This window comes from Magnolia sinica, chromosome 14 (genome assembly GCF_029962835.1).
Source record: "Magnolia sinica isolate HGM2019 chromosome 14, MsV1, whole genome shotgun sequence".
Lineage (NCBI taxonomy): Eukaryota > Viridiplantae > Streptophyta > Magnoliopsida > Magnoliales > Magnoliaceae > Magnolia > Magnolia sinica.
The window spans coordinates 11,245,233-11,317,321 of NC_080586.1; the positions used below are offsets into that span (position 1 = coordinate 11,245,233).

General features: G+C 39.8%; 3 protein-coding genes across 4 annotated transcripts; 1 reads left to right on the forward strand and 2 right to left on the reverse strand.

The window, feature by feature from the left end:
• Window positions 1-17,365: 17,365 nt before the first annotated feature.
• Window positions 17,366-18,313, reverse strand: LOC131224803 (major allergen Pru ar 1-like). Its single transcript, XM_058220204.1, has 2 exons — window positions 18,118-18,313; window positions 17,366-17,775 (listed from the first exon to the last, which is right to left on the reverse strand). The coding sequence occupies exons 1-2, from the start codon at window positions 18,299-18,301 to the stop codon at window positions 17,471-17,473; spliced, it is 489 nt and encodes a 162-aa protein (XP_058076187.1). The 5' UTR covers window positions 18,302-18,313; the 3' UTR covers window positions 17,366-17,470.
• Window positions 18,314-30,357: 12,044 nt separating this feature from the next.
• On the reverse strand, window positions 30,358-32,299 carry LOC131226187 (major strawberry allergen Fra a 1-2-like). Its single transcript, XM_058221941.1, has 2 exons — window positions 32,091-32,299; window positions 30,358-30,733 (listed from the first exon to the last, which is right to left on the reverse strand). Exons 1-2 carry the CDS (start codon window positions 32,272-32,274, stop codon window positions 30,432-30,434), a joined length of 486 nt encoding a protein of 161 aa, XP_058077924.1. The 5' UTR covers window positions 32,275-32,299; the 3' UTR covers window positions 30,358-30,431.
• Window positions 32,300-55,668: 23,369 nt separating this feature from the next.
• On the forward strand, window positions 55,669-57,378 carry LOC131225602 (leucine-rich repeat extensin-like protein 3). Of its 2 annotated transcripts, none has more exons than XM_058221154.1 (3): window positions 55,669-55,812; window positions 56,053-56,134; window positions 56,456-57,378. In XM_058221154.1, the coding sequence occupies exons 1-3, from the start codon at window positions 55,792-55,794 to the stop codon at window positions 57,130-57,132; spliced, it is 780 nt and encodes a 259-aa protein (XP_058077137.1). In that variant the 5' UTR covers window positions 55,669-55,791; the 3' UTR covers window positions 57,133-57,378. The 2 variants fall into 2 exon arrangements, with proteins under 2 accessions (XP_058077137.1, XP_058077136.1); XM_058221153.1 differs by having other exon boundaries at window positions 55,671-55,812; window positions 56,050-56,134.
• The last annotated feature ends 14,711 nt before the right edge of the window (window positions 57,379-72,089 follow it).

Here is a 72,089-nt window from a genome sequence, read left to right on the forward strand (position 1 = left end):
TTTGTCAGCAATTACAAATTGCATAAAGAAGGGAAAGTTTCAATGGATTGATTGTCATGACTTAGATTTTGGGTAACTGGTGTATACTTCGGACCTGATATCCATGTCATGACTTATACACTAAGTGCACTTAAACTGTTAAATTGCTTACCAAAAAATTTCATATACCTATTAGCTCTACCGTAGATTTACATTTCATTCATACTCAATGACATCTCATAAATAAGAAACGACCATTTATTCCAATAATCAATCATAAACATAGTTAAGGATCCTCCCATTCAGAGTCTTATGAAATAAAATAAACATGTTCAACAACTTGAAATAATTAATTAACAATCTAAAAAAATCAAATATAATTAAAGTAAGAAAAAAAAAAATCATGGCTACTCTAGGGCTGCAACTTCTTCTTCTACTAAGTAGGGTCATGTGTCCCTTAAATCCTCTTCCGACTCGGCCACATACTCATGTTCTTGAGTCACCAGCTTACCCTCATTCATATCTGTACGGTTTTACATCAATAATGGATAAGCTGGCCAGGCCTAGTGAGAATTCCTAACATGGTTCTTTACATCAAATTAAAATAGAATGCCACTAATCATACACAATATAAATTTTTTTTTAAAAATGCAAATCTAATACATCAATGCATCAAGTGGGAATCCGTCCACTTGCTCGAGTTAGAAACCTATTAACCCGCATCTGCACCTTGGCAGGCTTTTACCATTTGGTAGGCATAGGCAAGGCCCACATCTACTCCTTGAGTAGGCTTCTACTAGTATAGTGAGATTCTGGTAACAATTCTACTAGGATATACCATCTAGGGAGGTCCCACAGGAATCTAGCACGTGTTGTGCATGTAATTGATATATGCACTAAGTAATAATGAATCATGTATTGCATAAATTATTATGATTATCACATTTGAATCAACATAGTCTAACACATTAATCAAATCATATCATTATTATTATATTAATATAAAAATTACACAGTCATCTAAATCAATTGAGAGTACATGGCAATTAAATCATGATAATTAAATCAGGGTAATAACACAACACAATAAACAATCCATCTATTTTAACTTGATGGATGAGAAACACATCGGGATCACTCACCTTGATGTGGTGGAGATGATTCCGTGAACCAACGGTTTGAATTAAATTAGGACTTCCTAAAATTACATAAATAAGAATTTTCTTTAATCTTACAATTACATATAATGAATAAAATGTATAATTTATTATCTATCATTTATTCAGATCGATGTTGCTCATCCACTGGTTTAATCGGTTTAGAATTTAAGATTTTAATTTATTTTAATCTTAAGGAACTAATGAATGGTGATGATTTAATCACATATTTCAAATTATGTTATATAATTCTCTTTGCCAAATTGTATCTTGCGTAAAGAATTACTCTTCCGTTTTTTATTCAATTTCGTTAGATTAAGGAATAAAATTAGTAGATATATGATCAGTATGGTCCATTAAGGTGTCGAATTGGTCTGATTCTTAAAAATATTATATAATTAAGTCTTATAATATCCATGAATAATACAAATCATACTACTCATTGTCCATTATTAAAAAAATCTCACATTTTACACATTAGCCTTAAAGCCATCCGCATACCTTAAAATCTTCACGTTCTATACTTTAGCCTTAAAGTCATGCGCATACCTTTTTACATGAATGAATTAAACCTATACAATGAATGTTTGATTGATCCAATCCATCCAATGTGTAGATCATGTCAAATTGACTATTATAGAAATAAAGTAAAATTAAATTAAAAAATACTAACCTAAATAAACAAATTCCAAAAATCATCCTTCCTACTTTTCCTTTCGTGTTTTTTTTTCTACGAGTTTTTTTTTTTTTTGTTCTTTCAGTTTTGATAGAACTCTCGTTCTATTACGTTCGCTTTTTAAGAAAGAAGGTTTGTTGGGAAACTACGAGATACGAGGAAAATTTTGTATATTAAAATTTTATTTTAAAAAATTTATGGGCGTTACATTGATGAAGCCAATAAGATCTTTATTGAAATTAAGCACAGATTGTCCACCACCCCAGTTCTATCACTTCCTAGCTTCGACAAATTATTTGAAGTCGAATACGATACTTCTTACGCCGGAATTGAGAGAGTTTTGTCTCAAGAAGGTAGGCCTGTAGCCTTTTACATTGAAAACCTTAGTGATGCACGCAAAAAGTAGTTAGCCTATGAGCTCAAATTGTACATAGTGGTTTAGGCAGTGGTCCAAGCATTGTGACATTGGTGTCATTACCTAATTCAGACGGAGTTCATCATTTACATGGACTACCAAGCTCTTAAATTCATTAATAGCTAAACTAACATGAATCATGTGTATGCTAGGTAGATTTTATTCTTGCAAGAATTCACGTTTGTGCTAAAACATAAGTCAGGAAAGCAGAACAAAGTGACTTATGCATTTAACCGTTATGCAACTTTGTTAGTTGGCATGAGCAATGAGGTTGTCGGGTTTAAGTGCCTTAAAGACATATGCTGATGACAACAACTTCAAGGACACGTGGATTAAATGCCAAGAAGGTCACCCTAGTGACCTACATATGCAAGACAATTTCCTTCTCAAAGAGAATTAACTGTGTATCCCTAAAAGCTCGCTGAGGAAGTAGATCATCCAAGAGCTATATGGAGGTGGCCTTAGTGGACACCTTGGGCGAGATAAGTCGTGAACTCTTGTTGAAGAACGGTACTATTGGCCATAGTTAGTACATAACATGAGTAGGGCAGTGCAGCGTTGTTATGTTTACCAAACCTCTAAAGGATAGTCTCAGAACATGGGTCTCTACACCCTATTACATGTACCTGATTGCACTTAGGAGGACCTATCTATGGAATTTTTTTTTTTAACTGGGGGTTTCATATATCGAATAAACAAAGTAAATACAGCCTGATGTTTAGAGCACGCCTGAGAAACCACACGTGGCCATAAACCAACCAAAAACCTCAAAGAAAAGGAAACCCCAAAGGACCCAGGCACCCTATAGAGGAGACGACTTGGGCCCAAGAAGACAAAAAACCACCCTATAAACATTCGAGCTTCCGCAGGAAAAAAAAAGGAACCTAAGAGAAGCCTATCATAAGAGAAGGCGAAAAGGACCGCAAGCTAAGGCAGATCTAACCACTGTGGGAGGAAAGCGGAACTTCCCCCAGACCCAGCCTGTCCAGGAAAAGGCTGCCTCTCACATGCCTAGGGAGGAGTGAATAATGATGAAAAAATTAGGAAACCTAGGACTCACTTCCCATACTGGTCATACCATTTGCTGGGCCATTTCCTTCTCGATGAATGTGCCCAAAACTAATCCGACCAAAAACTCTCCAATGCAGAATTCTTTTTATCTAATAGGCCCATTTCGATGAGGGGCATGTGATGCCGTTAAGAAAATCAATCACCAGCTTTGAGTCTGACTCTACCATAATCTGGGGAATCCGTATACTGACACAGAAAGCGATCCCGTCATGAATTGCATGAAGCTTTGCATAAGTGTTGGAAGTAAGCCCATAGCCTTCTAAAAACGCGAATAAAAGCTCCCCGTCATGATTCCTGCAAATGTCACCACCCCCGGCCGGCCTCAGGTTTCCCCTAGCCGAGCCATCTATGTTAAGCTTGGCCCAACCCCTGCTAGGGGTGGCGAGGTTTGCCCATGAACCAATCACCAGCTTTGAGTATGACTCCACCATAATCTGGGGAATCCATAAACTGACACAGAAAGCGATCCCGTCATGAATTGCACGAAGCTTCGCATAAGTGTTGGAAGCAAGCCCATAGCCTTTTGAAAACGCGAACAAAAGCTCCCCATCATGATTCCTGCAAACGTTGCCACCCCCAGCCAGCCCTGGGTTTCCCCTAGCCGAGCCATCTATGTTAAGCTTGGCCCAACCCCTACTAAGGGTGTCAGAAACTATTTATGGACTTTGTACTGGCACTCCCATGAACATAACATGGCATGGATTTAATGTTTATGGTAGTAGATCGTTTCTCAAAGATGATACACTTTATTCCATACAAGAAGACCCTCGATGCGACACGTGTGGTGAATCTTTTTTCATAGAGGTCGATCGGCTACACGGGGTTCCCAAGACCATCACTTCTAACTGTCATACAAAGTTCATTAGCTACTTCTGGTAGACTTTGTGGAATCAGTTTGGTACATGACTTCATTTCAGTAGTGCCTACCACCCATAGACCGATGGGCAAACTGAAGTTATAAATAACACGTTGAGGAACTTCCTTCGATGTATTTTAGACCAGAAGACAAAGTAATAGGATATGGCCTTGTCTCAAACGTAGTTTACATTTAATAACATGGTGAACCGCTTGACAGGAAAGTCCCTATAACACCCCGAAAATCGACACCCGAGTACATAGACTCCGATCCCGAGTTTTCAGGTGTTAACCAAATGAAAATGTATGTGTGGCCTCATTCAGATTCACATCAGTTCCACACACGAGCAATCAGAGTAGCACAATTTAAATTTGTGGATCCAAAGCGAGGTAGAGATAACAAAAATAAATAAATATGAGGCCGACAGTAAAGATACAATTAAAATATGGTGTTCCCTCAAATGAGAATTATACAATTCATAATAATTACAATAGGTACAGAAGAACAGCTACCAAGCGAAAAGAAGCTAGAGATCTACTAGGCACCTCGAGCGCACCACCGAATGGTCCTATTGTTGAGTTATCTGCATATATCAAATAAAAGGCATCAAACGCCAACATAGTGAAGAAATATCCCCAAGATTGTTACTTAGGACATTTTAGTGATTAGCAAGTTCACAACAAATAAATATATATATATATATACATTTTATATACTCAAACATGTTATCTTTAATGCACAATTATTAGACAAGTTACACCTGTTACTAATACAATCAGCATAGTTAATGTAACACCACGTGTTTTCAGAACCCGAGTACGAGACTTGTTCTGAAAACCCGAGAGTTAATAAATCAGAGATCTAGTAGAAGATTAAAATCAGAGTATGATAGCGTAAGCAAGCATGGATTAATATCATATAAGCTCAAATATTTAGCTCACTCAGCTGGGGGCCTTATTACACATTTTTTTAAAATAAAAATTATCAATGTATCAAATCAAACATAAGAGCACTACTGCTATTAACTTAAATCGAAACAACCGGCCACTTCTTGTTGTGGCTTGTCTTTGTAATTTCCGTTTTCAGGCTCCACCATTGTACCGTCAGGGTCAGTACTATCGTTTTCTCGATCTATACCTGCATACTTTGTACGGTTGGATATTCGATGAATGAGTGACCAGCTCAGTATGAATTCTCCTCAAGATTATACATCGCCGCCTTAGCTAAGCATAGTTAAAAACAACAAACATTCAAAATAGTACATGATGCAGTCTTTTTATATGCATGGATGCGTGAATCCACATCGACCTGGGGATGTTCATCCAGTCGGACTTGGGCTCATCACTCATGTAATCATCGACCTGGGGATGTATCCAGTCGAATTTGGGCTCGTCACCGATGCAATCATCAACCTGGAAATGCTCTTCCAGTCGGACAAATAGGTCGATAGTCGGTGGTCTGAGAGCTAGCAAAGTAATCCCTTAATGCTCCTAAGGGAACATGCTACAACATCCAGAATTAGCCACCCGTCATCGCCAATATGCTATGGATGCATGATCAGCCAAACCGTTATTATTCCAATTACAATCAGCCATTTTAAGTAACTTAATGGTCACTACGGGGGGCTCGTCACCCAGCGTAGGCCGACAGCTCGGGCATAGTGTCCCATTACTACCATCCCCGGCTCATGAGATTTCTCCCACCTTAGGATGCTTAATGAAACCCATCAATCAGTGGTCAATCAAATTAATTGAGTAGGGAATCTCATGTCCTACATAACCTCCAATCGAGGGTTCATTCGATTCCACACTCCATCATGTTACATCCTAAGTATGGGTTCACATACACTAGAGGGTTTACCCACTAATAAATGTAGTGAATATAGGTTCATAATAACTTACAACAATTCATATGAAAATATACCGCTATAGTATGACAGGTATATGTTAAGCATAATAATCACGACAGGTCATGATGTGAACTATAAATTAAAATGAGAGCTATCATGTAGTAACTATCGCATGCAATCATGTTTCACAATTATCAATTGTAAATCATATATAAATCATATAAGAGATCGCATGCTATGAATTAACAATTTTAACATTTGATAAAGACTATAACTTAAACCAATTTGGAAATGAAAAGCTTGAGGGGAAACATCATCACCTTATACTTTAAATCGCCTACCAGTGTTGCTAGGGAGTGCGTGTTTCCTTAGAATCAAACCCTATCATGAGTTATAAATTTATACAGTTAGGTTCAAGCTTACAAACTATTTAGGGCTAAGGTCTCAACCTAAGGTTTAAATTACCTAGCCGGGTCGAATATTGATACAAGTAAGATCTAGGTAACGTTGACCACACTCCATATGGAATATATGTATATTGATCAAACCAGAGATCATGTGGGCCCCTCAAATTACTAGAGAAGTAGTACCCCATCCAGGTCGGCAGGTGGGATGGGAAACTTCGGCCAACTAGCGTGCAAGATTAGGATTTATTTGGCAATAATACTAATAAGAGAGGGGTTTTATAACAATGGATAAAAAGATAGATATTTATATATCAAAATTAATAAGTGAGAGTCAGACCTTTTAATGTGGCCGAAATGCAACCGGTTTCAAGAGATCTGCACTGGAACTGGAATCGAAATTTTAAAATAGAAAACTGCGTGAGATGAACTAGGATATCGATCAAAACAGGAGGATTTGAATCCAACTAACGGAAGAACGGCTAGATTCTAATAATGGTGTGAATTGGAGTTCAGATCTGGGGTTTTACCTAAACCTTTCAGCCTTCTCTTTATCCCATGTTTCTTCTTTTCTTTCTGTCGTGGCTTATACTGGTGGGACGGGAGGTCTTTTGTAGACATGAGGACCCGTGCATATCCCTCACGCAACCGGATGATTGGCTGAACTTACGCAGCCCCGGTTTCGTGCGTAGAGAAGGCAGTTGGGTTTTGCCTTTGTAGAACGGATTGGCCAGCGATCCAGGGGTGAGGTATCTCCCAATTTGGCCTCCTTAGCGGGGTTAAGAGTTCCCTGAGGATGAGTTTGAACGGTTCTGATTGCACTAAGGAATAGGCTGTTGATCGCAGAACAATTGCCACTACCGGTTTCAATGGGAAACAACTGTCCTTATGTCGGCTGGTGCGCACGCTACAAGTTGTATAGAGTCTTTCAATTTTTAGGGTTTTGGGTTTTGTCGCGTAACTAACTAAATGGACGATTCAGATCATCCTTAGGGACAATCGTGGTGGGCCACGACTCGTCCCAGCGGACGGTCGTCCGTGAATGCGGAAGGAAGAAAGGATTTCCTTCGCTGAAATCTCGAGTGAAATCTGGGCTGGCCTTGGTTTTGGTGATCCTCGGGAGTGTACACATTATGTGTACATGCACCACTAATGTGTGGGGCCTTCAGTGAGGATTAGTGAGATCCATACCGTCTGTCATGTTTTATGGGTCCTATTTAGGCCATCTGACTATGGGTGGTGCAAGATAAAAACTCAAGTGGTCCATGCTAATGGGGTACACCCCAAATCTAAACTACCGATTGTTACACTGACGGTTTTCACGGACGTTGCTGTAGTGTGCGAGAGAGTTTCTTGTCCAAATCGGTTCTTGAGTTAGCGGGGTCCACTGAGGGTAAGGATCATCCCATATGGAGTGGTGAGATCTATTGCTGCTAATCCTAGTTGGAACGTGATTGTTTTAGGAGGAAGAAATGGAGGTAGTTCTTTTTGAATTTGAATACATACTTATTTCGAAAGGATTTCTAGCTTGGAGAGTTGTGACTTACTGTAGCATTGAGTGGGGTCCACTTTGATGGCCTTCCCAGAGATCTAATCCGTTAAATGCCAATCTTGTTTGATTAGGTGGGGTCCACTTGTGATGATCTTTCGGAGAATCCATGTCATTCACCACTCTTTACATGTTGTTGTGGTCCACAGCCCCAAGTTTGAGTCAAATCCGCTTTCCAGGTAGGCCACACGATCCTTTGATGCATGAGGTGTCATTCACCGTTTAATCCCATCCTCCTTAGTACGTGGTTGCCATGCACTTGGTATTTACAAATTTGCCCTTCCCCTTGCTGTATCTCCTGTCATCCGTTCCTCCTTACTGTGCTATCCAAAAGAAGTGAAACTTTACCAATCATTCTCATTTCTTAAGATCTCTCAACCGATTAAATTTGGGGCCCGATCTGTCAAGGATGGCCGAGATGCTCTTTTATTGGCTAACACTCTCCGAAATTAGAAACAGTATTTGTACACCTTTGATTAACGAGTTACCGGGTAGTTTCAACCTATGTCCTAAGATCTTTATGATGGTCGGTTCACTGCGATATTCATGTGGCCCGTTTGGCGGATCCAAACATGATGGATGGTCAAATAACTAGCTAAAAAATAGGAGACTTGGTGGTTAGCACCCTGACCATGTATGTAGGTGGATGTACGGTCAAATTCGTATACGAATGGTCATAAGTGTGTTTTTGGAGTAATTAGGGATAGAACATGACTATCGTTAAGATCGAGTGACTTTCTCACACATGTAGGTTTCTCATATTGTAATTCTAATGGTAGGTTAAGTATATTCATATGGTGTGAACAAGATGAACGGATCAGAATCTTAATTTGATAAGTGTACGGACGGATGTAGAGATCAAGTAGCTAATTTAATGTGATCTAAGGGCTGAAATTTGATATGTACAGTTAATTTATAATAATTAGACCTGGTATAAAATTTCACATGAAACGGATCATGAGAACCATATGAATTTGAATTCAAGGTATAGGTTAATGGTATTTTTGTAATTATTGTTGATCTAAGAGTTTTGTGAAATCTAACGGTTTTACTTGGTTATGTCTATTTCTAAACAATTCTTACAAAATAACTTGCATCTAAATCATTATGGTTAAAGAGTTATTCATTGATTTAGTCGAGGGAACGTACATGTATCCGACCACATGATCAACGGTCAGATGACTTGATTTATGGACGAAGGTCATTCCCAGTGGTCAGATTCAAGTTTGAGGGTAGATGCAAGGTGAGAATAGTTAAATTGGTATCGCACTCATATATATGGTAGACTAAATTTATGGTAACACCCGAGGACTTTCAATACTTGGGTATTGAAAAGTTCGGGGTGTTACAGTTAATGATAAAGAAGAAATCAAATAATTCTTAAATATTCTTGTTAAATGTGTATATGAAGATATAATATGATGCATGCCCTTTCTAAACAAAACTCCCTCATACGTGACTCTGACAACCTATTACGCATATGACAACACTTCTTCAAACGGTGCAACTCCAACGCCTTTTTGGCACATCCTAACTAATGTAGTGTGATGCATGGTTATGTTAGTTGAGTAATTATTAAGTTTAATTCATCCAACATATTGGCAAAGCTAAGATACCAACATTATATACAAGTCCTCCGGATTACGTGGCTCGTTGCCGCACGTAACGACTCCTTACCAGTGTCCCTTGATCCAAATTTAGGTGCCACTGTTTATTTCACAATTCAACAATTCCAAACGTATAGTATGATACCTAAATGTATGAGGATCACCCGATATGGGGTCGTCACCCAAACCGAGTATGATCGCTCAGTTCCGAGGTATGGGCTTATTACATTAAACCAAATTAATACAAAGGAAAGGAGCTTGTCACCCAATTCCATTCATGCTCGGGTCATTCGAATGGTACTCTGGCACGGAACCATCAGCAGGGTAATTTGACGGGAGTCGTTTGAACAATAGTCTATCACCCCATCAGTGCTCACTGGTCACTGTAGGGAGGCTCGTCACCCCAATATAGACCGACAGCTCGGACATGGTGTGTCATACCACCATGCCCAGTTCATGAGTCTTAATTGCTCACTGGTCACTACGGGGAGGCTCGTTACCCCGACGTAGGCCGACAGCTTGGATATGGTGTCTCATACCACCATGCCCGGCTCATGAGTCTTGGAATCGTATCAGTATAGTTATAGGTAGATTAAATCAATGGTAACAGTGGTATCCAAGATTCTATTGAATGTTATACATTCACCAAGTACAAGAATGATCAAGCTTATATTATACTAATCCAAATGACTATGAAGGACCTCGGGCAAACCAGCATTAGGTGTAAAGCATCCCGTGTAGCTCCAACTACTGTCGATCGTCCGTGTTCAACTCCGGTCGGCTTTCTAAGAGCGGGATAGCCTCCCTAAAGCGGGATATCTGCATATTTACATAATTTTCGAAGCTCGATCCACTGCAACAACACAATTCAATTATCCTAGTATTTCTAAGTATTCAACATTCAAGAATTTTTATAATATTAAGAGTTTCATGTCATCCAAGCATTTCATTAAGCATGTTATCAATCAAAAAGTAAATAAATGTATTTAATAATTCTAAAATACTAAGTAGAAGCTTGGGGGTAGATCTTCATCTTTAAGTTAAAATCCAGTACTCGAATGTGGCCCTAGGGTTGAGAATTTGGGAAAACGCTCTAAACCTAAATTAAAGTATAAGGCTATCATTAATGACATGGATTTATTCATAATAAAATATTAAATAATGAATTATGGCTTAACTAATTCAATTTGATTAACTCATCAACTCAGTTTGACAAATAGGGACTCAAAATCGACGCACAACCTAAACCGTAATGGAATGGGGCCCAATTACGGCTCTCGCAAGAGTATGGACCGCTTCAATTGATAATTGTGACTTAAAGCCCTAACATACTCAATCCTAATATTAGGGGTCGTTTGATACCGTGGATTGGAGGGGATTGGAGGGGGTTTCTAATCCATGGTGAGAGCTTGGATTACACCTAAAATCATTTCAATAGTTGCATGTGTAACATGTATGTCACTGTATACTATCATTCTATTAGGCACATGGCCCACTAATGATGATCAGCATCGTCCAAACATTGTCCATATTAATCAACAATTAAAAATCATTGGTTAGTCACTCAGACATGATCTTGTGCTTACGGTCCATCCGAGACTTGGAATTTCATCATTTTTAGGCAAAGCATATATTTCAGCGGGCTTATCACAACCATAGTATCAAAAATTTTATATCTCACTAATTAGGGATATTAAAGTTGATGTAGTAATTAATTAAATTCAAACCCCTGTAAATATACCAAGCATTGGTATTTTTGAATTAAAGTTGATTCACACTCCAAGGTGCCAAACACACTAGGAGGATTGCCAATCTAGGGGTTTCCGAATCCACAGTCCCAAACAGGCCATTAGGGTTTGCGAGAATCGAAGGAAATAAAAAAAAAAAGGGTTTCTAACCCTAATGGCTCAAAATGTAAGAAATGAAAGAAAAAGATGGAAAGACATGTAGGAAAACCTCTTGCCTAGCAAGTTAGTGGAGAATCCAACCCAAAATCTTCAGATTTCATCCGTGAAAGAACATGAGATCAGGAATAGAGACGAGGTCTTGCACGAATCCGGCAAGTACGGGGATTGGATGGCGTGATCCGGCCGCCGGGGGTGCATGCAAGGTAGTGGCTCCCACTCTCTCTCTCTCTCAGATTTTCTCTTGCTGAAAAATCAGCAAATGGAAGAGGGTTGGGTCATATATATTTGAAAATTAAATCCCTTGGCCCTAAGTTTCATAATATCCCTCCAATGGCCCTATGGGGCCCATTTTTGCTATTGGGGCCACCCTGATGCCCCCTTAGCCATGAAATCTATAGGATAAATGCTCCATAGCTCGATGAAGGGTTGTACAAAGTTTGATAGCAAATGGACACGGGGTTTTACCGTATGGGTCCAATCTTCAAATGGCCTTGTGGGGCCCAGTTTTGGTTGTTGGGGCCACCCTGATGCCACCTTGGCTATGAAATATATAGTATAAATGGTTTATATCCTAATGAAGGATTGTACAAAGTTTGACAGCAAACGGACGTGGGGTTTTGTCGCAGCGGCCCATTGACAACGTGTAGTTGTAGGAAATTTTCTGTTTCAATAACTCTATTTCATATAATATTTTTGGTACTTTTAGTTAGTATATTATTTTAATTATTTTTTAGTAGTTCATCATCAAGTCACTTTATCTCTACCAAATTTCATTAAATTTTGTGTTTTAGAAAAATTTTAAAACTTCTGGAAGTACCAGCTGTTTGAAACTAATAATTTTTAAACAGTTGTCATATCATCTTAGATTTAACTATATTAAAATTTTTATTTTATTTTTCATTTATTTTTATATGAAACTAGACTTATCAAGCTTCAATCTGGCTTTTGAATCACTTGAATCGGAGTTATATTAAGGGAGATATGACTTTTTGAAGTTGGCCTGAAAACGTAAAAAATTTCAACGAGGGTCCGCCGAAATTTGATGCATCGGCGATGCAGCGCCGATCTGGCGGTGGCGCCGCCATACTCTGTGGTGTCATCTGGTGGTGGCTCTGTCACTTAATATTTGAAACCGGTGTATCTTGCAAACCGAAATGAGTTATTTGACATGTAATATATGATTTTGGGGTAGGAGAAGCTAAGCTATCCAAATAACCTAGTTATTTTCCAAGATTCTAACAGATTAATGGTCTAAAGTCCATTTTATTTATATTTTTACTATTTATAGTAAATTTTAGTTTAATTATAGTTCTTAATCCTTTAAGCTTTAGGATTTGTGTCTAATATGAAAGTACTTAGAAAGATTTGAATAATAAGGTGGTGGAAGGCAAGATTTTTTAAGGAGATGGGTTGAAAGAGGGATTTGAAACTTAAGGATTGAGTTTTGAGAGCTTAGAAAAAGAATGGGGTGATGACTTGAGAGTGAAAAGGGTATAACGGACTAGAAATAAAGTATAAATGAAGTAGAAATGGCCCTAGGTGATGCCCTTGGGGCTTCTATGTGATTCATGAGAGTAAAGAGGGGTCTCTTCTATAGCTGAACTCTAGGCTAAGACTTCAGTATTTAGATTAGCCAGATGGCTTAGTCCTAGGGTCTTTTAACGTCGCTAAGTTCGATCACTCCCTCCTAAGTCGATAAAGCATTATGATAGACTCATTGCCTAAGGACGTCCAACTCTAAGTCAGTAAAAATCCGAGACGTTACAGTCCTCGTTACAGATTATTTACGATCGAGTGCATCGCCACACACTTGACCTGGTCCCTTTGCCCAAGCTCCCAGGCATGAGCGTTGTAGCAAAAAATATTATAGACAAAATTATGAGCATTCACGCGTAGGTAAAAGCCAAGTTACATGTCTCGAATAACAAATATTAGGAGCAAGCTGACAAGCATCGGCGACAAAAAGTGTTTGAGGTGGGAGACCAAGTTATAATCTATCTATGCAAGGAAAGATTTTTGACCGGGACATATAACAAGTTAAAAAACAAGAAGATTGAACAAGTACTAATCCTCCAAAAGATTAATGATAATGCTTACGTTGTTGATATTCCGGATAACATGGAGATCTCGTACATTTTCAACATCGCAGACATGACCAAGTATCATGAACGAAAGTAGGACGAGTTCTTTTGAAGTGGAGGGGATTGATGTAGAGTATGTTGTATACAATTTCATGGCTAAGATGGACCAGAAAAGGCCCGATTGGAGGCAGAAGTGATCCGAACCATCAGAAGCTTAAAACAAGCGTATCTCACAAACCAAAATAAGTTATCCGACGTGCCATATATGATTTTGGGGTAGGAGAAGCTACTTTAGCCACCTAAACCCTGCTATGCTGGGTTTTCCATGCTAAATTTGTGAGATTCCATCAGATCGACGATCAAATTTTTGTTTTAATTTCGTTTTTACTATTTATAGTAAGTTTTAGTTTGATTATAACTCTTCATCCATTGGGCTTTAGAAGTTGTGCCCAACAGGAAAAGTGCTTAATTAGAAAACTTAGGAGAGTAGCATGGTTAAGTCAAATAGGACACTATCTTTGGCAAAAAACTATGGTCTAGTAGGAATCATGACGGTCTATATATAGTAAGTTTACTATTTATAGAAAGTCACAATTTCTAGTAGTTTTAGTTATAGTATGCTTCTAATACTTCTTCCTAGGGTTTATGTTATTATTTAAGAGGTTGTAAGCTCGGTTTTCATCATCAATCAATTTATTACGAATTTCTAAAATTATTTCTATTTTCTTATTTTCCTCGTGGATTCGAGGTATCTCTGTGAGGAGTCTAAGGTAATTATGTGGATTCAGAATAGTTATCCCCTGCGGAAGACGGTGCTCTACCTCATCAAGTCCATCCCTGCATCATCAGCCTTGAAAAATCTATCGAGCTACTTATGAGGTGGCCAGAGTTCAAATATCCTCTCTTTGTTTTCATTCCAGATTATCTAAATCTATACCAAGAAAAAAAAAAAAAAAACTACATAATTACTTATACCTAAAGTGAGATGAACTTATTTTTAAGTGTCTACCAAATAGCTTTGGAATAATTTAAAAAATAAACTTTAAACAAAAAGTAAATTAAGGAACTTCACACCCTTTTAGATCACTTACTAAGAAAAAGTAGAATTTAATATTTTTAGCTAAGATGAGGCGCAAACCCATTCGTTTTCTTTGAGATATTTCACTTCCCTCGGTCAATTGAACAAGTCCAATGAATAGGTGCAGTAGGCTCTTCGATGTACTACCTCGAGGAATATAATACCTGACATGGTTATTTCTAACATGCATAAGCTGGGAATGAACATAACACCTAACAATACCTTTGTATGCTCAAGAAAAAGAAAGAAGCAAAAAAAATTTCATATACCCAAAAACAGTTTGTTTTTTTATTTAGCTAGTGCTTCTAGGGGTGTACATTGAGTCGAACCGAGTCGAGTTGGCCTCAACTCGACTCGGCTCGAACACTGGCTGACCTTAGCTCGAACTCAACTTGGCTCGATTCTCAAGCCTGATTGGCCAGCTTGGCTTAATTCAGTCAGCAGCTCGGGCCAACTCGGGCTGAGTTAGAGCCAAGATCAAGCTGAGTTCACCATTGAGGCATTTCCATAAACACCTAAACTGCAACTTAAAAAACCCACTGTTTTACAAACAGAGGCAATAGGTTTCTAGGTGTTTTATCAAACACATTCTAAGTAACATAAAAACCAAAAAATAAAAAAAAAAGGTATTTGTTTAATGTACATACCTTGCTTGCCACTAGCCAAACCTTCTTGGAAAGCAGGAGATTCTAGAAAAGAATTGTTAGACTTGGGCAAGAGTATCTCTTAGTAACTTAAAGACTCTAGTCTACAAATGAGAGAAAGCTGAAAAACACTCAGTTCATCTATTTGTTACTCATGAGACCGCAGGTGTGGTGACCAGTTCATCCCTGTGAAGGAACATACCAAGTGATCTCTTCCCATTGACATTGTAGCATGTTAGAGTACTCTGGACCAGCATAGAGCCTTTTTAGATGTTCTCAGTTTCGCACTCTAGCTGAAATATCTTCTTGCTGCCCTAAGAGTATAAAACTATTAAGATGGCTCAGGCCACCAACCAAATCTTCCTTGCCACCAACGACATTTCGTTGAGTCATTTTATCAAACAGTTAGTGAGCAACATCAATGGCAAAGTAACCGAGTCACCAAACTAGTTCCATCCGAGTTTGATTCGAGTTGGATTCGAGCTAGATTCGATCCGAGTCGAGTCGAGCTGGGGCCTGCTCGAACTCGAATCGAACTCATTTTCGAGCTCAAAAAGTCAGCTCGACTCTGCTCAAACTTAGCTTCGAACCGAGTCGAATCGAACTTTTTTGAGTTGAGTCGAATGAGCTAACCGAGCTAGCTTGGTTCGTGTACACCCCTAAGTGCTTCTATTGCTGTGAGCTCAGGCCCAAGAAACCAAGAAACACCCTTTTTCATAAACCTAAGATGTAAGTGTTTTCATCGTGATGTTAAAAATGAAATGGTCAAGAGTTTCTGGTTGTTATTAGAGGATTTGTTTCTTAGCGGAAATGGTCATATTTGATGTCGAGCAGGTCGCAGACACTTTAATGGCAAAGATGGACTAGAGAAGGCCCAAATAGAGGCAGAAACAATCCAGACCATCAGAACCTTAAGTTAGTCGTATCTCTCACAAACAAAGATGAGTTTTTCGACATATTATATATGATTTTGGGGTAGGAGAACCTATGTAAGTCAACCAACCCACTATGCCAAGTTGTCCATGCCAAATTTGTGAGATTCCATCGGATTGACAGTAAAAAATCCCATTAATTAGTTTCATTTTTACATAAGTAGTAAGTTTTAATTTGAGTATAACTTCTGATTCTTTGAGAAATCATGCCCAACATTAAAATACGTTAGAAAAGTTAGGAGAACAACGTAGTTTGGCCAAATTGGACACTTACTATTTTTGGCTGAAAACAATGAAGTCTAATAGAAATGGAGACTGTCTATAAATAGTAAATTTATTATTCATAGTAAGTCACGTTTTTAGGGTTTTTGAATTAGAAATTGAATTTAAAACAAAGTTCTAAGCTTGAGCTTATTATTTAAATGATTATTATTTCATTTTTATCATTAATAAATTTATTAAAAGTTATTTTTATTTTTCACCCATGGATTCGAGGAAACTCTACGAGGAGTCCAACGAACTTTTTGTGGATTCGGAGTATTTATTCCTTAATGAAGATGATGATCGACCACATCACGTCCCTCTCTGCACCACTACTTAATAAGCAACATCACAACATACAAGAAACGGATAAAAAAGAGTGGAAATCTTAAATTTAAAAACATGGATTAAAAAACGGTGCTATTTAATGGGCAACATCAAGAGACAAAACGAATCAGTTGGAGTTGCCAGGTCTTTTAACCATGGTTATACAAAGACAGTCGCTTAAGGGCCAAGGCCATATAACGTAGGACCACTAGATGGAGATTTCATATCATCCAGCCAAACAGCAGTGTACAACGCCTCCTGATTCTCCTTATAAATGTACCATGACGGCTACATCTACACACGCACATTTTCCAATTGAAAGCTAGCCCTGGCCAGATCCTAACGATCGAGTCAAGTAGAGTTCTTTTGGTTGATTGTGGGCCATTGCACTTTTAAATATCCATTGGACAACACACCATCATTCGCACTGAATATTTTCGTCATGGCTGTTATATGGATGGTCCAAGTCATATGAAGACCCAGCATATCTAAGCCGGGATAGGTGGAGCCCATGGTACCTTTTCCCTTACAAAAGAATGCAAGAAAGTCAAGCTCACATATGACTAGTGAAAACGGACAAACCATTTTATTATCATCATGCAACAATAACGTAGATCAAATTGAAACATCCACCGTCTATCATAAAGTATGCATGGCCCACCCATCCATTCTAGCTACTACACATAAGCATCAGGGTTAGCCTGCAAATAGGCAAAAACTACCTTCACCATCCCCACAACTCCTTCCTTAGTCTCCGCAGCACACGCCTCAGCTGTGGGGCCATCTTCATCCGAGTCGTAGATGATTTTCAACTTGGTTACACAGCCTCCATCGCTTGAGGGGTCGATCTTGAATTCACAAGACATGGAGTTTATCTTTGTGCCTAGGTGCCCACCTTCATTAATCACCACGTATTTGAGGACATGCTTCTCATCATCCATCACTTCCACACGATCCGTCACAAATCTGTAATCCTTGATAACTGGAAATTGCATGAGATGGATGCATCTCTCATCAGTATCATTTTAAAGACAATGAGCCATTCATAAAGCACAAAGAGACCCCTGAAATGTGGTCAACTTCCAAGTGGTCCACTCCGGACTAATGATCAGATTTATAGTGGCCCACATACATGTGGACCACCTAAATCAATGTCGTTGATCACCATGCACAAGTGCCACATGTACAATGGGATGTTCCAAAAATAGGATTTACTAAAAAGAATGCATACATATAGAAGTTGAATTAACCAAAATTTAGGTAATTTAATTTTTTAAAAAAACATTGATTATTTTCGACTCTTAGGTTGCATGGGTATGCATACCTTCAGTGAAGTTGAATTTCTTGATTGTGCCAACACCACCATCTCCTTCAAGAATGTCAATGCTAACTATAACTTCAGGCATGAGCTTCGGTACCAAGACACGTACGTCCCGAAAGCCTGCCCTCCATAACCTTGCTGGTGGGACTGGAGAAACAAACTCGTCGTTAATGGTGCCCCCGACCATGATTAGTATCTACTAAGCTAGTGAAAGAACAAAGAGACGTAGGGCATATAGATGATGGATGATGGAGGTTTGTTGAGAGTAAAAGAAACGGAAGATGGTATTTATAGACTCGCCCAAGGGCACAAATGATGTTGTGTTTACCTACTCTTCTTAATGAATTTACATGATACTGATCGTTTTTTATCTAGGAATATTAATTGGATGAAATGGGGCCCACTTATGGCCTGTGGGTTGGGTCAGTGCTTGAATTTTATGTCTTAAAATACATGGGCCCGTTAGGGCTCATGTCCAACAACATTTTCTAATAAGCCTGGAGCCTGACTTTAAGGCCACTGTACTGGGCCTAGCCCCCAATGGGCCCAACAAATAAACGGGCTTGGTTGACCAAGTTGGGCCCATTGAGAGTCTTGTTTATCTGAATTAATGTTTGTAATTTTATTCATTTGACTGATTTATTTATTAAGGGTAATGAGTTGTTGAAGAAATGTGCAACTATATGCTATTATAATAATAAATTTTTTAAAGGCTACTTATTTGATACTCTGCCAAAATATGACACTTGATATGGAGGTATGCAGAACATGTGGTAAACGATTATCCAAACTGAGCTAAGTTGTGGAAGCCGCTGTCACTGCATCAGACTCCTAAAATCCTAAAATCAGATTGGTTGAACAATCCTCACCTATGATTTGTGGGCCATTATATAATTTTTATTCTTAATAAATGCCCACTAAACCAACAGTCAGATAATCAAATGAGCCCAAGTTTTTGTTGATAATACATATAAAAGGGGACCCATCATTTGAACTTGAATTACATTTACAGCACATACGCAATTTCTAAGTGCATGCGTATCATCCATCCCCATCCCACTCTGCCGGAGTATCAAAACTCCATTGCAGGATTATTAGTTTATTACCATTGACTAAGAAGGGACCTGCCTTGAATAGAAAATTGAGATCTTTATTTGGGATATTGCATTAAGACCGTTTCTTCCCGATAGAAACAAGAGTTTCCCGATAGAAACAAGAGTTTTTTCTGCTGTACAACTCACTTGTGAGCCATGCACCTTAAGCCCTCCAATTCTTACCGTTCAAGAATACTCCCCCACTGTACGGATGACTTTCCATAGGTCCAAAATGCCCCTGCTTTATCAATTTCACTCCTTTCTCTCCCTTACACCCAAATACACGTCTAAACTCATCTCTATCATCCCTATTCCTTCTTTTCACCCATTTTTTTCATTAAATCTCCATAGAATCCCCATCCTACTATCACATTGCATCTTCCATGTTCCATTCTACTCAAGACTACCTGCATTTTTTTTCTAAGAGGACGTGGATGCATTGATAAACGTGAAATCTTGAAGGCTTTTCTTCGAAGAATGTGTTTAACATCAACGCACTCATATTCTTCTTCTCGAACACGGGTTTCACTAATACGGCGGCTGTGGGAGGTAAGAATGTTTAAAATCTGAAGAAATTACTTAGAAGTTCGTGGTCAATTTTATGCACTTCTAAGTCAATTTCACGCGGTTATCCAATGAACTTCAAGAAGTTTTCGGTCAATTTACTGAATTTATCGATCGATCAATTTCATGCACTACTTGGTCAATTTCACGCATTTTACCGTCAACTTCAAGAAGTGAACGGTTAATTTGACGATGTTTCGCAATAAATGTAATGAATTTCTCGGTCAATTTCATGCACTTCTCAGTAAATTTCACACATTTATCCGTTATTTTCACTCAAATATAACCGACTCATCAGTCATTTCACTCAATTCGCAGTCAATTTCACTCACTTCGCGGTCAATTTCACTCACTTCGGGATCATTTTCAATTAGTTTGCGCTCAATTTCAATCACTTTAGGATCAAGAAGTGAGTGAAATTCATCGCAAAGTGAGTGAAAATCATCACGAATTGAGTGGAATACATCCCTGCAATTGAAAACTTCGAAAATTTGACCGATAAGTCGATCATATTTGACCTAGTATAATGGTGGATTTCCTACTACTTGGTCAAATCCACGTTAAACATGTGAATACTAAACAAGTTATATCATTATGTTTGTTTTTAAAAGATGGCTTCGATAATCATCTTATGCTCATATGGTGGGGAGTTAGTAAGTGATAACAATCGATACACATACAAGGGTGGAAACTCGAAAACTGTTGTGAATGTCGACACTACGTGTCACGCCCCAAACTCAGTAACCTAGCTCACAAAATTTTCGATCACTGGATCCGGTGCCGACAGCCTTCATAGTACCCCATTCTCGGCTCCTAGCGTCCATATGTCAGGTTTCGATCCTGGGATCCTACAAGGAGGATTTTTCCACGTACATTTATCTCGTAAGAAGCATAACCACAAGTTTACCCAAATCACAAAAGCAACATCATCATCACATATCCACTAATATAATCATTTGAATATAATGCTGAAAGGAAAATACATATATCGAAATTAAAGCTCCAGAAGTCCGCTGTACGCTCCAAGTTCAACACTGCTGCGACCTAATGCCACCTGCACGCATCTATCATGCATAAGCTTATAGAAAGCTTAGAGGGTGGTGAAAGTGTGTGCACAAGGTAAGTGCCAAGTAAGTAATTTCAAAGTAATCAGAGTAAGTGAAAATATATTGGTAAGTCTATGAGTGCTATCAGCCGTACCAAGGTAAGCGATGCAAGGCATGAATGCTAACGACCATATCAAGGCTATGCGATGCAAAAACGTAATAAGCCAATATCATATACTGAGAATGCAATGTAATATATCAATCATGATGAGTCCACGAATACCGTCAGCCATATCTAAGCCATACATCAAACCTACATGTATCGTGTGATCATGTGGGGGTAACTCCGTCTCACAAGGAGTCCCATAAGCATCTCAGCCCAATGACATATGCTCTAATCAATCATCCATCACAACATGCATACAAATGATGGGGTCCACAGAAGGACAGCGGATCTAGTCCAAATATCAAGATAAGCTCACTGATTTAAAACGTGTCAAGAATAGTTAAGGAAAGAATCCAACTTATAGCCACCACAACATCGAACGATGCAACTGATGTGGGACAAAGTTCTACCTTCACTGTGTGCACAGTAGCCTACCAGCACAGTAGCCTGCCAATCACTGGTAACTGGCCCAGGCTCCTCAGGTCCCGCCCACATCAGTGTCCGCCCACGTGCGCCCACTCACATGTGATCATAGTGATGGAGCGTCACAATATCCCCCACCAAGGGAAAATTTGAGTATAAGTGTAATAAGTGGGCTTCATTACCCTCTATATCGTGCAATAAACTAGACTTTCCTATGGGCCCAATATATACACAAGATGGCTCTAAGGTGTAGGTATCATGATGTTATGCTGTCACATACTCATAATCGGTATTGATAACCGGCACTAATAATCGGCCTTGACAATCGGAATCGGCCAAACAAGGCTTAAGAGAAGGTTATAATGTGGACATTAAACCATCATTGCCCAACAATGTGGCCATTTAACCAACATTGCTCCTAAAGAGTGGCCCATACAAGAAATTCATATGCAACTTAACGGGCCATACATACATCACACTGGGCCTCAACCATGAGCCTTGAATACATCACAATGGGCCTCAACTCATGGGCCCTAATACATCACAATGGGCCTCAACCCACGGGCCCCAAATACATTACATCGGGCCTCATCAAATGGGCTTCAAATACATCAAATGGATCGTATCAACGGGCCGGATCAAATGGGCCGCAAATGGGCCGAATCAAATGGGCTTCATGTATATCAATCGTGCCCACCCTTATATATTTTTGAGATCCGACCTATTCATAAGTTAACATATAGGTAGATGAAGTGAAAACAAATATCAGCTTAATTAGAAACTATTGTGGCCCTTAGGAGTTTGAACGGTGGATGTCACGGTCCATTATTTAAATGGTAAGGTCCACTTGAACTTTAGATCTGACTCATTCTTTAACTCATGCCATAAAATGATGCCTCAAAATGGTTGGATGGCATAGATACCATGCATGCATCATGGTGGGTCCCATAAGGATGGACGGTGTGGAGAGAACACATACATCATGGGGGGTCCCACCGTCCAATGGTGTGGACGGTGTGGATGAAACATGTAAACCATGGTGGGTTCCACCGTCCAATGCTGTGTACGGTGTGAATAAAACACATACATCATTGTGGGTCCCACGTGAGGCCCACCATAACATTTATATACCATCCAATCCATTGATAAGGTCACATGGGCTTGAATGAAAAGGAAAAACAAATTTCATAATGATCTAAGACATCTGTGACAACCCAAAAGGGTTTCAATGATAGATGTTCAATATCACTGTTTCCTGTCGTGTGGGCCACCTGGAGCTCCACATGCGGCTGATTTTTGGGAGGCGGCCCACCACCCTAAGGGCCCATCAAATGCACGACGTGGATGTTCAACACACATCACAGTGGGGCCCACACATGGGACCCCTGCTTTTAGAGCCCAGGACGCTGCTAGACGTCCTTGCTTGTCAGCAGCAGCAGCGTTTGCTGCTGTTGCTCAATTTATTTATTTATTTATTTTCAAGGTTTTTCCTATGTGGGGCCCGCATCAGGGGAATCCGACCCAGCCATTGGTTTTTATGGCCCCAGACAGACCCATCAAGCCCAATATTGGGCATGTTTCGATGTTTAGAAACATCGGAGTGGGTTTCAATGGTAGAAAATACTGTTTGCTACGCTATGGCCCACTAGATGTCGGATTAGCTTCATTTTTCGGCCCAACACCTAAAATGATATAGGGAACGGGATAAATGGTGTGGATAAGACCCGTACATCCAGGCACTGCTGCCCACGGCAATCTAGCTACGGTTATGGTTACGGTTATGATCCGTAGCCATAGTGTATCAAAAATTGCAGGAATTTTTAGGTAAACTCGCTGGACAGTTCTAGACTTTTTCGATAATATCGAAAGACCTTCAATGCATATCGAAGGGCATGTGAAAAAGTCTGGGCTACGGTTATGGCTACGGTTATAATCCATAGCTATAGGGTCTCACTGACCCTAACTCACTAGCTCTTTTTTTTCATTGTAATCCCTATGACATTTTGTGGGTCTCATTATGAGGTATGTGTTATATCCAAACCGTCCATCTATTTGGCAAGCTCGTATTAAGGCTTGAGACGAAAAATAAGATAGATCTAGCTATCAAGTGAACCACATTGTAAAAGGCAGTGGAGGATTGAACATCTACTATTGAAACCCTTTTAGAGTTCATAAAAGTTTTGGATCATTATGAAATTTGTTTTTCCTCTTCATCCAGGTCTTTGTGACCTTATGAATAGATTGGATGGAAAATATATGTTATGGTGGGCCCTACAAAAATTTTAACAATGAAAATCAATTTTCCCGCTGCTCTTTGTGGTGTAGTCTAGTTGATATTTGGATATGATTCTTTTTTATATATATAATGCTCCCAAATGATCTCGAAATATGGATGAATGTTGTGGATATAATAAATACATAACTGTGGGGCGCATGTAACTTTGAACTCTTTTGAGTGGGGTGAACATGAAATTGAGCAGGGGCAAACTAGAAATTGAGCGGGGCAAACTGAAAATTGAGCGGGGCAAACTAGAAATTAAGCGGGGCAAACATGAAATTGAGCAGGGCAAACTAGAAATTGAGTGGGGCAAACATGAAATTGAGCGGTGCAAACATGAAATTGAGCGGAGCAAACTGAAAATTGAGCGAGAAAAACATGAAATTGAGCGGGGCAAACATGAAATTAAGTGAGGCAAATTAGAAATTGAGCGGGGCAAACTAGAAATTGAGCGGGGCAAACATGAATTTCAGCAGGGGAAACATGAAATTGAGCGGGGCAAACTAGAAATTGAACGGGGCAAACTAGAAATTAAATGGGGCAAACATGTATTTCAGTGGGGAAGACATGAAATTGAGTAGGGCAAACATAAAATTGAGCGAGGCAAACTAGAAATTAAGCTAGGGAAACTGAAAATTCAGCAGGGCAAACATGAAATTGAGCGGGGCAATCTAGAAATTGAGCGGGACAAACATGAAATTGAGCAGGGCAAACTAGAAATTGAGCGGGGCAAAAATGAAATTGGGCAGGGTAAACTAGAAATTGAGCGGGGCAAACATGAAATTGAGCGGGGCAAACTGGAAATTAAGCGAGGAAAACTGAAAATTGAGCGAGGCAAACATGAAATTCAGTGGGGCAAACTAGAAAATGAGCGGGGCAAACATGAAATTGAGTGGGAAAAATATGAAATTAAGAGGGGCAAACATGAAATTGAGCAGGGCAAACATGAAATTATTGATATTAATTAGTATTAATTTATATAGAAGAGAGACAAACAACATCTAGCCTTCCCAATCACTTTGCCTTGTTTAATCAAATCGTGATGTGGTAGGGATTGTTGGTGAGAGGACTACATTTTTTCAACAAATAACAGCTTGATTCGCGGATCTAATTGATTTTTGGCTCCAAGTTCAAGTGGAACTTAAAGACTGAGTGGATTTTACATATTAAAACATGGTGAGCCACATGGAGATTATTGATAGATGTGGGGCCCATTGTCAGTCGTTAAATGGCCAGAAATAGGCAGTCAATACAAAATGTAGATTAGATTCTCCCGCCTTTTTACTTTCATTAATACAATAGTAGTACTTGTACTATTTGTATTACCAAAAGTTAAAAATAGTGGCTCTTTTTCATATAAATGATGTGGGTTTAAATATCATCTTTGTATACCCTCGATGTGAGTTCTTGGCTTAAAAAAGTGAGGCCATTGATCTATTATCGAAACCATTGGTCTATTGCATCCCTCGAAAAGTGAGAGCATTACGGTGAATTTCTAGTTTGCCCCGCTCAATTTCATGTTTGCCCCACTGAAATTCATGCTTGCCCCACTTAATTTCATGTTTACCCCACTTAATTTCATGTTTGCCCCGCTCAATTTCTAGTTTGTCGCGCTCAATTTCATGTTTGCTCGCTCAATATCATTTTTGCCACGCTCAATTTCTAGTTTGCCCCGCTCAATTTAATGTTTGCCTCGCTGATCAATTTCTAGTTTGCCCCGCTCAAATTAACCACAAAGTGAATGAAATGGATTTTCGACCATCGACCTGATGGAATCTTGAAAAATAACTAGGTTTGTTGGCTAAATTAGCTTCTCCTACCCCAAAATCATATGTGGTACGTTAAGTAAATCATTCTAATTTAGGAGATATGCTTATTGAATAAATAGACAAAGAAATGAATTAAAAGAGAAAAAAAAATTAATATGCTTATATATACATATTTATATAAATATGTATTAGAGAAAATTGTAGGTAGAATAAAGTTCTCCATGTAAAATAAAATAAAATAAAATTTGCATAGATTGGCACGGATTGTAGCTATGGCTACGGTTATAAACCGTAGCTACAGGTAAAAATCACCTTCGATACATATCGAATACTCTTCGATATGTATGAAAAATTGCAGGATTTTTGAGGCAAACTCGTTGGACAGTTCTGGACCTTTTTCGATCATATCGAAAGACCTTCGATACATATCAAAGGACATATCGAAAAAGCAAGGGCTACGGATATGGCTACGGTTATAATCCGTAGCCATAGAAAACACCGTAGCCATAGATTCCCAGTTTTTATTATTATTATTATTATTTTTTTGTTGTTGTAATCCCCACTGCATTTTGTGGGTCCCATCATGAGGTCTGTGTTATATCCAAACCGTCCATCTATTTAGCGAGTTCATATTAAGCTTGAGACGAAAAATAAGACAGATCTAACTATCAAGTGGACCACACTGTAAAAGGCAGTGGGGAATTGAACGTCTACCATTGAAACCCTTTTAGGGGTTACAGAAGTTTTGGATCATTATGATTTTTTTCCCTCTTCATCCAGGCCTTTGTGACCTTATGAATAGATTGGATGGAAAACAAATGTTATGGTGGGCCCTACAAAATTTTTAACGGTGAAAATCAGTTTTCCCGCTGCTCTTTGTGGTGTGGTCCAGTTGATCTTTAGATATGATATTTTTTTGGATAATGCTTCGAAATGATCTCGAAATATGGATGAACGTTGTGGATATAATAAATATATAGCTGTGGGGCCATGTAACTTTGATCTCTTTTGAGCCGTTCGTACAACTCTCAGTTGGAGGAGCGTCAGCGCTCGTCTTCGAAAGGAAGGGAGGGGTATTTTCATCTTGAAATTCAGTCTTCGCACGTGCAGGTCTAAGTTCCCAAACTAAGTTTTTATTGTTTCATAAAAATAGTTGGATAAAAGGTGGGGTCCACAATCCCAAATTTCGCCAATTTTAAGTTGAATTGACTTGACCATTTTTCGCTTCAATTTTAAGTTGAATTGACTTGACCATTTTTATTAATGAGAATGATGGTTCAATTGTTTTTATTGGTGTTGGGGCTAGGATAATCCATGCGGCCGAGATCATTTTCCTAATTCATGTCTTCCTCTGGATTAGAGAAATGACCAACTGAGGAGAAATCAATTTCTTGGTAATTTCTTTATAATTTATTTTCTTTTTCTTAATAATAGGTTTCTCTATCTTTGATGGAAAAGAAAGTTGGCCAATAATCAATTCATGAAACCTGTTGATTAGGGTTTTATAGTAGTTTTTCCATTAAGAGTGAAATGATTCCAATTGTTACATGTAGTTAGCGAAGAGAGGGAGCATGAAAGAAGAGCTTATGGAATTAAACCCTCTATAGAGAGTTTGAAAGGTGATGGCCGAGTCTACGACTGGTTGATGAGTCGAAGGTTGATTACAAGTTCGATGAATGAAAGAAAAATGGATACCTTGAGCCAAACCAAATTGACGAGCAAGAAGGTTGGGGCAGTATTGTTCAATGACAACCTTGACATTAACACCTGTATCTATAGTGACATCGTATAATAGGTATTTATGAATTAGATAGCTTTTCTAAGCTGTATATCTGAGGCTTGCCATCTCGATGTCGGTCTACTCATAATCTTTAGTGAAACACATCGGGTCGAACTCTTTATCTTTAAAAGGGAAAAAAGAATGATTGAACTTATAAACAGTAAAAGAAAGAAAAAAGTTCATACACCAAGCAAATTAAAGAATTATTAATTTTGGGGTAGAGGATGTTGCGGTGGATAAAGGAAGTAAATTCTATCCTTAATGGAATAGATTTAATAAACTTTGCTCCAAAATAATCATAAAATTACATCTGGACAAGTCAGAAAGGTCCACCAGGGTGGTAATATCCATTTGTAATTGTTTCATACATGCTACGGTAAAGATGGCCAAACACAAAGGGGATAAGGGCAGGTTAACATCCTTGAGCGAGCGTCTCGGCCATATGGATATATTCCTTAGTGATTTGTAGGGCACTCACGCATAACAGGAATCAACAAATTCACATTAAATAGAAAGCAATATGTTCTTGTTCATCAACCTCTTCCCGAGATTTGGGTTGTAGAGCCACGAAGGTGGGATATGCCTTGTTAATCTTGTCCGATAGGGTTAAGGGATGAGGATGTTTCATAGCAAAGCCTGGATAGACATACTCCCTAAAATGTAGAAGGTTGGTGAATGCACATATATCCACGATCGTTGGACCCATGGGGCCGCATCCAAAATGTAATGTATTAGTCAATTGACTCCAAAAAACCGACGCTACTGTAATGAGGAAGGAGTTAGCTGGATATTCATGGATGGAGAGTTTGACGTATTCATAGATTTTTGCTTGTCTCTGCATGTCACCATGTTGTGTTTCAACGTAAGTGAACCTGTCGGCCCGGCCATTCATCAGTTTTAGTCATCCTCGCGAAGACTTAAATGCATTGGAAGGATCCAGGAGATTGTTGAATTGCACAAGCAAAGCTTTATCAATGCACTTTTGAAAACTGGGCTCGATTTCATAAAGTTGTTTATAGGTGACTACAGGGTGAAGGCTGGACTAAGCATTAACAGTGCATGTCTGGTTCGATCGGAGTGTTGATCAATAGAAGATCATTAACCTTTCCCAATAACAGGACATATAAGTCTCTGATGAATGATTCTAATGGTGAGCTCGAATGGAAGAAGAAGAAGATGTAGCCATGACAGATTAAAACTAGGAAACTTAAATTTTATTTTATTTTTTTTAAAAAAAAGGTTTATGCAAGAGAAAAGTAGTGAGGAGTGAAATAAGAGGAGCACGGACTTAAAGGCATCTGTGTATTGGCCAAGATACATGTGCATTAATGAAATGATAATAATGACTCATCATATAATGCAGTTCTATGCGACATGTCAAATAGACAACCTAGAAAAGTAACACTAAGGATATTTCTCGATACGATGTCGGTCGGGCAAAATCAATAGGAAAATAACGTGTGGATCAATGACCGATTACACTTATTGTATCGAGCAACAAAACAACATTACTTTCACCTTTTTCCAAAGGTGAAATGCATGGGGGCAATGTTGTATCCTATTTCGGGCCATTTTAGGAAAGCCAATAGGAGGGAAACATGTAGCACTGTATGAGGAATAGGAAGTGATGAAAATATTTTCAAGATACTTGGAGAGTTTTTTATGGGATTATAGATGGCATAAATCCAATTTTACGTATCATGGGATAGTCGACGGAGTGTCGTGGTTGAGTTATGAGCGAAGAGAAATGTGGTCAAGTTGTTCATGATACAAAAGGTGACCAAGAAGAATAAAGTCTTGACCAATAGAAGAGGAACAGTCGTTAAAAGACAGGTAACAAAAAAAAAGAGAAAAAAGATATAGATAAGAGAATGATTTAGAAAGAGTTTTCGACTACTATAATTAACATGTTGTAGTAATGCAAGAAAGATCTAAAAGAACAAACTGAAATAGAACTCTATAATGATAGAGGAATCCAACCAACCAAAAAATCTAACACAACATCCAATTAAACTAAATCTATCATTTTTTAATCTCATCTTATCATAGGAGTAGCGATAAACCAGTAACAACAATTCTTACAGTTGCTCTTAATGGCGGATTGTGAATTTTTTCTTTTATCTGATTGCACTGGTATTAAATGTTCTTTTTCGAAAAGCATAAAGTAACCCCTCTTGAGAGGAAGAACTCCTCCATCCGATTATTGGTTGATAATTATCAAATTCTGCGAGTTGTTAAGTAGGCAATTGACCTGAATCTAATCATATTAGTTCATATTAAAGGTATCTGTTTATTTTAGTGCTTGGGGTCCAAACTTCGGCTTGGATCAAGCTGCTATATTGAATTGTCAACACCAGTTTGATAATCTTATTTGATCCATGGCCTTTAAAGGATGATACAACAAAATAAGTCAGTGGTTGACCGCTAATCTGAACCGTAGAATCTTTTGATCATTACAGAATTTATATGGCGGGGTATCCACTGTGGTGCCTATGAAATGATTAGTTCATAGTCATTGACCATACATATGCATATAGGGAATGTGACTCACGATGAATCAAGACATGTTTATTGAGAGGAACCAACGAGTTATCGAATGCTGGGCCGCGAATTGTGTCCAACCCCAACTGGACAATTATCCGTCTTACCTGGGGCTCATGTGAGGCTCAACGGGATGTATCTGTTTATCCATGCCATCCATCCATTTTCTCAAATCATTCTAATGTATGAGCCCAAAAATGAGGCAAATACAAGGCTCATGTGGATCCCACTAGATAGTAAGCTTGGGTTACATTAAATGTTAAAAGCATTAAATGCGAGAGTCATCTGTGGTGTGGTCCACTTGAGCATTAGATCTACCTCGTTTTTGGGCTCATACATCTGAGAAAAGGGATAGATAGCGTAGATAAATAGATACATCACGGTGAAGATGAGGCAGTTCGCCCTATGGATATCATGAAAGTTCCACCCGTGTGGCCCTTCTTAGTGTGCGAGAAACTCCCTATTTAACTTATTGAGAGTATGTGTAGAAGTGTCATACGCATCTCGAGTATCAAATAACTCACCATCCAAATTGAAGAATCATGTCATATTCAAACACTTTCATTTATCATTGAGAAGGTTTACGAATTTCCCAAGTAGAACAATCAAACTCCACACATGGACTACAGTCCAAGCAGTAGTAGAATTCAACTAGCCTAAGCATATGCATCTGGGTTTGCTTGTAGATAGCCTTCGATGGCCTTTGCCATCCCTATAATCCCACCCTTGATCATGTTGACATCAGCATCAGTCAAAGACTGACCGTCCATTGTGTCGTACTCTACAGTGAGCTTGGATATGGACCCATTGTCTCCTGCAGGCTCCAAGCAAGTTTCAAATGAGTAAGATTTCAGTTTTAACCCGATGAACCCTCCCTCTATGACAGTGTATTTGAAGACATGCTTCTCATCATCCACAACATTGATGCAGTCCTTCAATTGAGTAATGTCCTTAATAGCTGCACAAAGTCACAATAAGTTCATAGTCACCAGCATTATACATACAAACATTCATATGTGATACAAGTAGAGTTGGGCATCGACTCAAGTCGGACCAAATTAGGGTTGACCTGACTCGATCTGGTTTTGAAATGGGCCCGACCCGAACTCGATACTGAGTCCAGTATGCCTAACCAGATCCGAGTCTGGGTCTAGCCTGGACTAATTCAGACCAAGTCTAACCCGATCACAAGTACCAAGTTAGGACAAAGTGCAGCAGGTATCCACGGGCTGAAATCACAACCCAAAACTAGATTCACTTGCCATAATTGCAGCCTCTCCATCAGCTACATGGCATCTCAGATCTGAAATGTTAGATCTATACACACACACACACACACACACACACACACACACACACACACACACACACACACACAAGTTAAGTTTTGGATTGATTTGGATTGAATCGAGTCAGTATCGAGTTCGATTTCAGGTCAAGTCAAGTCGAGTTACTGGGTGACTCGACTCAGTTTGAGTTCGAATTGGATGAAGTCAACTCGATTCAGGTCGACTCACCCACTCGATTCAGATCGAGTCGGACAAGTCAAGTTTGCTGAGTGGGGTCGTCTCATGCCCAACTCTAAATACAAGTATGAGGGATTCAGGAAGGGATTTTTGAATCCGTGATTTTAAAAGTCCGCATATTTCAAATATTCTCTATCTGTCTTTAGGTCGTAATTTGTTAAATCTGTACATTATTAAATTTTCATTAGTTTATAAATTTGTGATATTAAAATATCTAAAAATATTAAAAGACTCAACAAATCCACAAAATGACCATCGATACAAGAAAAAAACAATAATAAAACACATTCCCTAAATCGTCATTTATAAATTTATAACTTGATTCCCCGACTATGGACTTTAGATTTACCGATTTCAATTTAATATAAATTTATAGTTTTCAATTTTCTAATCTCAAATAAAGTTGTAGGATATTCAAATCTCTGAAAAAGTTAAACACCTTGACAAATCCACAAAATGATCAATCATAAAATAAATAAATAAATATTTTCCAAACACTCATCCGTGAATTTATGATTTGATTACCAAACAATGGACTTTGGATATACCTGTTTCAATTTAATATAAATTCATGTTTTAATTTTCCCTGGTCCTGAATAGGGTCGTAGGATCATAAGTACTCTATGCCAAATCCATTACACCAAGTTTGCATTTGTGTAGCCAACCATACCTGCATTCTCACATACTGATATGTATAAATAAATACATTTATATGTGCATGCATGTGTGCCTAAGTGTATTATCAGACAGAGGAGAAGAGTATGAATTGTATGATTGGGTGGTCAAAACCTTCGGTGAATTTCATTTCTCTGATGCTGCCAACCCCACCATATCCTTCAATGATAGTGATGCTCGCGATGACTTCCGGCAGGACCTTCGGAATTAGGTTGTGGGCGTCGAGGATGCCCCCCTTCCATAGCCTTGCCGGAGGGAAGGCCGACACTTGCTCTACGGTGAAGCTACCCACGACCATGTTGTCACAAGATAATGAAGATTGATTGATGATGATGATGATGATGATGATGGGACTTGTTTGTGGGAGGACATGGGTATTTATAGAATGGTGAGTACATATATGAAAATTTGAAATTCATATATTATCCAATTTAAAATTGCATGCTTATGTTGTAGTGTTTGTTGGTTTCTTGGAGGCAATGCGAGAATAATGTCAAAAAGAGACGGCTTGGAAAGTGTGAATAAACTAAAATCTTACCTGCTAGTAATCTGTTTTTGGGATACGTGATGTGTGGGATCCACTGTGTTTCTTCCATTAAATCCAATCGGTACATCTTGTGTGCCTTATATTTTTATCTTAGCTATCTAAAAATCAGGACAATCCAAAAATTAGGTGGGCCACAACACAGGAAACATTTGAGATAGGGACACCCCACGTTAAAGACCTTCTAGATTTTTTGGGGCTCACTGGTTTTTTTTTAATGGCATCCAATACATTCAGAAGATGCAACTAATCAGGATGATTGAATACCCAAAAAATCAGGCCATTCCAAAACTTAGGTTAGCCACACCACGTAATTTTACATCAGCCTGGTTTTTGGGAGACGACGAGAACACGAGAAGGGTGCACATGATGTACGGATTGGATGTCATGCACGTATCATTGTGGCCCCCACTCATTGGATTGTAGGTTAAGCTTCACCTACGTAGCCGGCCTCGGACCAGAGGGAAATACTGCCGATCCAGTGTGCGTCTGTTACTGTTTAGTAAAGAGGCATTGTAAGTCGTGATGAAGAACCTGGAAATGTGTCCATGTTTCGTTGATCCAAACCGTTGATCTGATGGACCACACCTTCAATAATGATCCCTCTAAACTCTCCTAGATCCACATATATATTGATTTGCTTTAATGTGCAACTATTTATAATCTGTAGCCCACTTATCAAAATAACATTTAAGTTCCAATTTAGATCTTGTAGGGAATCGCCCATCCGTGGTGGGGTCCATGTTATCAATGGCCTGGATCACCAGATACCACGCCCGCTTGTACAGGCCGGCACGCAGGACACCATTCTTTTTTAAATCATCAAGAACGATAATTTCTCATTAGGAAATGGCATCAACTGGATAATTGATAAGATTGGACCATTTCTCTGAACGTATCTTGACCGTCCAAAAATTGGCGATGGATCAGATAGTCTTGAAGCTGTCAAAGAAAAAAAAAAATGGTGGATGTACCTCTTCAGGAAAGGTGGTCCAGTAATTGTATGTCCGGGTCCATCATCAAAGTGCACTAATGATCAAATGTACATGTGTGATGCCATTTTTCTAAATAATATTAGACGCACACTCGAGTTGAACAATATCTGTCCGTCAAAAGAAAAAGATCACGATATACGGTGGAAGGGAGCCAGGACTGACATGAATCCGCTGAGACTAACCAATGTAGGTTAATTGCAACTCAGCTCAACATATACGTCCGTGCGTTTGGTTAGTCGTGACCATCCATTTCATATGCCCTACTGTAGATGGAACACGATAGAAATGCCATACCAGTTGGATAATCCTGGCCATCTGATCTATGTCCTTCAAAGGACGATACAACAAAAGAAGTCAGTGGTCCACATTTGAAGCAAAAATTTCGCTAATCTGAACCGTAGAATATTTTCATCGGTACGGAATTTATATGGGGCATCCACTGTGGTGCCTAAGGGATGATTAGTTCATAGTCACTAAATATACATCTGCATGCAGGGAATGTGACTCGCGATGAACCAAGACTGGTTTATCGAGAGGAACCGCCGAGTTGTCGGATGCTCCTCTGACTTTTTCTACAAACAAGTATCTCGTATGCGGTTTGCCTGCAGCCCTAAGCTGTGAGGTCCACCGTTCCATCCATTTTGACCGTTCATTTTAGGGCATGAGCGAGATCCAAAGATCAAGTGGACCACACCACAGAAAACAGTCAGGATAAAGATAAAGACGACCACAGTTGAAATCTTCCTATTGTATGCCATCCAATCCGTTCATAAGGCCACAGTGATGTTTCAGATCAGCTTGATTTTGGGTGACAATGAAAAAATGATGGGGTCCACATCATGCACGGATTGGATGCCATGCACACACCACCGCAGGTTCCACACATTGGGTTGTAGTGGATCTGCCCTCAGAATGAGATATGGCCGATCCAGCAGCTGGTTTAAGTCCTGCTGATGCACCCATTATGAATAATAGTGCCCATGTTTCGTTGATCTGGACTGTTCATCTGATGGGCCACACCTTCCGTGATGATGCCTCAAAACTCTTCTATATTCAAATCTTCTAGTCAGACAGTTGCTTTTGTTTTAATGTGAAATATTTTATCTCTAGCCCACTGTTCCAAATGTCATGAACTTCCAGTCTAGAAAGCTTATGGGAATCACCCATCAGTAGTGGGGCCTATGTTATAATGATCTTGGATCACCTAACAAGGGCCCCATTTGTACAGGCCGGCACATAGGACACCATTTGTTTTTTGATGCATGGAGCCTGATGATTCCTCAGGAAATGGTATCAATTACAGTGTTTGGACGTTACTAATTATTCTAGTATAAAAGTGCACTAATCAACTTGCATGGGATTATGCCATTTATTAAAATCTGCCCAAATTGGACTATATAAATTTGGATCAATAACTTGAGAGTAATGGGCTGTACTGGGCTGGCCTGTTGGACATCTGGTTGTAGCTTGTCATGTGCCAGACCTGGGCCTAGATTACTGGCCCATGGACTTGGTTTAAGACCAGGACACAAATGGCCAGGCTTGTTCCATGTCAGGCCCATTAATCGTTGTCTCGGCCCTGACCAAGGTGCCCACATGTGCAGAATCCCACGTGTCAGAAAAGCATATTCGATTGTCATCTACCACACGCATGGTATACATGCATGTCAATATAGACCAACCAAATAATAGGCTGCGTCATGGATGGAACCCATGATCGATGGATCTGATCTGATTTCACTCGTTGAATTGGATCATATAAATTTACCATCCGTTCCAAAAACGCCAATAGGACGGCTGGGATTGCTTGGTTAGTGTAATATTTGTGAATCCACCATCAATAATGGATCTTCTATTTAGACGGTCTGGATTGATCTTTATGATGCCATACATACATGATGGCTGAGATACCACAATAGAAAAAGATGTGCGCTGTGGTAGGGGCAGAAGTAGGGCCCACAGGTCAGCCCAAACAGAAAAGGGATAAATTGAGAGAACATTCCTACCATTGAGTTAAATGGGGCCCATCAGATTGTGTATATGGAATCTAAAACACATCCCAACCATTCATCTTCCATGGATGATCAGGATGTCGTACATCCTAGATGGGCCCCAGTGAGAATCAAGGGTGGATGCCCTGCTTTCCACCTTGTTTCCTGTGAGGGGCCCACCATAGTTTTGAATGGAGCTGATTTTCAGGCCCTGGAACTAACCTAAGGGGACACATCCATTGGACGGGTTGGATGTGATACATCCATTACGTAGGCCCCACATCTGTCCATTAGCACTAGATAGAGGTGGACTATCACATTCACATTGAACATGTACCTTGAGTGTCAACAGGCCGGGCCTGAGGTCGGTCTCGGCCCGTTTTGAACTGTTTTGGGCCGAGACCGTCGGGCCAGGCTTCTTGTAAATTCCATTTTAGGCCTGAGCCCGGCCCATTGACACTACCTCATCCGCTCCGTGGGACCCAGCTTCCGTGGGGGCCATATTGATGTATGTATTCTGTATTAAAACATAAAGAAGATCCAAAACTCAGGTGGACTCTAGGAACAGTGGTGATTGAACGAAACCAACGTGACTTAGCTGCGACCCGGATCAGGCCATGTTGGTGGGATCCTGACTGTGGAACCCACGTCGACGTATTTTTTTTTATATATCTACACCGTCTATCCATTTTGCAAGATCATTTTTACGGTATGGACTCAAAAATGAAGCAGATCCAAATCTCAGGTGGACCACACCACAAGAAACAGTAGTGAATGACTATTAAAACATTTTGTCAGCCACAAAAGTTTTGGATAAATCCTAGGAAGTTTTTAACGGTGAGTATTCAATGACCACCGTTTCCAGTGGTGTAGTCCACGTAATATTTGTTTCTCCTTCATTTTTGGGCTAATACCCTAAAGTAAGTTGATGAATGCATAGATATACAATGCATACATTAAGGTGGACCCCACGGTCAGGGTCCCAATCCAGGTCGAGCTAAGTCACGTCCCAAACAAGCAAATCAGATTCCAAACCAAGCGTATAGAAAACCCAAGAATCTATGTTTAGTAAAGAGGAGTTGTAAGCAAACGTTGCACGCAAATCAGCACTAAAACAGCTCAAGCATTTCAATATCTTTGCGTGCATAACCTCTCCTTCGGATTTCAAATTAACTACTCCTTTGGGAAAATGCGATGTCCAAATGGCTCATCTGCCGTACACGTAGCTTTTAACTCAAGCAAGAGTCCCGAATAGCAAGAACACAGTAGTCCAACGTAGGTTACATACAGCAGAGGACTGAATGACCCACCAATGAAAAAGTGCCGTATGTACATATGATAGACGGCCAAGAAGCAATGACTCTCCCTGCATGAAATAACGATTTTACCCATTTGAATGGACGCGGATTTCCTGGCTTTCGCATGAAATTACTGCTCTGGTATGCTTAGGTGGGGCCCACCGTGATATTTGTGAGGAATCCCTTCCGTCCATCCATTCCTTTGGATTATTTTAGGTCATGAGACCAAAAATCAGGTGGTTCCAAAATCAAGGCAGCCATACGAGAGTCAAAATTGGGGGTTGCCTACAGTTGGGCTCTACCTTTATATTTATATGCCATCTAAACTTAATATAAGGTCCTTATTTCGGGGATGAAGTGAAAAATTAAAAATAAAAATAAAATAAATGCTTAATACAAAACTTCCGTAACCATACAAATGTTACGAATCCTAAAATGATATATATATATAGCATGAATTTCTCACAAACATCAAAATGGGCCCCACCTAGCATCCCATTGAAGGAATTTCACATAAAGTCCACGTCCCACTTCAATATCGGTCACATCCCCTCATTGCTGCTATGTGGAGCGTGTCCAACAGCCTGCTCAACATTATATACTTTCATTTAATTCATAACATCTCTGATGTCACACCGAATAGAGCATTCCAACTACAGTAGAAATTAGTCAGTGGAATTTAGACCATTAGGTGCTTTTTATTTCCCGGCAAGGAGTGCAAGTGACGCAGGGATAAACTTGATGAGTTTGATCACCGTCTTCCTTAAGGATAACTACTTCAAATCCACGAAGCTTTTCTGAACTCCTCATGTAGACATTTCGAATCCATGGGGAAGAAAAGCGAGAAAATAGAAATAATATTATAGAAAGTTCATAAATTGATTGATGATTGAATTAACAAGTTTACACCCCTTTAAATAGGGATACTTAGCCATGGAGGAAGTTTCAAAATTAAACTACAACTAAAACTCTTAGAAATCATGACTTACTATAAATAGTAAACTTACTATTTATAAACGGTCATGATTCTAATTAATGCGCATAGTTTTTTCTCAAAAATAGTAAGTGTCCTATTTGGCCAAACAATGATGTTCTCCTAACTATTCTAAGCACTTTTCATGTTGGGCGCAACTCCTAAAGCCCAACAAATGGAGAGTTATAATCAAACTGAAACTTATTATAAATAGTATAAACAAAATTTAAACAAAAATTCAACCGTTGATCTGATGGTATTTCGCAAATTTGGCGTGGGCAACCTGGCTTGGATAGGTTGGGTGGCTAAACGAGCTCGTCCTACCCCAAAATCATATATGGTACGTCCGATAGCTCATTCCGCTTTGCAAGATACGTCCATTTTAAGTTCTAACAGTCCGGATCACCTGTCTCCGATCGGACCTTTTCTGGTCCATCTTGGCCATGAAACTGTCCGCGACCCACTCTACATCAGCCACTAAATAAATGAATCGGCCTATTTTGACTTGGACTGACCTAGACCCTATTCAGATTTTAGTGGGCTCGCTCTTGTGCTAACATAGGCCTAACCCATTAAATGGGTCGGATCGGAGACAGGACTCCCCTCGACTTAGACCTGACCCATCAGCGCCTGTAACCATATATACCTTCACTGTAATTTGGGGTCCTAATCCATCTAAAGTAGTGTCTTATACTATTTGGGCAGCTCGGTTTTAAAGTGCATGCAACTTGTAGAGAAGGAGAGGTGCCCATGCAGCCCTTTGGAAAATTAAATAATAGTCACCACCCAATAATAGCTCTTCAGGGAATCGAGGATTGAGTCGCTTTCTAGTTTCAGACCACAAATTGCAATTTGGCATTGACTGGAAAAAGAAGTGAGGTGGATGGCTAATAAAGTCCCCCTAAAAGCATATTCTTATAATAGAAATATTTTATATTAGGCATGACAAGGTATATTCCATTCTAAGAAATAATGTGATATCCATTAATCAGCTCATTTTTAGGTGCCTGCCAAACAGGGATTTAGTGACTTACATTTCCATGTGCCATAAACCTCAATGTGCCACATGTGTGGCATATGCTAACGAGCCACATGTGCCACATGGCAGCCCGCCCATCTTTAGTTACTTCACACGCACATCTGCCAATGTGTGACATATGCAACATGTGCCATCACCACTTTCACGTACCTCACATGTATAAACGTCCATTCAAGTGCCTCAAATGTGCCAATATGGCATGTGTGTTGCAATCTATATTGAAGTATTATTTACGTGCCAATATGTCATATGTGCAACGTATACAACTGCCAATCATCAAATGTGTCAACATGGCACATGCCCCAATGTGCAACTTGTGCTGCCCTCATCTCCACGCCCCCTACATGTGTAAAAGCACAACATGTGCTACTGTGTCACAAATGCCACATGTGTTGTCGTTCATCTTTATGCACTCCACATATGCCACATGTATCAATATGCAACATTCGATCTTCAAGCATTTCACATGTGTCAATGTCTCACATGTGCCAATATATCACATGTGTATAATCTGTCTTCGGTGCACATATGTGTCACCTTTCATCTTCGAGTAAAATTTTCATGATTTATTTTTTTTCAAATAATTGTTTTGTAAATGTTATTGCTCAAATCTGACTAGTTAGGTGTAATAGCATGTAGACATACGGATACCCACAACAATAATACGTAAAGGACAACGAGAGTGTCGATTGTGGCTGGGGACCGTCTGATGCGTAAGTTAGGTGGGCGGACTGAAAGTAGATGTGAGACTTGAAATAAGGTTTTTGGTACTTACTTTTCTCCAATTGTAATGGGTATACTTATAGGATGCTTAGGCAGCTTCAAGACTTATGTATCCTTGTGGGATATTCTGGATTTGCTAGAAGGTCCTTATTTGGATAGGGATTTACTTCTAAAAGTATCGTTGAGTCTGCCTCAGTCAGCATGATTTTCAAATAGAATTATATTAAATCTTTCCTTTCTTAATTCGAAGCAGAATTCTCTCCGGGTCTTCCATTTCTTTGATCGAGGTCCATCTAGTCAACTCAGTAGGTGATTCCCATCACTAAGTTCTGCCCTTAAATAGTTCAGTTCAAGGTCGACCCAAAGCTCATTTCTCTTTCGGTACCTTATTAGCTTGGGAAGTTTATTTTGATATTCCAATTGGCCCAGCTTTAAGGCATTCCTACTATGATTAATTGTATTTCCCGTACAACATGTCAGTTTAGTTATCTCTACAACACTTACCATTCGTTTTGCACATTTGCCATTTTTGTCTACGATGGAGAACACATTTCATGGAGCTTATATGAAGTGGGCTGCACAATATCATTCCTCTTTGTGCCCTAGATTTCAAACTGCAAGTAGTATGACCTTTTTCTTTTGCTTGAAATTTTGAGTTGTAACTTAGATTTATCATGTAATGATTAATATAGCAAAGGAATTTTCACTAACCAATAAATATACAAATGGTTGTATGCATTAGAATTTTTTTTTTTATAACATTCTTAAAGGTTAGAAACCATTGTTTAAATAGGGCTATATGGATGCGTGTACATGAAAACGCATACAAATGTCAATATAGATTTCAGCCAGAACCAACTACTTGAAGCTCTACCTCCAGTGATATGATCTAACCTGAAAATGCTCAGAGAACTCAGGCTTGATCACAACAGCTTCTTCAGAAGATTAACCCTCCACTATTGGACGGCTCAGAGGCCTATTACAAACGTCCCTGGAAATTATTATCTGGAGTCTTCCTTTGGAGCTTGGGAGCCTACAAGACTTGGGAGTCTTTGGACATAAGCATGAATTCCTTATATGGGAATTTGCCAACCAAATTAGACACAGGCACACCTTCGAATTAAGTGGACCATGCATAATTTCGTGGCCACCTTCAATATGGAACACCCATCATCTTGGGCCTACCTTTGATGTGAACCATCCATCATGTAGGACCTGTAAGATCTAGATGTGGAATAGCTGTAGAATCTGTTGTGCATTGGATATGAAGGATTGATGAAGAAGATGGTTTACCTATTTGTATTTTCATTGTTGTGGAATTAGAACGCCGAAATCTTCCTCTCCTTACACCCCTTAGAGAAGACGAGATGGGACTGTAGCTTTGTAGCTACTTTCAATGATGTAGGATTGGGGACCCAACTCTGCTAATATAGGTTAGATGGTTGAGGAGTTTGAAATCCATCGAAACTCCTCTCTCAATGCTCCACACGAATTGGTAATCCCAGTTCTTCTGTGATGGGGATTTTCTCCCTAAGCTCGACCGGTCGAGTGCCTCACTCGACCGGTCGAGGGTGGTGCTCGACCAGTCAAGTGGTGCTCGACTCAAAGTCCAGCGACCAATTAGGTTAAATATTCTGAGGTGTTCGACCTGTCGAGGGAGGTGCTCGACTAGTTGAGGTTATGCAGATTTGAGTCCGGATTTTATGAGGTTTCTCAAGAGGTGCGAAAGGGAGTTGCCTAAACTATAAATAGGGGTCCCTAAGGCTTTTCTAGGGCAATTAAGAAGGGTATTCTAAGGGTTTTCACAACCAAGGTGAGAGAGAGAGAAAGGGAGAGAGAGGAAGCTTGTAGAAGGGAGAATTTGTAATCGATGTCTCAGCGCTTCTACGTCCTCGTGATCAATGAAATCTTTCCAATTTTTCTTTTATTCTCTTATTATTCATTCGCTCCTATGTGAGTGAAGAAGGTTTGATCCAAGCGGTGTGTGCTTGTGATCGATTGTAACGTTCTACTTCATAGTGGATTGTTGCTCTAGACTAGGTCTCATGGTTTTTACCTCTTTTAAGGGTTTTTCACGTAAAAATCTCTTGTGTCGTGTGGTTTGTGCTTTGAGTTATTTCATTGCTTTAATATCCCATAATTCTGGTGTTTTTGGGAAGCTAAATCCTAAGGTTTTGTGCAAGGCCCCCAACAAAGTGGTATCAGAGTTATTGGTTTATTAATTAGAGTATGATCGATTTGAATTATGGAAGGTGGTTCATCAAGGATGATCAGTCTCAATGGTTCTAAATGGACCATATGGAAGGCTAAGATGGAGGACTTACTTTATTGCAAGGACTTGTATTCTCCAATTCAAGGCATATCAACAAAGTCAAAAGATATGTCAGATGATGATTGGAAGAAGATGGGCTGGAAGGCGGTGGGGTTTATTAGACAATAGTTGGACGATTTCGTATTTCACCATGTGTCTATAGAGACCTCAGCCACTAGCCTATGACTGAAACTGCAAGGGCTGTATGAGAGGATGTAATGTCCTGCATTTTCACTGTTTTCTATTTTCAAAAATCCTTGAAATTTTTTTATTAATTAACTTATAATATCACTTAATGACCATTAGGACTCAATGTTGGTTTATACGGGGGTAGTACCAGAAAAGAACTACACAAGTCCGATGAATCCACCCGATCACTTGAACATCAGGTGTAGCCCCATGATTTACTTACATAGGACCCAAATCTAACCGACTCATCGCTAACTAATTAAGACAATCATGAATAAATTAAAGATCTAACCGAAGCCGAGTCAAATAAGGTCCGGATCTTGACTAATAGATCAAATCAACCCTGTTACTCTTTTAGCCTAAAACCGACGGTTTAAAGTAATTATGACAAAATCTCCACTTTCAATAGCTATCAATAGGCCGCACTATGAACATAGTTAATCTAAACCCTAATCATTGCCCACGAGAAATCTCAATACCTAATTCATTTAAGAAATATCCCGATTTTTCGAACAAGCTCTAGACCGCTCGTTGGTGGGCTACTCGTTCCAAAACTATAGAATAATGTCTGTCTTACTGGGCTTGACATCCATCACGGGAGTCGGACCTGAGTACTGTCCAGAATTGCTCAACTTGAGCCAAAGGATGAGTACATGAGAAGTGCAAATACCCTAAAGGAAGAAGCTGAAACTTAAGTGAATTGGGCCGTCCACTCTTATGCAAAGTTGAGGATTTCGGACCGTCGATTTATGACCAAACTTCACACGTGGAGTAAGGATATTTCTCTGCTCATATCCGTATTGCCACGGCCCCGATCGACCATCGGTGACCATTGAACAAACTTCTAATCATACCTGTTGATCGGCGCATCCAAATGGCGGGACAAACATATCCATGTGTATATCAATATGTACACCTCGTAGTGGGCCCTAGAGGCTAGAAAAACCCTCCCATATGGCTAGTATAATAAAAACCCAACCCTTGGGGCCATTTACACCAAATCTCGCATTATAAAAGGCCTCATTTGGGCACCCCCTCTCCCCATACGAATTTGTCTTGGAAGAAAGAAAGGGAGAAAGAGAGAAAGAGGTAAAAAAGAGGAGAAAGGAGAAGAGAGAGACCTTGGGGTGTGGGTGTTGGTACACCTCCACCCTCTCATCCCCGCTTTACCTGCCTCGCCATAGCCGGAGACGTCGTTGGAGCTTTCCCGACAATGGTTAAAGGTAAGTGTTAAATCTTAAATATAATTTAGGGTTTCAATAGTTGTTTATCCCAAATCTCATAAGCTTGTATGTTTGTTTAGGTCTTTCAACAATTTTCTCTAAAAACCTAACCCTGGGAGCTCTTAATCAGAGATTCCTTCTTAAAGGTGCGGACTATTATCCTTAGGTGGCCTAGCACCAATTCTACTATGAGTTTAATAATTATGAATGTTAAGATGATGTGCTTGAGTAATCTAGAGAGAACCTAGCCAAGACCTTACATGATAGGGACCCTAAATCCTATGAAATGGTTAAGTATTGGTTATTTGTTCTTCAACATGATTGGCCTTGATTTGGAGAGGCATGTACATCTCATATGTGATTCTAGCGTAACCTTCCTTGTGGCATGTATGATTGCATAAAATTCTTGTTGTATGTTTGTGCTTGCATAAATCCTTGTTGTATGTTTGTGAAAACATTAATCCTTTTTGTATGTTTGTACTATAAATGATGTTTAGCTCTTGATCTCGTTGGTAACCCCACTCAACACACATACACATTAATTTCGTATTTTTGTTAGTAGTTGCATTATAGAATATCTGAATTTTTATGTTTGATGTATGAGTGCATGACTTTACTAGTAATAGAAGGTGAATCTGAAATTGTTGGAATATTATTGAATGACATAAACCTCTGGATTGGTCAGGGAACTAAAGTGGGAGAACGTGGTCCCATTGGTAGGACCATCCTGCGGCTAAACCAGCGGGTTTGGATGGATGCGATGGGCGATAATAGTTGGAATATATGAGTCGCTTCTACTCAATGTCGTCCGTCATGTACTCGCCTGAACTCGGATGGTCTAGCTCGCTCATTGACCAACCATGATTGTTAACCATGTCTACTCATACCTGTATGGAACCTGGAACACCCTTTAACCACTGAAGCCTATTGATAATCATTTGAAACCGATCCACAGACTCGAGAGTCGGGCATGGTGGAATGTGACACTGTGTCCGAGCTGTCGGCCTACGCTGGGGTGACGAGCCTCCCCATAGTGACCGCGAGCGATCCCTCTTCTCAGCACTCCCCATGCGTTTGAAATTTAAGATGGGGAACCTAATGGGATCAAGGACGTGGGGTCTTGGCCTCGCACATTGAGGGGCCTTGGCCTCTCAACCAGTTGAGGGCAATGATACATGGGATGTACCAGTTTCCCCAATCTGCTGGATGAACAAAATTAACTAAATACTCAGCTAACATTATTCACGCATCGTATTAGCTAGAATTTGGCGACTCGACAGTTGAGGTCGCAATGAGGGAGTGTTGGTCATGCGCGATCGTTAGACGAAATCGCTCGAGGGAGTGTTGTTGTGAGGTCATGCATCATATCATAATACATGCATATGCATTAACAAGACTATTTAGGGATCTATGAATGTATGTCTTTCATTAAATTCATCATATGATTGCTGCTAGTTATAACTTAAGGCTAATAGTAACCACTGATTTAGCTACTCACTCCCACTTTGGGACGGTGTTTTAAAACACCAACCAGACCCTTTTACTAGATGCAGGTGAGGCAGAGCTCGACGAGTCGAGCGAGGTGAGCACGGATAGGGAAGAGAAGCTTTCCTACTTCTAGCTTATGGGCAGATCACCGTAGACTGTGCGGGTTGATTATGGGTTATTGAGTAGGGATCTAGCACACCATTTCCTTTGAACATTTCTTATATAAATTTTGTCGGGCGACGCCTTATGCAACCCGTTTAATATTCCTATAGACTTGTACTTCTTAGTCGCATTTATTTCGGTAGATTAGTTGTGGTTATGATTTATGTTCCAGCCAATTCCTTTATTGCTTATTTAAATTGATCTATGTACAAATCGCCATAATTAAGATATAAGCGACACCCGGGAATTCGGAGGCCGAATTCCTACACAGCCCTTGAAAACCTGGGGTATTACAGATGGTATCAGAGCAATGGTTTGGATTAAATTAGGTTGTGGATTATGAACTCACCATAATACATTCCCTGACATAGTAGAGAGCGATCGAACTTAGAAGCATGTATAGGATCCCGAGATCATGCCATTTGGCAAGTCCAAAGACTAAAACGTTAGGGTTTACGAATAGAAAGACTTAGACGGTGTCGTGGACCATGAACTCACTAACGCGTCCGCTAACTTGAGAGAAAACGCAATAGAGATATAGAAATGCTAGGAACCACCCCAGGCACTGAACTGATCATCTTAGACAGAAGGCAAGACTTCCAAGGAGTTAGGATTGAGGAGTGAGAGAGGGTAGTGATGCTAAGAAATGGGTCTGAGAGTCTTACAGTATCTCAACCCATTGAGAGGACCGAGCCGAAACTGAATGATTAGACAGTCAAAACCATCGTCCTAGACCAAATGAGTGAATACCAGGCCAAACTTGATAGTTCCGACCCATTCGGGGATAAGGATTTAGGGGTGAATAAAAATTTACCGGAAATAGTGAAAATGGAGATAAAATGAATTTTTGACCACTAACCGCGAGGAATCTCGCGAAATAACTGGGCTCATTGTGTAGATCAGTTTTCTCTACCCCAAATCATATATGGTACGTCTAGGGGGGCCTTAACCGCGCTCGGGAAACCATGAAACAAGTGGACCCCGCCCAGAAAGCAGTGGGTCGGTGGGACCCTGCCCGCGCGACCCCACCTGTCCGCCTGATCCCGTCCGCGCACCCCCGCCCGACCGGCCCGACCCCGCCCGGGCGTCGAGCAGCTTGACGTGACCCCGCTCAGCAAGCACGGCCCCCGTCCAACTCTCCAACGGCTCGGCAGGACCCCGCCCGACCGGTGTGGCCCCCACCCAGCCTCTAACATGGGATCCTCCCCTTTTTTAAATGTGTACACGTGTGGGGCCCATTTCTATAGAAATTTAAAACCCCTAGCACTTCTTTCCTATCCCTCCACCACCCTCCATTCTTCCAAATCTCTAAGAAAACCCATCTCACTCCATCTTTCTTCAAAACCATTCTTGTCAACCCATTTTCAACCCTTCCTCAAATCACATTTCTTCAAACCCATTCACAAATTCTCCCCACTCCATCACTCTCAAACCCCATTCACAAAGTCCAACACCAAACCCCATTCTCATGTCCATTCCCAAAGCCATTCTTCAAATCCCTCCTCTCCAACAAACTCCCATCTCTTCTTCCTCATATCCAACCCAAAACCAACCACCAACACTCACTTTCAAACCATACCCCCAAGACCATTCTTAACAAACCCCTCTCAACCCATTTCCAAAATACATTCCTCAAATCATTCATAAACTCATTCTCAAGTCCCCCCCAAAACCATCCCTAGAATCTTCCCTCCAATAATACACCTACATTTCGCACAACCAATCTGTCTTAGCTGAGGGAAATGGCGTTCTAGGCAACCGTCGCCTCCATCTTCTCCATTCTGGTAATCCTTTCTCTTATGGGGAAGAAGAGACCGGCACCCGCCGAGCCGGGACCAAGCCGAGAAAGGCGTAGTAAAAAGAAGGCCGATCCGAAGGAGAAGTCGAGCTCGGAAGTCCAATCTAAGAGAAGAAACGATTCTCAAAAAGGACTCGCAACTCAAGCTTCCCCACCGCCCGTAAAAGATATCGAAAATTTCTGCAAGTGCGAGGTCGCCTTCGAAGCCTCTGTGGAGGAGCACCTGTTCAAAAACTCCGCTCTGCTCAATCGACTTATGGAAAAGGAATTGTCTCATATTCTACGGAGGTTCTCACGCCGATGAGGGACAAGCTAGGGCTTTCTACACCCGAATTAGAAACCCTAAATTCAAGCCATTGGGCATTGATCTTTTAGTGGGTAGCAAGAGGTTCCACTTCGGGGTGGAGGACATTTCTTACGTACTTGGAGTGCCACTAAGGGAGGTACAGATTGATGAGAGAAATTAAGATACGAGTCGAGCCCGCGACGAGCGAACTCGCTTAAGAATTAGACTTCTTAAGTAGGGTTTCGTTTCATTGCTTAAGAATTTATGAGTTCGTATTTGAAGTGGACTGTACTAAAATATTTTGGGTTCTTATTCTCTTATGGATTCAAAGTTCATACCACTTTGAGGAGATAATGTTCTTCCTTTTTCCTTTTCGGCGGTATTCTTTGCATCACCATCACTCCAAACCTCAAGAATACCTTAAAACTTTTGATTCTTCCTCCCCAGTTCAAATTTATGAAACCAAAGTGTGATTTGTCCATAACTCACTAACCATAGGATCAAAATGATAATGTCAAGAGGAACCTTAAGTTTCGAAAAACTTTTCTAGGATAGTCGTTTGATCATAAGCACCGTTGGAGACTCACCACCCACTAAAATATTATAAATGTGAAACTTGAACTTTTTAATAAATTTCGATATCTTCCAAATGTTAAGAATAATCGGACTGCGGAATTATGAAACCATACATTTGCGAAGTATTCACGGCTTAACCCAATTCTCGATCTTAGGTGAATACCAACAGACTCACTGCTTTGATCGAGCAGAAGACCACGATCTATCAGGACTAGGAAGGGATACAACGATCTTTCTACCCTGGTCAAGCAGAGGATCAACGTATGGGATCAAAGCCTACCACAACTGTCTTTCCGTATTAGCCTAATTATGAAGAGTAGAATATACCACCCTTAGGTAAACTTTATTATCAAACACTTAGTACGATAATGATGATTTTGACATTTATTTTCAAACCTCAAAGGTGAAAACTTTTAAGGGGGGTAGATCACAATGAGCTAGGTTAGTGTATTTATTATATACCCTAAAACGTATATAAACCCGAAACCAACAAAACTTAAGCAAATGAAATGATAATATCTTTACTTATTACCCTTAGGCAATTTCAAGGACGAAATTGTTTTTAAGGAGGGTAGATTGTAACGTCCTGGATTTTCACTATTTTGGATTTCCAAAAATCCTTAAAAATTTTTTATTAATTAACTTATAATATCACGTAATGACCATTAGTACTCAATATTAGTTTATACAGGGGTGGTACCAGTAAAGAACCGCACAAGTCCAATTAATCAACTGTAAGAAGCCAACGAATCCGCCCGATCTATTGAACAACAGGTGTAGCCCCAAATTTTACTCACATAAAACTCAAATCTAACCGACCCATCACTAACTAATCAAGACAATCATGAATAAATTAAAGATCTAACCGAAGCCGAGTCAGATAAGGCCCGGATCTTGACTAATAGACCAAATCAACCCCGTTACTCTTTTAGCCTAAAACCGACAGTTTAAAGTAATTATGACCAAATCTCCACTTTCAATAACTATAAATAGGCCGCACTATGAACATAGTTAATCTAAACCCTAATCATTGCCCACGAGAAATCTCAATACCTAATTCATTCAAGAAATAACTCAATTTTTTGAACAAGCTCTAGACCGCTCGTTGGTGGGCCACTAGTTCCAAAACTATAGAATAATGTCCGTCTTACTAGGCTTGACAGCCATCGCGGGAGTTAAACCTGAGTACTGTCCAGAATCGCTCAACTTGAGCCAAAGGACGAGTGCATGAGAAGTGCAAATACCCTAAAGGAAGAAGCTGAAACTTAAGTGAATTGGGTCGTCAACTCTTATGCAAAGTTGAGGATTTCGAACCATCGATTTATGACCAAACTTCACACGTGGAGTAAGGATATTTTTCTGCTCATATCTGTATTGTCATGGCCCCGATCGACCATCGGTGACCGTTGAACAGACTTCTAATCATACCTGTCGATCGGCGCATCCAAATGGCAGGTCGAACATGTCCATGCGTAGATCATCATTAGGGATAACTATCCTACGATGTATATCAATATATACACCCCGTAGTGGGCCCTAGAGGCTAGAAAAATCCTCCCATAAGGCTAGTATAATAAAAACCCAAACCTTCGGGCCATTTACACCAAATCTGGCATTATAAAAGGGCCTCATTTGGGCACCCCCTCTCCCCATACGAATTTGCCCTAGAAGAAAGAAAGGGACAAAGAGAGAAAAAGAGAAAGAGGAGAAAAAGAGGAGAAAGGAGAAGAGAGAGACCTTGGGGTGTGGGTGTTGGTGCACCTCCGCCCTCTCATCCCCTCTTTAGCTGCCTCGCCATAGCCGGAGTCATCGTTAGAGCTTTCCCGATAATGGTTGGAGGTAAGTATTGAATCTCAAATATAAGTTAGGGTTTCAATAGTTTTTTATCCCAAATCTCATAAGCTTGTATGTTTGTTTAGGTCTTTCAACAATTTTCTCTAAAAACCTAACCCTAAGAGCTCAAAATCGGAGATTCCTTCTTAAAGGTGCAGATTATTATCCTTAGGTGGCTTAGCACCAATTCTACTATGAATTTAATGATTATGAATGTTAGGATGATGTGCTTGAGTAATCTTGAGAGAACCTAGCCAAGACCTTACATAATAGGTCCCCCTAAATCCCATGAAATGGTTAAGTGTTGGTTATTTGTTCTTCAACATGATTGGGCTTGATTTGGAGAGGCATGTACATCTCATATGTGATTCTAGTATAACCTTCCTTGCGACATGTATGATTGCATAAAATCCTTGTTGTATGTTTGTGTTTGCATAAATCATTGTTGTATATTTGTGCTAACATTAATCCTTGCTGTATGTTTATATAAATAATGTTTAGCTCTTGATCTCGTCGGTAACCCCACTCAACACGCACACACATTAATTTCGTATTTTTGTTAGTAGCTGCATTGTAGAAAATCTGAATTTTTATGTTTGATGTATAAGTGCATGACTTTACTAGTATTAGAAGGTGAATCTGAAATTGTTGGAATATTATTGAATGACATAAACCCTTGGGTTGGTTAGGGAACTGAAGTGGGAGAACGTGGTCTCATTGGTAGGACCATCCTACGGCTAAACCAGCAGGTTTGTGCGGATGCGAATGGGTGACAATAGTTGGACTAAATGGGTTACTTGTACTCAATGTCATCCATCACGTACTCGCCTGAACTCGCACGGTCTAGCTCGCTCATTGACCAACTATGTTCGTTAACCATGTCTGCTCACGCTTGTATGGAACCTAGAACACCCTTCAACCACTGAAGCCTATTGAGAACTATTTGAAACCGATACACAGACTCGAGAGCCAGACATGGTGGAATGGGACACTGTGTCCCAGCTATCAGCCTACGCTGGGGTGACGAGCCTCCCCATAGTGACCGCGAGCGATCCCTCTTCTCAGCACTCCCCATGTGCTTGAAATTGGGGCTAGGAAACCCGATGGGATCAAGGATCGCGGGGTCCTGGCCTCGTACGTTGAGGGACCTTGGCCTCACAACCAGTTGAGGGCAATAATATGTGGGGTGTACCAATTTTCTCAATCTGTTGGATGAATGAAATTAACTAAATACTCGGCTAACATTATTCACACATCGCATTAGCTAGAATTTGAAGACTCGGCAGTTGAGGTCACAATGAGAGAGTGTTGGTCATGCGCGATCGTTAGATGAAGTCACTCGAGGGAGTGTTGTTGTGAGATCATGCATCATATCATAATACATGCATATGCATTAACAAGACTATTTAGGAATTTGTGAATATATGCATTTCATTAAATTCATCATATAATTGCTTCTAGTTGTAACTTAAGGCTAATAGTAACCACTAAGTTAGCTACTCACTCTCACTCTGGGACGGTGTTTTAAAGCACCAACCAGACCATTTTACTAGATATAGGTGAGGCAGAGCTCGACGAGTCGAGTGAGGTGAGCACGGATAAGGAAGAGGAGTTTTCCTACTTCCAGCTTATGGGCGGATCATTGTAGACCGTGCGGGTTGATTATGGGTTGTTGAGTATAGATCTAGCGCACCATTTCCTTTAAGCATTTCTTATATAAATTTTATCGGGCGACACCTTATGCGACCCGTTTGATATTCCTATAGACTTGTATTTCTTAGTCGCATTTATTTCAGTAGATTAGTTATGGTTGTGGTTTATGTTCCAGCCGATTCCTTTATTGCTTATTTAAACTGATCTATGTACAAATCACCATAATTAAGATATGAGCGACACCTGGGAATTCGAAGGCCGAGTTCCTACACGGCCCCTGAAAACCCAGGGTGTTATAGAGGAAGACAGCCGGCCATAAAATTTTTCTGATAAGACGACTTATGAATCTCAAGTTCAAAGATGGTGGTTCTGTGGCTGAGCACATGAATGAAGTCAGCAACATATTGAACCAACTCTCCACTATCAAGATGGTCCTAGACGATGAATTACAGGCTTTAATATTGCTTAGCTCATTGCCTGATAGTTGAGAAACATTGGTGGTGTCTCTAAGTAACTTCGCACCAAACGAAAAGTCCATGGAACAGCTAACTAGTTGTCTATTCAATGAGGAGACAATGAGGATGTCTCAGGGGTCTACTCAGTAAGAGGCCCTTGTGATACAAGATCGAGGGAGAGGAAAGGACAGAAAGGGTGGGAAGGCCAGAGATAAATTAAGAGGAAAGTCGAGTACCACGAAGGATGTTAAATGCTGAAATTGTGGTAAGAAGGGCCACTACAAGCATGAATGTCGTAAGAAGAACGACAAGAAAGGAAAAGGAAAGGAGAAGGAAGATGAATCAAACTCCACTGCGGTCGCTTCAGATGGCGACGTTGTAGTTATTCCTTCAGCAGATCATAATGTTTGTCTCATGGCTACGAGTCAGGACACCGACTGGGTGATAGACTTGGGAGCCTCGTTTCATGCGACTCCATGTAGGGACTTCTTCATAAGCTACAAGTTAGGTGACTATGGGACCGTAAAGATGAAAAATTCTGGCGTATCGAAGATCGTAGAGGTCGGTGATATTTGTGTGAAGACCGATGTGGGCTGCACATTGGTTCTCAGAGATGTGACGCACATTCCAGACCTTCGCCTCAACTTGATGTCAACGGGAAGGTTGGATGATGATGGCTATGAAAGTCAATTTGTTGGTGGGCGCTAGAAGCTCATCAAGGGTTCATTGATCGTGGCCAGAGGAAAGAAGTGTTGCACCCTTTACAAGGCAAGTGTCGGTATGTGCAAGGGTGGGTTGAACGCAATAGAAGATTCAGCTATTGACAATGTACTTGCATGTTAGAATATTCAGCTATTCGGCCAGAATCCTAAGACAATGTACTTACATGTTAGAACTTCATACCAATCCCTTTTCAACACAAGGGTTTCAAGAAAGGGATGTGGGATTTGCCTACTCAATCGGTGGAGAGGGGTCCTCCCGGTTGTGGGTGAAAGATTTGTTGAGGAAGAGGTGAGAAGTTGCGAGAACCAAACTCCCTTGGGCCCCACCTCGATCTGTAATCCACCCTTGTTCTTCTTCACTCTCTCTTTCTTCTCTCCTTACTCTCTTGTTCTCCCTTTTCTCTCTTTGGTGGTTGTAGTAAAGAAGAGAGTTATGAGAGAGCTAGGGCTTTATTTCTTAGACTTGGGCCCTTTGACCTTAAGTTTCCTCAAATGCCCACAATGGCCCTCTAGGACTCCTTATTGGGTTTGGAGAGGTCATAACACCCTCTTGGCCACCAAACTTGGTATGTAGGTGTCTCATGGCCCGATGAGGGGCCATGCAAAGTTTGGGGACAAACGGATGCGGGGTTTTATCACATGGCTCCGATCTTTAAATGGGCCTACGAGGCCCATTCTGGTTGTTGGGGCGGTTCTGGTGGCCCTCTGGCCCTACAACTTATAAGATAGGTGCTCCATGGCCTAATGAAGGGTCATGAAAAATTGGAGACGATCGAATATGGGGTTTGATCGTACGGGTCTGATTTGAGATCAACGGATACCGTTCCACGATCGGGCCCGGGATTTTGTGGACAGGCGTAAAAAAATACGATAGACCTTCACTGTAAATTTAGAAGAAATTCGACAGCTGAAATGTCTTACATTTCAATTTTATTTAAGAGTGTCAGATTTCAATTCTGGCCTTGGGTGGGTTGCATTTGGCAAGTGTCGCTGGAAAGGCACGGATAATTACTTTCTGGGTGTCCACTAAGTCCGTGGTCCACGATGGACCACAAGCCCAGTGAGATCTTCAATTCTCCAAATTTTTAGATTTTTCTGACCTTCCTTGGTCACTGTATGCCCCGCACGGGCTGTTGATAAGTGTAAACAGGTCATCTTGCTTGACGGCCCGTACTTGGTCTGATCATGACCAGACTGGTCTACTCTAATGGGCTAATCCTAGGTTAATTAACTTATGGTACCCCACCACGAGTAATTTAAATGAACGATCCTTCAGCAAATTCTACGTGGACGCCTCAGGACACTGTTTTAGTTGGATAAGACGTTACAAAACTACAGAGGTGTGTCTGTTCCGGTTGGTCGCATCTGTTTGGTTTAAACCCAACGGACCTAACCATTTGTAAAGGGTGCTTATGCACCACTTCGGAGTCTATATAAGGACTTCCATTCCAGTTTCAAAAATACGAAAATCCTTCTCTTTTATAAAACTCTCTCTGCTATTCTGGTTTAAGAATTTTACTAAGTTCATCACTGGAGTGCACCGCTGGGACCAGGTCATAGTCATTGTATCCTGGAGGTCGATTGCTCTGGAAACCTATTGCACTTGGGACGCTGTCCAAGGGGAGCAAATTCGATTTCAAGCCGAATGACTCAGTCACACCTCGACTCAATTCAATAAGTCTTTTTTCTCAAAAACTTTAATTTTTTTTTTGTTCTCGATTTTAATAATCTATTTAATTCAACCAAATATTCCAACAAGAAGTAGAGTGGTCCAAGTAAGTGGAAAAAATAGATTTCTAATATTATCTTCTCAGTGCTATTTTTCCTGCCGCACCATCCGCAGCTGGGTTAGAGATTTGGGTGCTCAGGATCACCTTACAACCATGCCATGTACACTGTTGAAGAGACCCTGGCTAAAAGACTCGGTGACTCGATGTCAAACTGGGTCTGATCAACTCAAAGACTCAACCAGGTCTTTATCGAAGTCGACTGGATATTTTAATAACCAAATTTAAAATATTTAGGTGGGGAAGAAATTCTTAAATTTCTTAAGAAAAGGTAAAATACTATAATATCCTAAATATATATAGCAAAACTGATATCCACAAGTGATTTATCTGCGAGTGTTATCAGATTTTAATCTGTGCCACTAAAATTCACACGTGTTTGGTTCAATGAATGGAATCTAGAATAACAATGTAAGGACATTCGAATTATGCATCCATGAAATTATTTTATTTTCTACCAATTATCTTGATTTAAAATCCACCAAATTTTGCAAAGATATTATATCTAAGTGATAATGATTGGTGACCGTCAAATTCATGCGGTTTTGGGGAGCTGAAATAGCTATTCCGAGCAAGATATTTGCAAGGCCAGTTTGTGTGTGCGTCTGGTACCCTTCAATAAATGATACCAAACCTGTAACTCATAATATTGGTGAATTTTTCAACTGATCCAAATCGACCAACTGATAGGCCACAGTATGGATAATTTAGTGGTAAAAATTTACACCGTTTGGATGTTTGTAACCATATAATGTATTGACATTTTCTGGACCGTTGCAAACACCTGACGTATGGAACAGTTACGAACATCCACTCGTTCTCACTTTCGGTGTTATGGTTCATCCAAAAGCTCGTCCACTAACTGCACCGTCCAGATCCATTGCCAAGGTGCACTAACTGCACCGCTGAAGTGTTGCATGCACACTGGATCCTGTCTTGCCTCAACGTGCACTAATCCAAACCATCCATCTAGATGGTCTTATCTGTAGATGGCCCAAGATTGAAAAGCATACTCATCTGACTCTCTGAACCATCCAATCATTAACTTTCAAACTCAGCAAGTAAATTTAATGGCTAGGATTGTCCCTACAGGTGTGTTTTTCAAATATGGTCCCCCGTGTGTAGAATCTAGTTGGTAGATGGTCTGGATATCAACGGCTCACCTATCACAAGCATTGGGCCACAAGGAAGACAGGTTCTTTCATGTAAATAACTCAATGATGTTAATAACTTGATAAGATGTGATGCTTGTCACTTTTTCTTTATGTGTAAAAAAAGCATGGGCCACAAAATTTTTTAACGATGGGGATGCACATAGGGTGGATATCCTTCACCCAAAGCGACTTTGGTTGTTTTTGACTAAGGACTCGTGATCGTGCTCACTTTAGTTCAATGGTCGGCTTGGATATTCCAATCACACCTCAATTATAGTTGGGCCATCCAAGCAAAGTCCCTTTGGCTTTATATTCCAATCGCACGCCTATCCCTTTCTCCTGTCCATCCGACCCTTAGAGATATGACAATGACCTGTGGAAAGTAAAGAGGCAAGCTCTTTTCAAGTCTCTCTCTCTCTCTCTCTCTCTCTCTCTCTCTTTCACATTTCTATTGCATGATTCCTTGCATGGCCCACACCTTTTAGCCTCCTAATATTCCATTCCTTCATGTACAAATGAATGGCACCTTGTGATTCTTCATTCACACACTGCCCAGTTTCCAAAACCATATAGAAAACCACCCTTCCTCTCCAAAACCTGGAGTTTTGGTTACTCATGGTTCCTGATCAATTAGAGGTATGTTTCTAACTATGTCTCCCACACATCATATAATTCTCTTATTAATGTTAATATGTGTGATTTTTTTTTAAAGGATTGCTGGGGTTGAACCCCTGGCATCGATGTTGGGACCATTGGGTCCTAATGGAATTGCACCGGGCTCGACCCTCTTACCTATGTTACAATGTAGGAGCCATTTCTAATTAGTTTGATTATTGGGTGTTTTCTTAATTTTCTTTTTTAATCAAAATTTAGAAGCCGCGTATCATGGAGATACAGGTCCGGATGGACTGTAATGGCTGCGTGCAGAAGATCAAGAAGGCATTGCATGGAATTAAAGGTAATTGATTGTTGGTGGTTATGAACATTTGTCTTTTTTCTAATTTTCTTTAAAACTTCTGTGATATTTTTATTGTCAGTCCCAAGCCTAAATAAAGGAAGATTGTATCATATCAACTGCAAACATGAAACTTTTGGCTAACTTTTCTCATGAATCTTGACAATTTAACATTTCAACAATAGTAGCAAGGCAGAACAAGATTCATGTAGCTGAACACAATCAATTCTGATATGACTTCTACAAAAAATGATGGTTTTAATATTCTTCAAGATTACTTGAACAAATTAAAAGCTTACATATTTGATTACTTGATTTTCATAGGTATATATGATGTCTATATCGATTTACCACAACAAAAGTTGACAATCGTTGGGTGGGCCGATCCTGAAATGATCATCAAAGCCATTAAGAAGACAAGAAAGATTGCCACCATTTGTGTCCACACAGAAGCAAGTGAACCTCAACCACAAACCCCACCAGCACCAGCTGAAAGCAACCCACCGGCCCCAGATGCCACCAATCCGCCACCAATCGAGCCTCTACCCTCAGAACAAACTCCACCGGCCGAGCCCGCTAAAGAACCATCTCCACCGGAAAATCCACCCCAAGAGGCAACCCCATCAACCGCGCCAACCGATACAGCTCCAAGACAACCGGTGGGCCCATCGGAGCCTAAGGACGTCGAAGCGGTCCACATAATACACCATCACCCACACGACTACGGATACGGTGGGCCATGGAACACATACCCTAGCAGCCACGTGTACCGCCAAGAAACTCCACAATATGTTACTCACAGCTACAACAACTACAGACCATCACCACACATTTCAGCTTATGTATCTGATCATGGGTACCCTCAGTCACCACCACAAAACATACATTACAGTAGGACAGAACACTATGTCGACGAGTACCAAGGCCGGAGCAATGGCGATGGGAATAACATTACTTCTATTTTCAGTGACGAGAATCCGAATGCATGCATAATAGCATAGAGATAAGTAGGTTAATGAGATGGGGTTTTTGGTTGTGGTCTCTTAGATTTTATGGACAGTTAATGATGTAAATTAGTATAATAATAGTATTCTTGGGTGTCTTAAGGAGTAATGAGAATTTGCGAAAGGGTGGGAAAGTAGAATAAGATTCTTAGCTTGAATGGACAAGAGAATTTATACTGCATTCCACTACTATGGCTGGCAATGTTCTATCTGTGAATAATCCTATAAAGCTATTGTTCCATCGCTGTGCTCCTGGACCTTTCAATGGAGTGCTGGAATCCTTTATGCCACCTAAAATATCCAAGTCTGTGGGCCCATCATGTTGTATATATAAAATCCACTCCGTCTATCAGGTTCTATATATGATATTGTGTTCTTATCAAAAATCAGCTTCATCTACCGTTCGGGTGGGCGACATCACATGGAAATTTGGGGATGGGATGCTGACCGTAGGCTTTTGTGCGGGGCAGCCATAGTGCGTACCTTTCATCAAACCCGTTAATCAGGTGTAAATAGCCAGGATGAAGAGAAATTAGGAGAATTTGCCTGATACAGAACTCAGGCAGGGCACAACGTGTTAAATTAGCAGTTTGATGAGCAAACTTACATTGTTCCTAATGGTGTGGCCCATATGATTTTTTATTTGGCTTATATTTTTTGGGTATTTTCCAAACAATTATTATCACATGATGGACGTATTGGATTTAACATATACAACATAGTGGACCCCACATAGCTCGAGTGTTTTAAGCGCAGGGTAAAACGGGTGCTATAGATGATTCCTGTCCACTCAAGCAGCATTTCGTATGAGGAATTGATATTTGCACCTTCCTTCTTCTGTGCATAGACCCCTTTTCTTCCTCAAAGATGTAGAATAGTGCGAAAAATAAATAAGCTTGATACCATATAACTAAAAAACAAGGTAGTTTCTGTGATAGACGGTCAAAATTTCGTCCACAGATATGCTATGGCTCGGATGACCGACCTACAAAGCAAATTTTTGTGATAGGGCCAACATTTTGGACCGTCGGATGCTGTACACCTATGCACTAGTTGACCAGTAACCTTGCAATATCTTGGTTTGTGGTGGCTGATATTTGCTATGTAAATATTTTAAAATTTGATTGAATGGCTACAATCTTATATTAGTCCTGCATCATTCAAAAAATGGTGGCGCATGGTATGGTTTTAATGCAATCCAAACTTTCCAAATCGCTGACCCAACTGTGAATGGATATGTTGTTAACCATCTGATCTTCGCCGTTGAATTTGGACTGCGTGTTGTTTTATTTTTTACCCTCTGTTTGATAGCCATTAATTGGATGGTTATGATTGCCCGATTGGTGTGATCTGGAGATACGAGCCATCTACAATTGACTACACTTTTGATAATCTGGATAACTGTACATCAGTAACAAATGCAAGGAGGATGAGTGGCTGTCATTTTCTAAATGGTGGCAAGTTAACATAAGAGTCTAGCATATGTGATCGAAAATCATTGACCTATGACTAATGTCGAAGTCGAATGGTGCAACTTCAATGATATTGAAGATGAACGGTTGGGTTTGACCTATATCAAAGAAGAATTATCTAATTAGTTCAAAATTAAAGATCAACCGTTTAACTTTGATCAAATTGAAGATAAATGGTCAATTGATGTCGGAGACGAATAATCCAATTCAAAAGATACTAAATATAAACAGGCTGATTGGATCAATATCAAAGATGAACAGTCCAATTAATATAAAATTGAAGATCAATGGTTAGGTTAGGCATTATTAAAGATGAAAGGTAGATCAATAGTGGGGATGAATTGTCTCATTGGGCTCATACTGAATTGGAGTACTGTCAAGTTAAATGATTTGATTCAAATGATGCTAAAGATGAACGGTCAGATTAAACTGAACTTTAATATAAATTCTTCAATTGGGTAGATATTGATAATCAATGGTCAAATTCAACCTATATTGAAGATGAACAATCCAATTGGATCGATGTTAGATATTAACCATACAATTTGGATTGATATGATGATCAATGGTCTAATACTGAAGATGAACGGCCCAAAGATTATTCATCTTCAATATCAGATCGTTGAACATCAATATCATTTCAATTAAATCATTGGTTGATCTTTAGTATTAACGTAAATGATTATAAAGGTGTCTTGTTTACCTTTTTAAACCATCCACCCCAGCCATATATTTCCTTTCACTATTTGTGGTTTACATTATTAAGTGAAAATCATGCCATCCCAAGGTGTGGACCATCCGATCTTAGCCATTAAATATTCATCAAACTTGATTTAAAACATATCAATGATTAAAACTCATAGTTTAACAGTAAAAAATTATTAATTAAACTATTAAAAAAAATATAGAGTTGTTGGCCAACCTTTAAAACATGTGATGGATGATTCAAGTATTAAGATTAGTCCACTTACCTTGATCCATAGCTCAAGTGGTAGACTGAGTGAAAGATAACTTGTTTCAACACTGAGGTCTTAGTATCGATTCCCTAATAGGGGTGGCTAACTATGAAGTGTGAAATGACAATGAGGTGAACTAACAAGCTAACAAAAAAAAAAGGTCAATCCACTTCCATGAGTTCTCAGGTGAACCAAGTGGATCCATATTGGAGCACGGGGTCTTAATGGATAAGATGAATATACCCAATATCACCTATGTAAAAAGGTGTACATGAGTTGATTTGAGTTGAGCTTGGCACAACTCGACTCAGCTCAGCCACTAGCTGACCTCAGCTCGAACTCGACTCGGCTTGGCTAGGTCCTCGAGCTTGACTGGCTAGCTCGACTTGATTCGGTTAGTAGCTCGGGCCAGTTCGAGCTGAGTTCACCTATGTAGCATTTTCACAAACACATAGATTGCACCTTCAAATTCTCACAGTATGTAAAATACCATCAGTAGTTTTATAGGTATTTCATCAAATACCTTGTAGGCATGCAATATCAAAATCAAGAAAAAAAGTGTATTTGTTTGATGAAACATACTTTCTTTGCCACCAACCAACACTTAGTTGAGTCGTTCATCAAACAATTGGTGAGCAACATCAATATAAAAGTAACTACGTCACCGAACTGGTTCGATTCGAGTTGGGTTCGATTCAAGTAGAGTTAAGCTCGAGCAAGCCCAAAATCGATTCGAAATTTTTTCAAGCTCAAAAAATCAACTCAACTCAACTTGAATCAAGTCAAATCAAACTTTTTCAAGTCGAGTCAAGCGAGCTAACTGAGCTAACTCGGTTCATATACAGCCCTATGTATGGAGATGAAAGGAAAACCTAATTAATTATAAAGAGGAAAGCCTCCTATTTTTGGGAGCTGGTTTTTAGGGCATTCAACGCACGATCCTTAGTGATCTATTGAGTTGGACGGTTAAAATGAAAAACAATAAATATTTAAATCCAGAAAATGGACTGTTGAAATGAAATTTAATGAATCTTTAAGTCCAACAAATAAATGTTCATTTAAGAGTGACTCATCCTTGTCACGAGTCGAGGCCGATTGTGCAGCGTGTAAGTGGGGTCACCTTGATGTACTTGTCATTGTCCATACTTTTCATCCATTTTTTTAGCTCATTTTGGAGCATGAGCCAAAAATTAAAGCATATCAAAAGTTCAAGTGGACCACACCATAGAAAAAAAAAATGGGGATAATGATGGCCCATCGATGAAACCTTCCTAGGGCCCACAGTGATGTTTATTTGTCATCCAACCTGTTAGTCACACAGACATGAATGAAGGGAAAACATAAATAGCAGCTTGATCCAAAAATTCTGTGGTCCCTGATGAGTTTTCAATGGTAAGCGTTCAATTACCACATTTTTTGTTGTGTGGTCCACTTGAGCTTTGGATATGCTTAAATTATGGCCTTATGCATTAAAATGAGCTGAAAAAACGGATGGACAGCGTCGATGAAACATATACATCACGATGGGCCCCACAGAGTTTGCTCACCTCGCTTTTGGGCAGTGAGTTACTACATAATCCGTGTCCTTTCACGTGTAGCACTCATGTACTGGTATGACACGGTCCAAATGGTTGGTAACATGGTGGACGGAGCATACCTTTAAAATCACACTAATAAAAAAATCCTAACCGTCCATGGATCTCGAATGGATGGTTAAAAACAGTGAATGATTCTAAATTCAAGTGCTAAATCAAATTGTTACCGAGCGTAATTTTTCAGTTATTCTCCATCCACAATCACGATCTGGATTGTGATTCACTAAATGTACGGTTGGGGAGTCACCACCATTTTTAAAGTGGTGGTGAACTACCATGGTAGTATAATCCTAATCTGAGAATAGGATTGTGAATCAGTTTCCGGGTCAACACCTTTTGACGGATTGGATTTAGGTACGCATAAGCTACCGTACAATGGCGGCATGCAACAGTATGGATCGTCAAATGCTGGTTTATACTTTGATGGTGGAAGACTAGGGTGCGAGTTAACCATCAATTACCAGGACGACGGTTTGGCTAGTGACGCCGCCACTAGCCAGGTGGCTAGTGGTCGGTGCCATGTGGACTCCACCATGATGTATGTGTTTTATCCACGCCGTCCATCCATTTTGAAAGATAAATTTAAGCCTTATCCCAAAAATGAGGTAGATCTAAATCTCAAGTGGACCACACCATGGGAAAATAGTAGTGATTGAATGTCCACCATTAAAAACCTCCTAGGGCCCACTGAATGGTTATTTGACATCTAACCTGTTGATTAGGTCATGAAGACTTGGATGAAAGGAAGATATATATATCAGCTTGATACAAAACTTTTGTGGCCCCTATGAAGTTTTTAAAGATGGGCATTCAATCAACATTGTGCGGTCCACTTGAGATTTGGATCAACCTCATTTTTGGGCTCATACCATAAAATGATATGGAAGAATGGATGGACGGAATGGATGAAACACATACATCATCGTGGGGCCCATAGTGCACCAACCACTAGCCATTGGCCAGTGGCAGGGGAGTAGCCAATCCCTTTCCCAGTCATCAAGTCCTGGTGTTTTATCCACTGTAAAGATGCTACACGTGTACGGCCATCCGCAACGCCCAAATTGTCAGCTCCCTCGTGATGAATCACAGGGAGAAGTTTGATCCAACAGCTTAGACAATCTTATCTTCCTCACTAATTGGACGTCCATCATTTTATTTTTTTAATCCTCTATAAATGTCTACCAATTGGATGATTAGGATTGCTTGATCAATGTGTTTCGACATGCCCTATGAATTGGACGGCTGGTGTTTGAATGCGACGGTGTATACCGTACAACTATTTAAAATGGTGGAGAACTAACAAGTAGAGTTGAGCATTCGTATCCGTATCCTAAGTTGGTATTAGACAAAAAATGAAATGGACGGCTACAGTGAAACAAAGATTACAGTCGACATGATTTTCACTCGCTTAAAAAAACGGTTTTCCCCGCCATTTCCGGTTATACTTCGTCACTCGTCGGTCAGGCTTTTTAGGGCACCCGCACCTGGAAACGGATTGGCTACTCCCCCTGCCACCAGCCATTGGCTAGTGGTCGGTGCTCTGTGTGCCCCACCATGATGTATGTGTTTCATCCATTCCGTCCATCTATTTTTATAAATCATTTTATGATATGAAAGAAAAAATAAGGTATATCTCAATCTCAAGTGCACCACATTACAGGAAACAGTGTTTAATGAAAGTTGACCATTAAAAACGTTTTGGGGGCCCTTAAAGTTTTGGATCAAGCTGATATTTATTTTTTCCCTTCAACTGAGTATTTATGACCTAATCAACAGATTGGATGTCAAATAAACAGTACATTAGGCCTTAGGAGGATTTTAATAGTGGACATCCAATCATTATTGTTTTCCTGTGGTGTGGTCCACCTAGGATTATATCCCTATAATTTTTTGTATAAATCACTTAAATAATCTGTAAAAATGGATGAACGGAATGGATGAAACACATACATCATATTGGGCTCCACAAAGCACCAGACCATCAGCCACGGGGCTGGTGTTGGGGGGAGTAGCCAATCCGTCTCCACCCGCACCCTTCCCACAGGAAGCGGATTGGTTGGTGTACCACACACCACCAATGTAACTGGAGTCGGGATCCTCTGTTATCAGGTTAACAGAGAATTCCTGTTACCCTAATGGTTTGGCGTCCGAAGCTGTTTTTATTTTTTTTATTTTTTTAGTGAGTGGTGACGTGGACCAATGAGAATTAGGGTATCAGGAATTTTCTGTTGACTTGATAACAGAGGATCCGGACTCAAATAACTGTTGTGGCCTGTGCGTACGTGTCGTGCAAAGACGAGCGCTGATGCGGGACGCGGAAAGCCTTTCACTTCGCAGGAAGTTCCTGCGCCGGGAACTTAGGTGGTGCACTGTGATGTTTGTGAGAAATCCTCCCCATCCATCCGCTTTGTGAGTTCATTTAAGGACATGTTGTCAAAATTGAATAGTATCCAAAGCTTGAGTGAGCCTTATTAAAGAAAAATGTTGTCAGGGAAATTCTTATCGTTGAAACCGGCCTGGGTCCAACGGTAATGTTTAGATGTCATTCATATCATTAATAATGGCATTCCTATTGGGATGAATTGACAACAAAAATATGAGCATGAATCAAAACTTTCATGGCCCTCTAAATATTTCAATTGTGGATATTTAATTATTACGTTTTTTGCTTACTTAAGCTTTGGATATAGTTCATTTTTTATAAACATCTCCTAAATTGGACTCACAGAACGGATGGACAGGGAAGATTTCTCACAAACATCACAGTGGGCCCACCTACGTTTCCAAGGCTCTCTTGTGAAAACCTTTAGCAGGATGTTCCTGCACAAGGATTCTATATGGGCCCACTTAGATGTTTGTGAGAAATTCAACCCTTTCATCCGTTTTTTAAGTTAATTTTATGACATGAGGCCTAAAATGAGGAATTTCCAAAACTCAAGTGGCCACACCAGAAGAAACAATAGATATTTAATGACCACAGTTGAAACATTTATATGGCCATAAAAGTTTTGTATCAGTCTAATATTTTGGTGTTTTCATTTCATCCGAGTGAAAATGACCTTATAAACGGTTTCATGCTATCTGTAAGGTGGAGTCCAAGAAGGTTTCAAAGGTGGACATTTCTTTCTCCACAGTTTCACCTCCTATGGCCCACTTGACTTTTTAGATCCTTCTCATTTTTTGTAGCATGTCTTAAAATGAGGTTGGAAAATGGATTGATGGATTTGATTTCTCACAAACATCGCAATAGGCCTCCCAGAGTCCTTGTACGAATGGTTTAAAGGAGATCATGGCACACAATGATGTATTTCTTATATCCACACTGTTTATCCACTTGTAGAGATCATTTTAAATATTTATACAAAGAATGAGTCATATCTAAAGCTCAAGTGGACCACACCACAATAGCAGGACAATGATTCTCATCCTTGAAACATTCATCGGGCCCACAGTAATGTTTATTTTCATCCAATCTATTCATAAGGTCACACAAACTTAGATGAAGAGAAAAACTAAATATCATATTAATCTAAATTTTATGTGACCCCAAAAGGGTTTCCATGTGCTGGTTCAATCCCCAACTTCTTTTTATAGTGGGGTCCTCTTGATTTTTGGATCTATCTCATTTGCAGGGCGGATTAGATATTGACAATGTCAATACTCAATAGCTAAATTGCTACTAAATTAACATCACCAAACTCTATAGACCTTATCATGATGCATGTGTTGTATTCATACTGTCCAATTATTTGTAGAAATCATTTTGTGGCATTACAAAAATAATGAGATAGATCTAAAGTTCAAGTGGACCCATCACAGAAAACTGTGGGAGCAATCACACCCACCATTGAAACATTTATAGGGCCCACCGTGATGTATTTTTGAGATCCAACCTATTCATAAGTTAACATAGAGATATATAAAGTGAAAGCAAAAAATTTCAGCTTGATCTGAATCTACTGAGGCCCCTAAGAAGTTTTGAACGGTGGATGTCACTGTCCCCACTGTTTTCTATGGTAGGTTTATTGAACTTTAGATTTGTAATACCATAAAACGAATTCTCCAAATGGATGGACGGCATGGATACAATACACGCATCATGGTGGGGTCCACAGAGATTAGTGACGTCACTTCCGTAGCGATTTGGCTACTGACCTTGTCAGTATCTAATCCACGTCCTTATTTTTAAACTCAATCCTCATGACGAGCTCGCCAAGTGGACGGACGGTTTGGATATAACTCATACCTCGTGATGGGAACCACAGAACTTGGTGACGTCGACACACCAGCCAGGTTCGGTGGTGTGTGGTACGCCAGCCAATCCGCTTCCCTTTCCACATGCTCTTTTTAACGCAACGCACGTGGCAACCTGCCAGCCGTGTGGAACGTATAGAAGTGCATTTGGTGTTCCCTACAAGGGGAGCGGATTACGTGCGTCTCTGAACATAGGGCCCACCTTGATGTATTTATTATATATCCACGCCGTTAATCCGTTTTTCTAGCTCATTTTAGTTTATTAGCCAAATAAAGCAGATCCAAATCTCATGTGAACCACGCCACAGAAAACAGTGATAATTGACCATTAAAAACTTCTTCCGGGCCATAAAAAGCTTTAGATCAAGCTGATATTTGTTTTTCCCTTTATCCACGCCTGTATGACCTCATCAACAGGTTTGATGGAAAATAAAAATTATCGGTGGGCATTAAAATAGGTTATGGGAAGTTTTTAATGGTAAGCGTTCAATCACCACTATTTACCATGGTGTTTTTTACCTGGGACTTGGATCTGCTTCAATTTTTTAATATCACAACTTAAAATGATCTTCGAACCGGATGGACGGCGTGGATGTATAATACATACATAAAATTGGGCCCCCGTTCAGAGCCGTACTGTGTTGGGTAGAGTCGGGGCCGCACCTAATCTGCTCTCCGCCACAAGAGAGTTCGCGTCATGTGTAACCTTGTATGATGCCCGGTTCCATGTTCCCTGTTCGCATGGTACGTGGAACACAGGATCAGGACCGTCCACCCAATAAACATGGCCCATACATCAAAACCCGCACAGATCCAATTGTTTTATTGCTCTTCCAGGGTAATCTCAACCGTCAATTTCTTTCAAGACTTCACCGTCCATTTGATCGCCACTAATCAGACGCTAGATCTCCGACCCTTCTTGATCCATCATTTCCCCAAAAAAATCAATGAAATTCCCCACACGCATCCACAGGCCGGCACACGTGACTGATAATCACGTCATTTGAAACTTCACGTGGGGCACAGCATACAGAAACAAATATATAGCTTGAATAAAAGTTTCTAACCGTCAGATTGCTTTGTATATTGTGGACCATCTGACCAGTAAAAATGCTGATTTCTTTATGCACAAGATCTAAACATTATTTCAAACCAGATGGAGAGCTCGGATCTTGCAAAATAGTCCAAATACAGCACATGTGCGTTCGCATGTTCACGCTCCACACGCGTGTGGAATTACCAAAACCACCCCACTATCAGAACCCTCCAGGATAATAACAAATCTCGCGGCAATTTCTCTGCCGGAAATTTCTCCGGAGATTTTCAATTTTGAGGGTTTTCTCGGGATTTTATTGGGAAATTTCCCTAAATTTTATTTTATTTAAAAGAGAGAGAGAGAGAGAGAGAGAGAGAGAGAGAGAGAGAACACAAACCTTACCCCAAATAAAAAGGTTTGGTAGCGGCTCTTGGAAAAACTAGACGTCACTTCATACACTACCCAAATTAATTACTGGACCTTTATTATAAGGTGGACCGTTCATTTTCGTAGTCACTGATCAGATGGTTATAACCATCAAATCAAAGTGACTTTGAAAGAGACTGGTATCAACTGTGGGGCCCACACGATGAACCATTAACTCTGTTCTAATTAATACGGACCATATCTCTTTTTTGCTATTGATCAGAAGGCTAGGAGCATCAGATGATTGAGATTTTTAAAAGGGGTTGCTATCAAAGGTCAGCCCAACATGATAGATGGTCCAAACCATTAATTGAACCTTCTTAAGACAGTAAATATGATAATATTTGGGTACCTTGCCTAGCTACTTTCTGGAGTTACTGACAGTGGGAATGGCTTAGCCTGAGTGAATTCCATGTTATACGTCAAGTACACCAAAATTTGAATGGCCTTGATCATCTCAAAGATCATGCTAAATCAACACTTAGGTGGGCCACCCCTTAAACTTATACCTCAAACCTATAAATTCACGTGGCATGGCCCACCTGTCTTTTGGAATAGTGTGATTTTTTGCTAATTCCTTCATCCTGGTGAGAGCATCAATCAGATTAATGGATGGGATGGCATATAAACTCTACGGTGGGCCCCATGCAAAACAAATGGTGGGTACCATTCAAACTTTTCCCTCTAACTGAAATTTTGTATCAAGACTAATTGATATTTATGGTGGAAAATTTAAGGAGAAATGCTCCCATGCTCTCAGAGCATTGTATTACTCTCAGATACCTTCGTTCACTTGAACAATCCAGTCAATTAATTTGAATTGTCCACTAAGTTTGGAACATATTTCATAGGCTTCCATGTAAAAATCATCATGATCAAGACAACTTTGATTTGGCCTAATTTTAGATAGTATTTCATTTTCAACCTATGTATGAGATGGTTAAAATTGTCTAACAAAAATATTTCTTTAAAATCATAAGCAATCCATGATAAGCCCTAACAAATAAATGGATTGAATTGTTGAATGAACCTGCGACCATTGATCAAATGATTTGTATTTGTCATGTTAGTGTGATGTTTGCATGATAGCCCTTCAAATGTGCACTGAGCCCTTTGAAAAGTCTACATAAATAAATTGGACTGTGTAAGCATTCCAATGAAACTAAGAGCACTATAACTAATAAGTGCTACAAGAGCAATGGAGCATCTATCACATATCAATGAGCCACTCACGTCCTTTCACAATTATACCCCACATGTGCCATTATGCTAAACATGCCATCATCCATCTTCAGTCATGCCCTACTTGTGCAAACCATCCTACATGTACGACCATTCATCTTCTTTTATGCCCCACATATGCAAAGCATCCTACACATTCCACCATCCATCTTCACCTGTACCTCACATGTGCCAAGCATCCTACGTTTACTGCCATCAATTTTCAACTACACATCCTACATGTGCCACATGTGCCACCATCCATCTTCCCTTGTACCCCCACATGCAAATATATATGCTGCATGTACCAACATCCATCTCTTGTACCACACGGGCAAAGCACCTCATGTGTGCAATCACCCATCTTCAAATGCTCTATACAGGTACATGTGCCAATATACACAAGTGCTACCATCTAGTTTCAACTGCCCACGAGTATAAAATGACAGCAGGTACAAAACGTTCCTTATGCCACATTTGTCATTGTTACATCTCAAGCACCTCACATGCGTCACATTTGCCATCTTCAGCTTCAAGCACCACTAATCCCACATGTTTGACTATCAATCTTCATAAATTAGGAATTTTTTATAAAAATTATTATTTTATTAAAAAATAAATTTATTAATAGCTTTCAAATTTACAAGAAAATCTTGTTGTAAAAGAAACAAAAATATATATTTTTTATTTCTCAAAATTTCTTGAAAATAAAAGTTTTTCCTTACACACTATTTCAATTTCCATACTTTTCACCATATAAAGAAGTCATATAGTTTTATTATTTTCCCATTAATATTGCAAGATAAAAATAAGATATTTTGAAAATCTCGTGATAATATATATTAATGTATTTTTGACGAGATTTTGCACACACAGCTAGCTGCATACTTTAAAATCAAATCTTCTTGAAATCTCCAATCCTTAGGTAATGTCCAACTACCTTTCAAAAACACACATTTCAATCAGCTCTACCAAAACCCTTGATACACTCCCTCACCCATTTTTCTCAACTCCCAACTCAAAAAAAATCCCATTATTAGCCAAAAGCTCTCTACTCTCTTTCTTCTCTACTAACCAAACCCCATTTATCAATGGCAGAATTCAAGAAAAACACCATCGACAGTTCCATCGACGGCAATGACAATGTCAATGGCCACATATTCTCCTCTTCCAAGAAATCAATCACTGCTGGCAATGCCAATGGTAAGAAATTCTCCTCTTTTATCAATGTCAATGACAATGTTGGATTACAGACAAGAACCTCTCTAGCTTATTTATTCAACATCCATAAGGGTAGCTTTAGAAGCCCGATCGGCACTGAAAAACAGCTTACTCCAATCTGCAACCTAAAATCCAAAACCCCAACTGATACGAAGAAACAGTGTATCCTCTCGCCCTCCAAGTTAAAACTCAAAGTACCCAAACTACTCATTAAACTCTTGAATGTAGAAAGATATGGAAGGAGATTCATCAGAAACAGCTCGAAAGCCAGCCGCAAGAGAACGTATTCAGTGATGAAGCTACGTTCCGTCTTCTCCAATGTCTTCTGTTATGATAAAAAGCAAAAGAACATGAAATTCAATGAAAATAAAAGGATAGATAGCTTCAAAAGGCGAGGTGATCTGGATTGGTTCAAAGACAGGAATAAAGATACAAGAAAGACTGATGGTGATGGAGAAAGCGAAAAGAGCTTAAACTACAACGAGAAACTGCAACAGAATTGTATGGCTTTGAAGCTTTGTAAATTATCATTTTTTACTCTTAATCTCTTTCGCAAGAAAGCATTCAAGAAGAATAGGAATTGTGTTATTGATCATAGCAGCAACAACAATAGCAGCAGCGACAGCTACAATGATAAAGAATCTGAAAAAGAAGGTGGCCACATGCGTACGATGAATCGTAGGGCTAGAAACATATGTAAGACTGTGAAGCGAGCGGTCAGAATGGGAGGTCTTGATCGAGGTAGAGAGCTGTGGAAGAAGCCAATTTTGATGGGGGAGCGATGCCAGCTACCTGATTTTCCAGGTGTCTTGCACTATGATGAAGAGGGGAATCCATCAACGGAGCCACCTACTATTAAGTCTAAGAATTCAGTTTTGATCAAAGAGTGGATAGGAGAAGTAGATCATGATGGGAAGAAAGATGAGCTGGTTTTGATCAAAGGGTCAGAGAATTCATCGTCGTCGTCGTCGATTGTTGATAATAATGGTATGAGCAGTAGGGCAGTTTTCATGCGGGAGAGGACACCAGAGTCATCAGACATTGATTACAATGGTGAGAGAAGGAAGAACTTTGGAGATTTACTTTATGAAGATTGAAGGTATTATTCTGTGCTTTCATAGGGTGTGTTTGGTTTCACCAATTTCATGAAATATCAGGAAATTTTGCAACAAATTAGACTGACTGATCATGACATTTCATGATATTTGGTGCAACCAAACACACCCTCTCTTTTTTATTTTTCTTTTTTCTTTTTTTCTTTTTTTTGTTATTAGGATGTGATTAATTGAAGCACATTTGAAAGAATCTCAACTCTATTTATCCATTGATTTTTTATGACTAAGTTCTGCAGATTTTATTCAACCTTAATATATATGCTAAAAACAAATTGATGGCCAACCCGAAAATTCTTTTGGGGATTGCAAAGAAGCAAACTCGAATTAAAATTAATAAGACAAAATCAAACAAAAGTAAGATGCACAAAAATTCTCACGGAAGAAACCACGGTACAAAGCTACAAACAATCCACTATAGAAGCAATATTACAAGATATGAAAATTGGCCAATCTGAACAACCTCAAAAACTTTCTTGAAAAAACCCTAGCAGTGTTCTTAAACTCTTATTAACATATTAGAGAACCTGACATCCCGATTACACCTGATAAATATGCTACCACACAATCTGAATAGGAAATAAATCTCGCACTTATGAAGTTGTGTGCATGCCTTCGATGGGACCAATAAATTTAATACATTAGACAACAAAATCTACAGGTTCACTTATCAAGTGGGTCGGACATGTATATAGAAATGGACGGTTGGAAGAGAAGAAATGGTTGCAAGTTGGAGGAGAGAAAAGAGGACCGGCATTTCAGTTAATCATCCATCCGTAGGATCTAATTGCTAACACATTGAATTTTGGGATTTGGGTCATTAACTTGAAGCCCCAGTAGATCAAAGATCACGATCATATGTGCAAGAGTCATGTTTGTACGGTGGAGATGTTTTCATCTCTATGAAGTGGTGTTCCGTTTGTAATCCATGAACAACCTTTTTAGCTGCTAAGAGCCTAAGAGCAAAATATCTTTTGGGGTCTCTTCTTTTGATGATTTTTTTAAAGAAAAAAGCTCAAGTGCTCTTCCTTGCATCGGTTTATTTGGACACTTCAATCGATTGATCTGAACTGTCCATCAAGTTCAGCACGCATTTCATGGAGGTGCCATGAAAAATTACAATAATCGGATGATCTAATCATGCATCCTTAAATTGGCCTTATTTTCAATAGCCATCCTTTGTCCAAGCGGTGGAGATAGTTATGATTGTCTAACAAAAACAATTCTCTAGAATAATAAGATATCCGTGATGGCCACTATCAAATAGATAAATCAAATTGTTGATTGGACTGATGATCTTTACCATCCATGTTTAAGGCCATTGATCAAATGGTTAATATTTGTCAGATCAGCGTGACATTTCTAATCGTAGCCCATGAAATGTACTTGGACCTAATGAACACTCAACATCAATGGGTGGACTAAATGTCCCAACGCAACTAATAGCACTTCTAACTTATGATGCACTTGAGCATTTCTTTTCCATGAAATGAGGGATTACTAATTGCAGTGTAAAAAAAGGAATTCTTAGCACGTGGGGGGCATGTTTTGGTGATCGGGACCACAGATAACATGGGTCCCACTGTGAATTGGGACAGCACAAAATCCTTATATTAGATTAACTAAACCCCCTAACACGGCATTAATCCACGTTCGATGGG

Excerpts from the sequence above, each read along its gene's own strand:
- LOC131226187 (XM_058221941.1), bottom strand. The coding sequence starts at position 32,274 with ATGGTCGTGGGTAGCTTCACCGTAGAGCAAGTGTCGGCCTTCCCTCCG. Across the intron at positions 30,734-32,090 it reads AGAAATGAAATTCACCGAAG|CTATTAAGGACATTACTCAA; the intron begins GTTTTGACCACC and ends GACTTTGTGCAG.
- LOC131225602 (XM_058221153.1), top strand. The coding sequence starts at position 55,792 with ATGGTTCCTGATCAATTAGAG. Across the intron at positions 55,813-56,049 it reads TGGTTCCTGATCAATTAGAG|AAGCCGCGTATCATGGAGAT; the intron begins GTATGTTTCTAA and ends ATCAAAATTTAG. Across the intron at positions 56,135-56,455 it reads GGCATTGCATGGAATTAAAG|GTATATATGATGTCTATATC; the intron begins GTAATTGATTGT and ends TGATTTTCATAG.
- LOC131224803 (XM_058220204.1), bottom strand. The coding sequence starts at position 18,301 with ATGGTCGGGGGCACCATTAACGACGAGTTTGTTTCTCCAGTCCCACCA. Across the intron at positions 17,776-18,117 it reads GAAATTCAACTTCACTGAAG|TTATCAAGGATTACAGATTT; the intron begins GTATGCATACCC and ends TGCAATTTCCAG.